The sequence below is a fragment of the Hibiscus syriacus genome, unplaced genomic scaffold (genome assembly GCF_006381635.1).
Source record: "Hibiscus syriacus cultivar Baekdansim isolate YM2019G1 unplaced genomic scaffold, ASM638163v2 tig00111745_pilon, whole genome shotgun sequence".
NCBI classification, from domain to species: domain Eukaryota; kingdom Viridiplantae; phylum Streptophyta; class Magnoliopsida; order Malvales; family Malvaceae; genus Hibiscus; species Hibiscus syriacus.
The window spans coordinates 588566-649513 of NW_024063168.1; the positions used below are offsets into that span (position 1 = coordinate 588566).

General features: G+C 33.8%; 4 protein-coding genes across 4 annotated transcripts; 2 read left to right on the forward strand and 2 right to left on the reverse strand.

Moving 5' to 3' along the window:
• The first annotated feature begins 12742 nt into the window (after window positions 1–12742).
• LOC120169112 (replication factor C subunit 4-like) lies at window positions 12743–16616 on the forward strand. The gene is made up of 12 exons (XM_039177332.1): window positions 12743–12876; window positions 12960–13038; window positions 13124–13203; window positions 13591–13713; window positions 13823–13892; window positions 13973–14046; window positions 14213–14333; window positions 14421–14483; window positions 14876–14935; window positions 15438–15563; window positions 15649–15732; window positions 16211–16616. The coding sequence occupies exons 1-12, from the start codon at window positions 12833–12835 to the stop codon at window positions 16313–16315; spliced, it is 1029 nt and encodes a 342-aa protein (XP_039033263.1). The 5' UTR covers window positions 12743–12832; the 3' UTR covers window positions 16316–16616.
• A 7435-nt stretch (window positions 16617–24051) lies between these two features.
• LOC120169111 lies at window positions 24052–41705 on the reverse strand. The gene is made up of 3 exons (XM_039177331.1): window positions 41701–41705; window positions 32986–33085; window positions 24052–26668 (listed from the first exon to the last, which is right to left on the reverse strand). The coding sequence occupies exons 2-3, from the start codon at window positions 32990–32992 to the stop codon at window positions 24582–24584; spliced, it is 2094 nt and encodes a 697-aa protein (XP_039033262.1). The 5' UTR covers window positions 32993–33085; window positions 41701–41705; the 3' UTR covers window positions 24052–24581.
• Window positions 41686–43435, forward strand: LOC120169053. The gene is made up of 4 exons (XM_039177274.1): window positions 41686–41812; window positions 42825–42982; window positions 43071–43215; window positions 43266–43435. The coding sequence occupies exons 1-4, from the start codon at window positions 41686–41688 to the stop codon at window positions 43388–43390; spliced, it is 555 nt and encodes a 184-aa protein (XP_039033205.1). The 3' UTR covers window positions 43391–43435.
• Window positions 43436–44628: 1193 nt separating this feature from the next.
• Window positions 44629–51684, reverse strand: LOC120169113 (somatic embryogenesis receptor kinase 1-like). The gene is made up of 11 exons (XM_039177333.1): window positions 51218–51684; window positions 50527–50659; window positions 50338–50409; window positions 49140–49283; window positions 47521–47592; window positions 47342–47413; window positions 47149–47261; window positions 46552–46683; window positions 46122–46463; window positions 45572–45966; window positions 44629–45166 (listed from the first exon to the last, which is right to left on the reverse strand). Exons 1-11 carry the CDS (start codon window positions 51309–51311, stop codon window positions 44852–44854), a joined length of 1884 nt encoding a protein of 627 aa, XP_039033264.1. The 5' UTR covers window positions 51312–51684; the 3' UTR covers window positions 44629–44851.
• Between the last annotated feature and the right edge of the window lie 9264 nt (window positions 51685–60948).

The following is a 60948-nucleotide window of genomic DNA, read 5'->3' on the forward strand; positions in this document are numbered from 1 at the left end:
ATAAGTGTTAGAATTAAGTTTGGATAACATGGAAAATTTGGGATGATTTTTAGCCTTAAGAATTTGGATAGAATATGGGAGATTATAAAGTGTTGGAATGATAGAAATTGATTAAAGTTGTTATAGATGAATTTAGTAACATAATAAGGGTTTTATACATGAAAATTTGGGTGAAGTGTTGATGATTTTCGGATGAAAGAACCTATTCTGGGCAGATGCATCGATGCACTATGAGTGTGTACCGATGCACTAAGACAAAATTTGAAGATGCATCGATGCATTAAGGGGTGCATCAATGCATGGGAATTTCGAAGCTATTTTGTGTACCGATGCACTCATAGTGTATCGATACACTCCTAAAGGAAAAATGGAATTTGGTTTATTAAATTAGCCTAAATTATTAATACCAAGTTATAAGGTTTAGGCTTTTGATAATTGTCTCATAAATTATGTTTATATAGATTTTGAACCTAAACAAGTTCCGGAACAATCAAAGAATTAGGATTAAATCAAAGCAAGGCTAAGGTGAGTGCAATTTAAATTGTACTTATGTTATTGTATGTGTGGCATGATTTGTATGAGTATATGCTAGTGTGATTGTGAATAGGTATAAAGAAAACAAAAGATGATATAAGAATCTATTATAAGATATATGATATGAAAATATGATAGTGAGCTATGTGAAAGAACTATGAAATATATGAGCTTATAGGTGCTATGTGATGTATATATATATGTTTATGTTTATGTGAAACCATGCAAAGTGATACGAGCTTTGTGAACATAAGTGATATGAATTACATGAAAGTAAACTACGTGATTATATGAACATGTGATATGTGACAGAAAAGGAGAAATATGAGATTAAAAGAGAGATGATATGAATAAGTGATGTGGATATGTGAACATAAGTAAACAAGACATGATATATGTATTTATATGAGAACATGAGAAATAAAATAAGCTATGTGATAAGGATATAGAGAATGAATTGAATGACATGAAATGTATGTATGCTTGATTATATGAGTGTATATATGTGAAATGACAATGATTTACATGTCATATGAACACAAGAGAAGTGTTATAAGCTAAGTGACATATGATTATGAAATCATATGAAAAGTAAAATGTGCATGTGAATATGTGAAAGGATATAAATGATAATGCTCATGTTATGTGATATGAGAGCTAGTGATATAGTTGGCATGCCAAGAGTCGAGGGTTTACCTATGTTCTACGGAACATATGGACAGAATTACCTATGTCTTTCGGGACATATGGACAGAATTACCTATGTCTTTCAAGACATATGGGCAGAATTACCTATGTCTTTTGAGACATATGGTCAGTATACCTATGTTCTAAGGAATATATGAACAATTTACCTAGGTTCTTCGGGACCTATGGACAGTTGTCGAGGTTCTTTATGACCTCTGGATAGGTCATTCGGGACATTTATACGAGCTGTGGTGACAACATAGTAGTGCACAACCTCAATGTACTCACATACCTTAAGTTCTCAAAAGTATACATGGGCTATTACATGATCTTTAAAGACAATAAATAACTTGATATGATACTATGTGTGCTCTGTTGTAAAATGATATGGATGCCCGATGGTGAGTATAGAAAGGTTCAGTATATGCTTACATGATATAAAGGAATTAGTGATAATAATATGAGTACTGATAAGTATTGTAAATGGTATATGCTTTTATATGATATGATAGTATTAATTGTTTATGCATTAATATGAGTAGTAATATCATACGTTTTCATGCCTCATTAAGTCAACGACTTAACGTGTGATTGTTTTACATGTAGGTTTTGAGAAGAGGAAGATTGATAAAAGTTATGCAAGACAGGTCAGTTCTTATTTCCAACGATCAGATCAAAAAAGAAATATATAGTGTGTATTTTGTAATAAGGATAGTGGTTGGCATGTAAGTAACGGTTTAAATCCGATATATTCTAATCGGTTTGTAAAATCATATGATAGAGTTTTGCAATGTTTTAAATGTGTATATGTAAATGGAATTTTTATACGAATGAAAACTCAGATTTTTATGAATTTATACATATTTTGCCGAAGTTACTGTAGCACTGCATCAATGCACTGTGGCAGTGCATCGATACACAATTGATATTCAAAATTTTCATTGTTCATGATACTGTTCACGGTACTGTTCATACCATATTTTACTGTTCATAAAACGTATATTTTCTTAAATTGGTTATAACAAACATGATTCAACAATATATTATCGTATTTTCTTAAAAAGAATTCAAATGTTCTATTATTTTGCAAGAATAAAGGTTTTGAAATGTCAATGTGACATCTCGGACTCGTATCCGGGTCGGATACGGGATGGGGTGTTACAGGACGGCCATACCCCACATTTTCTGAGAAAGACCCCAACAACTTACCATTCAAATCATGAATAAGACCACCAATACCACCTCTAAGCCACTATTTATCCACTATTCTATCAACGTTAATCTTCAAAAAACCTGAGGGAGGAGAGGACCAAGCAAGTAAATAGGATATCACTTTCTTGGCTTTCAAATGAATATATGCAAAAGATGGGTCACTCATTAAGCCATCAAATTGTATATTAGCACTAGGAAATTTTGCAACAAACCATGAAATCAATCTAAATCTAATGAGGAATGACAATTGAACTGAATCAAAATAACCCTTCTTGAAAACTATTTCATTCCTACACTTCCACATCGGCCACATAATCGCGCCTGATATTAAAGTACAAACGTGAGAGTAACAAACTAACTCCATCTAAGCCACTACTAGATCAACAAGATTACATGGCAGCATCGATGTAATTTTCCAATAACGCAGAAAAGTACACCAAATATCCCACACAAACTTATATGATACCATAAGATGTGAAACAGTTTCGGGTTCGAGTCGACAAAGAGGGCACAAAACATCTTCCAAGCCTTCAATACCTCATTTAGTAAGCTCCAATTTAACAGCCAATTTCTTATGAATTACTTGCCATACAAAGGTTTTCATTCTCAGGGGTGCCACCTTGATTCAAACCTACTTCGTCCAAACATAATTTATAGGTTGTCTTTTACACATTAGCCTAACACAAGACCTTACTGAATAAATACCCTCCCCATTCCCCTACCATATGCATCCATCATTATTCTCCTTAATGCAAGGAAGATTCTGAAGCAAAAAAATTTAGGTTTACCCATTGCTCCACCTCCCAATTAATAAGATACCTTCTCAAATGAATGTTCCAACACCAACCTAAATGATTTTGACATCTAAACTCATTAATCGTTTCCTCCTTTTGAATGATAAAATAAACATTCTCGGAAATTACACCTTAAGAGGGTAACCACCTAACCAATTATCAAGTCAGATCCTTAAAGAGTCATCATTTCTAACCTGAAATTTTAAATGATTTTGAAAACACTACCCAAATTCATCCTCATTCTCACAATTATTTAGTATTCATTTCCAACTCTAGGATGCCCTGTTAGTTGCTATAAATTCAATCCGAATAACTCTCGGATCTATATTATACTTGCTGCACACAAATCTTTTCCATCAAGTGTCCCTTTCTATAGCAAATTTCCAAGACCTTCTAAATATTTAGGTTGTCACACAGTTGACCAATTAACCCAATAGATCTTCTTCTTATCTTCTGAATCTCCCCATAAAAACTTGGCCATAATACAATTTAGCTTCTTCAAAACATGGGTTGGTATTCTGAAAATGGACAGGAAACATATGGAAAAATGAATGGGCATTGATTTGATTAAAACCACTATCCCAACTAAAGATAGAGATGTCACTTTTCATCCAACTAATTTTTTGTAGAATCTTTGGACAACCAGCTCCCAAAGCGCTGCTGAATTCTTTTTTGCACCAAGGGGAAGTTCAAGGTACTCAATCGAAAACTCCCCCACAAAACATCCAAATTTGTCCGCCTATTCCTTAATAGTGATATCCTCCATATTAATTCGAACAATTCTACTCTTCTCCAAACTCAACTACAGACCCGACATTAACTCAAAAATATGTAGCACTCTACTAACATTCTTCAATTGGACCATAGAAGCATTGCAGAAAATTAGCAAATCATCCGCGAACTATAGATGTGATAACATGAAAAAAAAAATATGCATTTTCGATTTCAAACTCGTAGAAAAACCCCAAATTTACCGCCTTAGAAAAAATCAAGTTTAATAATACCCCGACCAGATTGAATAATAAAGGTGACAAAGAACACCCTTGCCGAAGCCCTCCAACAATCCTAAACTCTTTCGTCGGTGACCCGTTGACTAAAATAGAAATGGAGGCCGACGAAATGCACTTGAATATCCAATAACACCACCTCATTTCGAATCTCATCTTCTCCATAATTTTTAACTAAATCCCCCAATCAACAGAGTTAAATGCCCTCCTAAAATCCATCTTAAAAGCCACCCTTTTAATCCTTTTTTCCTCCAATAATCTATACTTTCATTTGCAAGGAAAGAACAATCCATAATCTGCCTACGCGGGATGAAAGCGAACTGTGATGACCCTATTAAATCATCAATACACCCTCTCAATCTCCTAGCGAGAACCTTTGATAAAATTTTATAAAGAGCACCCACAAAGCTGATCGGCCTATAATCATCCAAGCATTCTGGGCTCGAATTCTTAGGAATAAGCGTAATGAATGAATGATTTATTCCATTCTCCTAATCTTTCCCCATAAAAAAGTCGTTGAAGAATCTCATGATCTTGGGCTTTAATTTGGACCAAAGTTTCTTAAAGAATCCCACACTTAAACCGTCAAGACCCGATGCTTTATTACTATCTGTCAAAGCAATAACCTTCCATACCTCCTCCTCCGAGAAGGGGCTTTCCAAGAGTGAACTCTATTCTTCCGATAGCCTAGAAAAATTTAGATCCATAGAAACCACATCTAAGGTGTTCTTCTGATTATAGGCATCTTTAAGAAAGTTCAGAACAGTGTTCTTTATCTGCTTCGGGTCCGAAACCAACCTATATTCTATTCTTATATACTTGATTGAGTTAATTCTGCTTCTATTCACAACACTTTGATGGAAAAATCTCGAGTTTCTGTCGCCATTTTTAATCCACTTAACCCAAGATTTTTGAAACCAAATTTGCTCATCATTTCTGTACAAGTCATACAACTCCCTTCTTGCTTTCGCCAGTTCTTCCCTTGAAAATACCAAAGACCCCGATTGTAATGCCACCTCCATATCATGAATCTTCTTTTCCAAATCCAGAATCAAACCCGGTAGCTTTAAATAATTATTGTTTGACCACCCCTTTATTGACTTCTTTAGATTTTTTAGAATACTCATAACACCTCTTATGCTCCTCCCCTTCTGTGTCTTCTCTATCTCCCTTTCTATCATTTCTTGAAAACATATTCTTTTAGCAAATAATTGAAAAATGTAAACGGCTTTGGACCATAATTTTGTCCCATGTTTTCAAGCATAATAGCATTATGGTCAGACAACGATTTAGGCAGTAGATGTTGTAATAGTTTTGGAAAAATGGATGCAAAGCAAAAATCTAACTGAAACTGATCCAATCTAATTTCCGTTGATGCTTTTTGATTATTACTCCACATAAAGTGACCACTCGACAAAGGTAAATCAACCAGATTCGCCTGCATCATAAAGTCATTAAACAACTTCATCGAATGCAAATTTTACGACACACCAATTTTCTCATTTCGATTCAGATAAACATTAAAATCACCCCTTACGTAGAAAGGATCATCCAACTGACCAATGAAAGACATAAGTTCCATGAAAAAATCTTCTTTTTTCGAATCCACAGACGACCCATAAACATTTATAAAACAACAATGTACATCAACTTCCTTAAAATCTCCCCAAATCGTAATAAAGCTTTTGTGAATTTATGGTTGCTTTAAAACAAAAAAAAAATCTCATCCCACAAACTTATCATACTCCTCGCTGGTCTAATCGAAGGCGAAACAACAACTTCATGTAAATATTTCCCCTAATCCTTCTCAACAACATAGGACTCACTGACTCCATTTTCGATTCCTGGATGAACACAAAAGACGTCTTCTTCTCCATAATCAACCTCCTCATTGCTCTACCCTTCCCCTTTATACCCAACCCCATTATATTCCATGAAATTATTGAAAGCTCCAATATTAAACGAAAAACAAAATTACCTTCAAGCAAAATGAGAGATTAACTCTTATTCCTCTTAATCTTCTCCTTGTTCAACTTGGCCACTTTATCCACAAACACATTCTTCTTATCCTGGAAGGTTATGCCCATCATATTATTGATTTTTCACATAGCTTCTACTTCTTCCACGTCAACTGACCTTCTCAAAGATACATAGGGGCAAGAACTTCCCTGATCCGAGGCCATTGACACCCCATTTTCTTCTTGTTCAACTACAAACCCTATTGAAGAATATAATATCTTCTCCTTCTACTGAAGCATGGTCATTGTTGGTCCCACAAATTTTGTTATCTTCCTTATCATTGTCTAAGGCTTCTTCGTGATGTGCTCCATCAAAGACAGAGGGCCCAAGGAGGCCCCAACCCTTGCTCCAATTTTTTTTTATCATAGTACTAATATAATTGTTGGAGCCGACAAAAGGCTTATAAATAGAGTAAAATATTAAAATCTTTCATAGAAAAACCTTGAGTTAATCACCCTCTCATTGAATAAAGCTCCTCCAATATTGCTTTAATCTGATTCTCCATTGTTCGACACTCAACTTTTAAAGGTACGTGCAATTCCACCCAATTTCACTAATCCACATCAAATTCCACTTATTAAAACTATTAGTATAATTATTCTAACCCAAAACTATTTTTCTTCAAATTTTTGTAAGCTTCTGATTCGACCCTATTATCTGATTCCATACCAGACTTTACTACTTTATAACTTTTAGTGCAAATCCCAAATCAAAATTTTGATTCCCACGAAACTATCAGTTTTGGAGTAAACTATTCATTTAAGGGCCAAATTACATAAATTTTGAAAACTATAATTTTGGTCCTTAAACTTTTCCAAGTTTATATTTTGACCATTAAACTTTCAATTTTTACATTTTGGTCACTAACCAAAATTTGAGATATTACAAAGATATTAACTGGGAAAAGAACAATGAGTTAATCTCATACATATATTTTTACTCATCAAATGGTATATATATATATATATATGGGGGTTATGATCCACTTACACAATGTAAACTCTTTTAGTTTTACACTTTTTAAGACCATTAGATTGAGGGAAATCAAAGGCTAAGATTAACTCCTTATTTTTTTCCTAGTTAATATCTTCTTATTTTCTACTGTTAATCTTACCCTTTAATTGATTTTATTTATTATTATTTACCTTATTTAATTCAAATTCTTATACATTTAACGAGTTATAAAATATCAATGACAAATTAGTTTCATAATATGAAGTTGTGATTACCCTTTAATTGATTTTATTTATTATTATTTACCTTATTTAATTCAAATTCTTATACATTTAACGAGTTATAAAATATCAATGACAAATTAGTTTCATAATATGAAGTTGTGATTTCAAAACGTAAAAGATATCCATTCAAGATTAGAAAGCTAATAATGAACAAGAAAACAAACTTAATGATTTGTAAGTAAGGTTACATATTGTCCTTAATGATAAGTAAATAACTAAGATACCATTGCGTAAAAAAAATATTTTTGATTGTTTTCGTTATATATTTTTAAAGAATCAATTCATCACATCGTAACATATTTCGATTGATTGATCAAGTTGATAATGAAAAAATTTAAAAATACAATTATACATTTAATTAAATCAATTATATTCAATAGATCAATAAATTGTAATAATTGAGAAGGTGAAGTTAAAAAATGTTATTATCATAAATCAATCTTTATAGATGTTAACTTTTAAGAGTTATAAAATAGACATTTAAACTTTGAATTTTGTTATAAAATAGACATTTAAACTTTGAATTTTGTTATAAAATAGACATCGCACCGTTAATTGACATTAGTTGATGTTAAAGAATGATATGACACGTTAGAATTATATGATAATATCTTATTTAACCCTTCAACGGAATTTTATTTTGACACCTTTTTCGATGTTTATAAATTATAATTTTAAAAAACTTCACAAATATTAAAAAAATAAAAAATCACAACTTATTTTCAAAACTATAAAAAATGTATTTAAAATTTATAGTTCTGAGAAAATATTTTAAAAATTCTAAATTTTATTTAATGTAATTCTTTTATAATTTAGTAGTTGATTTTCTTTTTTCTTTCTTTTTATTTGTTTTAAGTTTATTTTTATCAAATTCGAATATCATCCTCTTCGGTCACTTTAGATTACATGTGTAACTCCAATTCATCATTTTAATAATATATTTTAATCTCTTTAATTTTAAAAAATAAATCAGTACATACAAATCAATCTTTTAGAGATCAAGATTTTTATAATGAATCAATAAATAGAATTTATCATTTTACCCATCTTGTTTTATTTAAGATTATCATATTAAACTATTAAAAGATTTGCATCCAAAATATTAAAAGGTTCATATCAATAAGTAATTTCTAAAATTTTAATTTAAAAAACTTAAAATATATTTAAAAAATAATTTTTTTAAAATTGTAAAGACTTCCCCAAGCTTTAAAAATCCTAAATCTAGCCCCTATACCCATGTTTGACGTCGTTGTTATCGTCAATTGGACTTCCATCTGGCTGCGCCTCCACCAAAGACATGTTCCCCAACTAACAATCACCATAACAGTAACGAAATCATGACAAATCTATCCCGATGAACGTGACGAAACAACAACCATCGTGAAGACCACGACGAATCCATGATAAGGACGACGTTATTCGACTACGGAGATGGCAAGAGAGGTGTCGGAGGTAGTGAATGTGGCCAAAAATGGAGGTAGAGATAGGGTTAGAGTTATAATTTGGGGATTTTGTTTTTTTGGGTAATTTTAGAAAAATAAGGGTTTTCTATAAATATAATATTTTAAAAAAATTATTTTAAAATTATCAGAGTGTGACACGTGTCTATTAACAAAAATTTTTAACGACTGTTAAGTCACAGACACTTAAACTAGTAAAGTTTGTAACGTTAGACACATGAATCATTCAAAAAAGTGTTTAGGCCCCTATTCGTGAAAAGTGATATAGTTGGAGCACTTAATTTACAATTAATCCGTTTGAAAAAAAAAATTAAAAGTTTAGATACTAAAATAGACCAAAACTGATAGTTTATGTATAAAACATGTAGTTTACCTAAAATATTATTTAAAAATAAGGTAAAAACACAAATGGTCCCCCAACTACATGATATTACTTTATTAGATGCCTTAACTATTAAAAATTACATAACGACCCTTTGTGTAACATCCCAAACTACGGGTTAATGACTAAATTGTACACTTTCAGAATTTGGTAATCAAAGTAGAATAGTTGAATAGTTTAATGATTTATTTGGGAATATTTCCGGAAAGTTGTTAGTAATTATCCAATGAATTTAAGGGAAAAAATGGTCAATTGACAAGGAAAGATATTTTTCTCTCCTTTAATAGGAGATAAAAACGTGGGGAGATGAAAACATTTCATCTTCTACTTCTTCTTCCTTTCTTCTTCTCCAACTGTGAAAGCTAGGCAAAGGTAAGAGTTTCTTTGTTTCTTGATTATTTGTTGAATTAAAGGTTAGATTTTGATCATTAGATGATAACTAAGCTTAGGGAAAGCTTAAGTTATCTTAAAATCAAAAGATAAAGGAGTTGTGACAAATTAAAGAAAATGGGTTTTGGAGTGAAATTTTGAATAGGAAGGTTTAAATGAATTTGGAGGATGAATTTGACTTGTCATCTATGAGAATAAGAAGTTAGAAGTGTTAGAATTAAGTTTGGATAACATGAAAAAATTGGTATGATTATTGATTTTTATATGTAGAATAGAATTTTGAGGTTTAAGATGAAATAAATGGATATAAATTAGTTTAAGTATGTATATTTGAGTTAAAAATATGAAAGGGAATGAAACTTGAAGAATTGAAATTGAAGTGAATTTCGTGCAATGAACAGTGATTTCTGGGCTTGAACGAAAATTTCATATTGTGCAGAGGGAACAGATACCCCCCTGGGGGTATTGATTCCCCCTAATGGAAAAATTAGAATTTTAGTTCATTAAATTAGCGTAAGTTATTAACATCAAGTTTAAGGTTTAGGCTTTTGATAATTATTCTAAAAATTATATTTATGTAGATATTGAGCCTAAACAAGTTCCATAACAATCAAAGAATTAGGATCGAATCAAAGCAAGACTAAGGTGAGTTAATACTAGTTGTAAATGATGTTTATGGAAATAAGACTCGCGATGAGTCTAATTCCAATATTGGATTGAATAAATATTTGAATGTTAAGTATGTGTTTGATATGATTATTATGTAAGCATGAATACATGAATAGATTCATAGATGTTATATGGTGTGATAAGCTATGGGAAAATGAACTAATGGAAAATATGAAATTAGTGTATAAGAAATATGATATAGTGATCGTGTAAAAATAGGATAAAAACTATATGTCATTAATGCATAGAATATATGAAATTATAATACAAGCTATGTGGTATTGACATAAGTAATTATAGGATTGTGTAAGATAGGACACGTGAATTCAATAAAAGTGATTATGTAAAACTGTGAGATAAGTATAGGGCATTGATATACGGACTAGATGAAAATATATACATGAATACAGGTACAAGTTATATGTTATTTTATGTGATATGTGAAGTATATATGAACAAGATATGATATACATGTTTACATGAATCCATGAGAAATGATATATGTTACATGATATAAACCTATGTGATACATGTTATATGAAATGATACAGATGTTTACACATACAAGTGATATGTGACAGAAGAAAGGTATATGTGTTCACAAGAGAAATGACATGAGTACATGAACATATGAAACATAAGAATAATGCTCATGGTATATAATACGAGAGCTATAGGTATAGTTGGCATGCCAAGAGCCGAGGGTTATAGTGGTCCTTCGGGACAATACAGTGGTCCTTCGAGACAAATTTCATATGCCACTTAGTGGGACTTATACGAGCTGTGGTGACAGCATTAATGCACAACCTTAATGTACTAACATACCTCCAGTTTTCAACAGTGTACATGGGCCTATAAAAGATATCAAAAGTATTTGCATTATTATATGATATCGTGTTATTATCGTTTACATTGAATTCTTTGTGTACATGAGCTAATAAAGAGATAATAATCACTACAATATATGTTATGTACATGCTTTTGGTGATATGAAATGTTTCACATGAATTATATGATGATATATGGTACACAGAAAAGATAAGTACAAGATCATGATAATGAGGTTGTTGTGGATAATGATGGTATAGATGCATGTATGCATTTTGTTATATGGAATGTTTATGGTTTTATTATATGTTTTATATGTCTCACTAAGTAAACGACTTAGCGTGTGCTTGTTTCACGCGTAGGTTCTGAGAAGAGGAAGAATGATAAAAGTTAAGCAAGACAGGTCAGTTTTTCCTTTCCAAAGATCAGATCAGAAAAGAAGTTAATAGTATGTATTTTATAATACTCATAATGGTTGGAATGTAAACAAAGATTTGAATCTGATATGTTTTAATCGGCTTTGTAAATTCATATGATTGAGTTTTGTAATGTTTTAAATGTTTATATGTAAATGGTAATTTTATACTGATGAAAACTTAGATTTTTATGAATTTATACGTATTTTACGAAAGTATTGTAGCAGTACTGTAGCAGAGAATCGGTTCCCTGTAGCAGGGGAATCGGTTCCCCTCAAGCAATCTGAAAAATTTTTAACATTCGAAACTATTCACTACTGTTCATATGATACTGTGCACTGTTCATACAGTATTTTACTATTCATAAAACATATATTTTCTTAAATTGGTTATAACAAACATGATTCAACATTATATTATTATATTTTCTAAAAAGTGTTCAAATGTTTTGATATTTTGTAAGAATATTGTTTTTAAAAGTTAATGTAATATCTCGGACTCGTATTCGGGTCGGATACGGGTTGGGGTGTTACACTTTGACTATAGAATGTTGTTTTGTTGAGTCCCTCGACTATTAGAAGTTACAAAATAGTCATCCGACTATTCATTATATTCCAAACTCGTTATTTTAAGTTAAAAATAGACGATATTCTGAGTTGAACGTTAACTTGTTGACTATGATATGATAAAATTTGACCATAAAATCTCAAACGACTATCATATCACACTCATCATGTTAACATCCAACTTAAACAACCGCTAATTTTTAATGAAAAAAAACTAGTTTGAAACATAATGAATAGTCGGGTGATCATTTTATAACTTTTAATAGTTGAGGGACTCAAAAAGTAACACTCTATAGTTAAAGGATCATTTTATAACTTTTAATAGTCAAATAAATTTATAAAGCAATATCATATAATCGAGAGATTATTTATGTTATTTACCCTTAAAAATATATTTATTAAACTATTTAAGAACTTTTTTTTTTTTTTGAGAAATATTTAAGAACTTTACCCTAATCGAAAACAAGCCATATTTGTGTCATTTCCATACACGCAAACCAAACCCAAGAAGCGGGAAAAAAGGAAAACAGGAAAATAAAAGAATAAAAGAAGCTGAAAAATAAATCAAAAAACAGAAGTGGGAAAAAAAAGTCGCATTAAGGAGGCGAGGAGCAGCTAGCAAGAGCAAAAATGGCGCCAGTATTGCAGAGCTCCCAACCTTGGGTTGAAAAATAGTACTATATCTCATTCTCTCTTTCTTTTTCTCTTTAACTTTTATTTTTGTTATGATTTGGTAGAGACTTTTGTTTCGTCTCAGTCGGCCAAAGCAAGTGAAAGATGTGGCGCATCAAGACGAGGTTGTTCGAGTTCTCACCAACACCCTCGAGACCGCCAATGTAATTTTATCACCCCCAGTTGAATTTCTCTACTTTTGCTTTAAATTATGCATAAAACCCTAATTCAATACTATTTTTTATGTAGTGCCCGCATATGCTCTTTTACGGTCCTCCTGGAACTGGAAAAACAACTACCGCTCTCGCCATCGCCCATCAGCTATTTGGGTACTCTTTGTTTTTTAATTTTGACATGTTGCTGTGAAAGTGAAACTTTGATCTAAATCCTTCATTTTGGATTGGTCATTTATTTACTTTTTGTGTGGAATTTGTGAGATGGCCACATTTTCAATTTGATTTGAAGTGTATCGAATTGAAGGTTAATTCTTTGGTGAACTTTTAGGCTTCCGTAATTACTGTAATGCTTCCCTGGAGTTCAGAGTTATGTTGATTTTATCTGTTGTGCGGTTTTTTACCATTTAATACTTAGTTGTTGCTGATTGTAGAGTTTAAAATGTTCCTTTTATTTCATTTCATTTTACAACTTTACACTTATATGGGTTTTTTTTTTTTACTTCAGTTTATCTTAATTCAACTGAAACCGAAATTTTGCAGACCTGAACTCTACAAATCTAGGGTGCTGGAGCTAAATGCAAGTGACGACCGTGGGATCAATGTTGTTCGCACAAAGATCAAAGATTTTGCTGCTGTTGCTGTAGGGTCTGGCCAGCGTGCTGGGTATGCTCTCATATTTTCTGATAAATAAGATTTAAAATTCGGTTTACTGTTGTTTATTGATCAAGTTTAAGTGTACCATTTTTCTCTTTTTTCCTTTGTATTTCCCTAGGGGTTATCCTTGCCCACCGTTCAAGATAATTATTCTTGATGAAGCAGATTCAATGACTGAAGATGCTCAGGCATGTTTCATTTCCTTTTTCTTTTTGGGTAGCCATTGTCGCACCTTAAAATTCATGTAGACACATAAACTTGACTGCAGAATGCTTTGAGACGTACCATGGAAACTTACTCAAAAGTTACACGATTCTTTTTCATATGCAACTACATAAGCAGGTATGTTTCTTCTATTTCTCTTTTCTCAAGTTTCTTTTACTCTTTTGACCACAAGTTAAGTGTAGTAAACTTTTTGCACTATAAGGTTGCAATTGACTTGTAAATCACGATGGAAATTTGAGAATTGAAGGGTAACTCTTAGGCATTATGTTATTGAGTTTCATAGGATCATAGAGCCACTTGCTTCAAGATGTGCCAAGTTCAGATTCAAGCCACTTTCAGAAGAAATAATGAGCAGTCGTATATTGCACATTTGTGATCAAGAAGGCCTAAATTTAGATTCAGAGGTGTGAACCTGGTGTCTTAATATTGTTTTACGAGTGGTTTTTTTTATTAAATGGCCTCTTTCCTAAACATTTTATGTTTCACTGTAGGCACTTTCAACATTAAGTTCCATTTCACAAGGTGATCTTCGTCGGGCTATTACATACTTGCAGGTAAGTAATGGAATGCAATGCATTCCCAATATTTGTGAAATTGATGCTATGGATTATCCATGCACTTCTACTATAGTTTTAGTTTTTGACAATTTGATTGCATACTTGTTGCAACTTGACCCAATTGTGTTTTCTGCTTACTGCCAAGTTTGTTTCACTTTGTAAATATCACTTTCCACATGAAGGGCTTTGACCATAATCCCTGTTATGAAACTGTTATTGTTGGTCGAAATAATGATTTGTAACTTCTTTCCAGCACCATTAAAATAATTGTTTTACTATGCTCCATTCCTACTAGGACGTGCTCCCTGTGAGTATTGTATGTCTTGTTGGCCGACTGGCTTTTTTCATGCTTTTGCAGATGCTTAATTTTGTGTTTTGGATTATTTCAGGGAGCTGCACGCTTATTTGGATCATTGATTTCCTCCAGCGACCTAATCAGTGTGTCTGGGGTAAGTTGTTTGATTCATCGACACTAAAGTTCCCCAATGCTAGATAGTTTGCTCTAAAATTTTGCTTTGAATGATATTAGGCTTCTCTTGATTTATTTTTAACCCATCTTTTACCCGAGGTAGTTTTTGGATAACTGCTCTAGTGCTCTGTAGAGCAAAGGAGTCTTGATTCTTGACTTGGATGCATAAGCTGCTGCAAAAGATAAGCGATGGAAATTTACTCTCAATAGACTCGTTTGTTTATTTTGATAGTTACTAGAAGATGTTCAGACTTCAGTCTGAATTCAAAATTGAAGTTGTATACCTTTTGATTCTCTGTTTGCAGCTTTTATGGATGAAAAAACTAAGAAAGTTGTCATTTAGTGTGGCATTCTTTCTTGAATTCTTGTCTTGTTTTTTAATGAAGAAAAGCAAAATGAGAATCTGAAACTACCTGCCTTCTTTTAATTGTACTATTTAATTGACTCTGGCATGCCTTGACACAAACATTGCACTGTATCAGGTTATACCTCAAGAAGTTGTGGAGGCGCTTTATGTTGCATGCAAAAGTGGTAACTTTGATTTGGCAAACAAGGAAGTCCTTAATGTAATTGCAGAAGGTTATCTAGTTTCTCAGATGATATCTCAGGTCTAATTTCTTTATTTTTCATCCATGATTAGTTGTCATTTTCAATTTCTAGATGTATTTGATACTAACATTAGGCTTCTTCCAGTTATTTAATGTGGTTGTTGAGGCAGATGATGTACCAGATGAACAGAAAGCTAGAATTTGCAAGAGTTTGGCTGAAGCAGATAAGGTTACTTTGATCACATAAACTTAGTTGTTGGTTATCTACTGCTAATTTCTTAGTTTTGGTAGTCTTAGAATAGAAATGAGATTGGCTAAGTTACTTATTGTTTTCCCCCATAAAAATCATACCTATTCTTTGGTTGATTAACATAAGCTGGCAACGAAAGCTGAGATATAACAGGGATCTAGACTGTTAAAATTTGTCTGCATTGGTGTATGTGCAGTCTTGAAGGAAATCCCGTTGACCTATGTCATTCTTTATATTGAAGTTATTGGAAATTGACCTATTAAACATGACCAACAGCATATTAACTGGTACATGTGAAGTTGGCCTTTCAATTATTTTCTACCGACCTGCTCCATTGTTTCTTTACATCATCCAAGACTGGGAAACTTTTCCCCTGCTGGCGGGTTTATCAGTGGAAACTGAATTTGTATGAATCAGTTCATGGGTGTAATTCTTATATCTGGTCATTGGTGTGCAGCGTCTGGTTGATGGCGCGGATGAGTACTTGCAGCTGCTGGATGTGGCCAGCAACACAATGCGTGCTTTGCATAACATGCCGCAAGAATTCTCTTTTGAAACTTAGCCAGAAAGCCCAGTGTAGGATGCCAGATGCTTTTGAAGATAAGGACTGTAAAATGGCACATATTGCAACAAAAATGCTTTTCAAAGTTTGTATTATGCCTGATAGAGTCATTGATGGGGACCATCTTTTTGAATCTCTTTGTCGTTTAACGTGGGGGGATTTTTATGTTGAATCTCTTTTGATCTGATCTGTAATCTAATGCTGAACAGGAGGCACTCCTGTTTGCATGCTGCATCATATCAAAACAACAAAGCTTATTGGATTTAGTTTTAGAAAAAAAATCATGAAGGTGACCGGGACTTTCTTTGAGTTTAATATTCATCACTTAAAGGGGCTTTCTTTGTTATCAATTTGTCGGTATCATAATGGTTAGATTTGTCGACTAAATAACTTGAAATTTTTTAATTCGACTCGATCGGGTGTTCACCCTACTCTTTGGATGCAAAGATTGCTCCCTTCCGATATAGTTTTTAGATTCTTTTGTCATTCTATATGATTGTGTGCTATGCTAGATATATGACGAATTGATATTTGGTTGACCATTGGATTCAACAGAGCTCCAACCATCGTCTGGTGTGGTTGTCATGTTGTGTGTGCCGGTCCAAGAGGATCGCTCTAAGCGTCGACATAAAGCAACATTATCTATTGGAGGGTCATTTAAAATAGGATAAACTATACATTTAATAATTAAGTTATCAGTTTTAGCTTGTTTAGTACTTAAACTTTTAATTATTTTTAAAATCATACTTAATGTTTAGTTTTTGTTTCATTTTAGTACTCACTGTTAAAAACTTAGCGCATTTAGTACTTAAATTATCAATTTTGGTCTATTTAGTATCTTTAACTTTAATTTTTTTCCAAAAGTTAACGTTAACTTTTGAATGGGGTACTAAAATGAAATAAAAATTAAACTTTAGGTATAATTTGATCACATAGGGTAGTCGGAAAAAATATTTTCCCATGTAAGGTATCCATCGTATTATTACCATGTGTCTTCAACTTTGTAAAGTAACAAAAATGGTTAGTGAAGTGAAAGACATGCATCAATCTTAGAGTTTTCTCCAAATTTTATAGAACACAATGTGTCTTCTAAATTTATTGTGGAAAATAATTGATAGAGTGGACTATTTGGGGAGTTTTTTTTTTTCAAACACAATATTACAACTATTTCCAGTTAGGAGACATGAGACAGTAAGTAAAAGTGATTATAATTTAGGCTTAATACCAAAATAATGTCCAAACTATACCAAAATTCTCGAATAGGTGCCTAAATTATTTTTTGACCCATCCAGGTGCATAACGTTACAAACATTACTATTTTAGGTTCTCGGGCCATCAATGATGTTAATTTCTCCGTTAAGTGACACGTGTCACAATCTGGTATTTTAAAAAATTCATTTAAAATTAAAAAAAATTAAAATTATATATATATATATATATATTTTAAAGAAAAATATAAACATTTTGAAATAACCCTAAAACTTTGAAAACCTTCATTTCAACCCCTAAACCCACATCGATCGTCGCCCTTTGCCATCGACGAAGCTCCACCTGACCTCATCTCCCCCTGACGACCAAAACCCCCATGAAATCGTGACCGATTGACGACAAATCTACATTTTATACCCCCGTGAATCCTAGGGTGAAAATCGTGATCCCACGCTATCTCTACGACCAGTCGACGACAACTACGACGGTGTATGACTACGAGGATGGTAGGGACTACGTCGGTAGCGGTGGTCGTGGCCAGAAAGGGCGACGACGACATGTTAAGGATAGGATTTGGAGATTTTAAGTATTTTGGGTTTTTTATAATTTAAGAGAAATTAGGGTTTTTTTTATAAATATAATACTATTTAAAAAAATTCAAAACTATCAGATTGTGATACATGTCACTTAACAAGAGAAATTAACGTCGTTGACGGCCCATGCACCTAAAACGGTTAAAACGGTAACATTTGTAACGTTAGGCACTTGAATGGGTCAAAAAAATAGTTTAGGCACCTATTTGAGAATTTAGGTACAATTTGGATACTTATTTTGACATTAAGCCTATAATTTTAAATAGAAGCATGCTGAAATAAAGTTCAATTCACTAGATGACCATCAATTTTTAATGCAAAGGGATGAGTTTGAAATATATGAATAATTGAGTGACCATTTGATAACTTTTAATAGTAAAAAAACTCAATAAATAGTGTCCTATAATCATAAGATCATTTTATAATTTTTGATAATCTAGAGTGTAACGCCCGAAATCCCGGGTTAGAGTTTGGGTTACCCCAAGATCCATGAGTTGAGCCCAAAGCTGAAAACCCCCTATTTTATACTTGTTTACTTGAACCACTCCCCCTTTTTAACTCACCAAACACTCTTCTCTTCTTCTCATATTTCTTCTCTTCTCATTTCCCCTTCAAGTGTTGATTTCAGGATTACTTGGATTTAGTTAAGGTAATCATGATAATCTTCAACCAAAGAGCTTCAATTCAAGCTTTAGCTCTCAAGTTTTACCTTTAGTTTCTAAAAATGGGTTATGACGGGTTTAAGAGAATCTATGGATTCTAGTTTGTTTTGATAGATTTAAGTTATAGGACAAGTTCTAAACTCAATCCAAACTTCTAAATAAGTTAGTAATTCATTTTCATACCTTTGATTAGTGAAAGAAGTGGAAGAGAGCTCTAGAGCAAGAGGAAAAGAGAAGTTGACTCTTCGGTGATTTGAGGGCTTTCATTAGCCAAGAATTCAAGGTAACATATTTACAACTTTTTCATTCTATTTGGGATCCACTAGAATTGCATTGTAGCTTGAGATTTAGTTTGAAGCACGTTGAGTGGATTTCATGGTAACTTTTAAGCTTTAGTGTTATATCATGTTTCAAAGCCTTATTTATGACCTCTTAATATCACACAAAACTCTAATAATGGTTGGGAACCTCAAGAGGGCACTTTGGGTGGTTTAAATAGTCATTTTTGTGCCTAAGTAAGGCATGTCTGGCAGGAGTATCGGTACTGGAAGAACAATACATATATTGTTCTTCAGATGTTAAAATATAAAGGGTTTTGTGAGGTAGAAGTATCGATACTCAAAGAATGAGTATCGATACTGTAGGTAAGGTATCGTACTCGCAGGGTGGTATTGATACTAGGATAACTTAGCAGATTCCAGTAGCCATTTTTGGTACTGATACTCTCAGCAGGGTATCGATACCAAAACATTATTCCAAACATCGAACCCAATTTTAGCATCGATACCTCAGATGGTATCGATACCATAGTTCATGAGTATCGATACTGGTCCAGCAGTATCAATACCAATCACTTATTTTTAACTTGCTTTATCCTTAAGGTATCGATACCGTCATTCATTTTTAGGCAAGAAACCTAAAAGTTTTTAAAAGTCAAGTGAGGTTCCCAAAGGCTCTAATTACTCTCAAATAAGACTTCAAGTGGTAACAATAATATTTCTTAATCACTTTAGAAATGAGATAAATTAAGGTGACATAAAACTAGCCTTGTTTGAATACTTGAGAAACGATCAGGACACCCAGGTTACTTTAGAAATGATACTAGTATCGAGCAATAGAATTAGTCTGGATATCCTTAGGTAGTGCTCGAGGCACTTTAAACTGACTAACTACGGCTGATGCCCGACACTCGCGAAGGGTGGGTTAGTCAAGGGTGTTGTGTCCGATGTAGAGATTCTAGACCTCATCCTTAGTAGACTAGAGGGGTGCATGAGCTCTGAGATGCAGAACCCTCAGCCGCACCATGATGTCTACCATAGAGTAAAGAGTGCAGTAGACGAGTATACTCACTGGTGTTTTAGATTGGATAGCTTGAACATTCTACATCTAGTATGATCTAGTTGTTAGTGTGGCACTGGGTTAGTTAGTTCAGGATTTGGAATTTGTTTCCTTATGCAGGTCAGTAAAGGAGAAGTGAGGAGCTTTTTGAGCAGTGGGGATCCAGACCGAGTGCAGCAAAGTACGTCTCGAGTTCTCCGTTACAGGGCATGTATATTTATAAACCTATTTTTTTGTATATATTTGAGTTGTAACATGTTTTAAACATTGATTTGTATATTTTGAAATATTCATTTGGGAGCTCCTATTGAAATGTATTTATAAAATGGTGGTTGATTCTATATAGCATGAGTATTTTAAATTAGTTATTTTGAAGCAAGAAATTAAAGAAAGTTTTTGGTTAGTCATTCCGGTGATTCCGTGTGACATCCTGATCGGTCGACTGTGTATCGTACTAGTTTAGGGTGTTACAGAGAGACTCAACAAAATAATATTATAGTCAATGGACTATTTGTGTACTTTAACCTTAAATTTGCTATAAAGTTGCTAATACATTAAACTCTTTAATAATAAAAGGGCGCTTCCAATTTTAATGGAAATTTTGCTTAAGTATGGTGATGAAAAAATAAAATTCAGTATAAGAAGTGGTACAAACTTTTTCCTTTGAATAGGATAATCTCTACATTATATTCAAAAAATACTAGAATCATCCGACGTCTTCAATTGAAGATGAATGAAAAATTCGATATCTTCCTCAAATAAAAAAAGAAAGACACCAAGTGTTTTTGCATTTTCATTGCTGATATGCTCCCCTAGGGCACTAGAGTAGGCCTAACCCCTCCTTCAACTTGATGAATCCGACTCATCACGTCATACATAATCATAACCAATAAAATTCATCAATTTCAAATTAATTTTCAAATAACTATCTGCTTCTTATTTACATGCAGGAAAAATGTAAAATTCATCTTTAAAAAAATAAGATGAATTGATTTTATTGATTGAGACCATGAATGACGTGGTGAGTCAAATCTATATTTATTTATAAAAAATGAAAACACAAAAATATTCTGCTTTATATATTAGATTTGTTTATTTGATCATCTCGTAGAAAATAATTAAATATTTAGCTGATGTTTTATTTATATTATTAAATTTTAGATGATGTGTGATTTATATTATTGAATTTTACTTTTTTTTAATTACAATATTAAATTTTTATGTTAATTCATTTTTCTTCTTATAAGAATATTTTGTGTGTGTAAATGGATGATTCCCTTTGATCAATCACTTACACAAAATTATTTGATAAATCATCACTTGTATTTTCATATGGAAACTCTCTCAAAAGTATGGTTCTCTTTCTCTATGTATAAGTGGCTGATCAAAGGAAGAAAATTATATGACGACCCTTCAACCAATGTCAAATTTTTCTTAACATTTTTCAGTTGCAAACCTTCTTTATAACATTTATGGTTAAAAAGTTAACATTTTAGATTGCGTTCAACCGAAAAATGTTATGCTTTTCTATAATATTTTCGGTTGTATCCATTCTATGTTGTTCCTTAGCTTTAAATTAGGTTGTCGTACAGCATAACTTCCCAATAGGTGATGGAACAAGTTTACAGCTTCTTTCTAGGTTTGGAATCTATCCCAATCTTGGGATGAAATGAAAGAGACATTGAAGCAGTCGTTTCCTATTAAAATTTCAAATTATCATATTTTTTTAATATTTTTATATATTTTTTTATTTATAATCTATTTTTGCCTTCTAAAATTTTATAAGTTCATTTTCTTTTAAAATTTTAAAAGTTTGTACTCTTAACATAAAATAATGCGTCTGGATTTTTATTGTTTAACTAATCATCATCTAATCTAAATTATCAGAACAATTAGAAATGGACTCACATGATCATACATGAAAGTCCGATATGGTTTCCGCCAGATATGGATTATTACCAAAACTGGTACATACAGGCTGATATGTAATAGAGAGCTACTGATCACCTTGCCTTGCAGCTCCATGAAACTACCATGATGAGCACCATAAGCAGGTACGGACACAAATTTTCGTGTTGGGAGACCAAATTATAAAATTTTAAAAGAGAACGAACCTATAAAATTTTATAAACGAAAATAGATTATTAATAGAAAAACAAAAAGTTTTAAAATTTTAGGAAAGACTGCTACCATAAGCCCACAAGATTATGGCTCTCTGATTATTAGTTTATATAACGAGGAGGATTCCTCTCAACTTTCAACACACAGAGTAGAATATTGGAATGGCGATATAAATATTTTTTCATCTTTCTGCTACCTGTCCTCTTCTTCCTCTCCATCATCTTAAAACATGGCACCAATGGCATTGGCAATCTTCTTTCTCCTAGCCCACCTGGTCTACCTTTGATCGGTCACTTACACTTGTTCGATAACTCATCCCCTCATATTTTCCTATGGAAACTCTCTCAAAAGTGTGGGTCTCTCGTGTACTTACGATTTGGGTGCAAGCCCACCATCGTATTTTATTATGCAAAAATGGCTAAAGAGGTTATGAAAATCCATGACCTCCACTTCTGCAGCCGGCCTCATTAACGTGGTACCCGAGATTCTCCCCTACAATGCCCTGGACGTGGCCTTTTCACCGTACGTACGGTGACTACTGGAGATGAGGAAACTTTGTGTTGTGCATCTGTTTAGCAGAGCGCAGCAATATCGTCCCATCCGCGAAGATGAAGTTGGTCGCCTGATGGAAAAAATATGTCCTTCATCTGTTGATTCTAAACCTGCTGTCAACTTGAGTGAGGCAAAGACGTGCCTTTCCGGCACAACCATTTGCAGAGGGGGTTCGGCAAAAAGTATGCCGAATAAGGAGCTGAAAGATGCAGGTCTCATGGGGTTTTATCGTCGTCTCGATAATACTTTCAAAGAACTCAATATATTCTATCAAGAACTCATTGATGAACATCTTGATCCAACAAGACTAAAACCAGACCAAAAAGGTATACTCCATGTCTTACTACAAATATCGAAGGATAATGACTTTCCTTTCGATGTCACCATGGATCACATAAAAGCTATTCTCATGGTTATCATCACATCTCCCCTCAATATTTTCATCATTCATCAAATTTCATCTCCACACTTTATGCATATATAGCCTTGTTTCATTTCTGGTGTAGAATGTGTTTATCGCTGAAACAGATACATCAACAGCTACTGTGATACGGGTTATCACCTGGAATCACTGTACACAAGAAAAATGATATTATTCTTGTGGCTAGGAAAATTAATGATTAATCAATGTATCATTGTAATTATTTGTAGAGATTCATCCAACTTCTATAAAGCTTATCAAAGGGTTAGACTTAAATAACGGTTTGATGTCGGTTTCAATATTATTATTATTATTATTATTATTATTATTATTATTATTAAAAATTGGTTTGCTCTCATAACTTCGACGTGCTGATGATGGAGTACATCTTGTTTATACACGTTTGTTTTTTTTTATCAGAAAACAAATGAGTTCTACTTCAGATCATCACTGCTATGGCCTTTCATTTGTCAATTCCATCTTTTTATGATTTGCAGAAGTTAAGGTGCAAACCCAATTTTAAGTTAAAGGGCTATGTAAAAACCATGGGGGTTCCATTAACAATTGTTATGGAGGGATTAAAATTTTGTTTTAAAAATTAATAAAAATTTCTTCTACTTCAACGATTTCATAAGTATGAAAGGGAACCACAAATGAATCCAAATCCCCAAGCAAGGAGAGCATTAAAATAAGCCAACAACTAATAGGAAGGTCTTGACTAGCCAAGTATGAATGGAAAAGAGTGCCAAACCATCATGGTCATGTTCTCAGCAAAGCATCCATCCACCAGTCATAGATTTAGTAATAAATATGCAAGGATGAAAGTAGAAAATTCAAGAGTTAATCACAAATTTGCAAAGAAATACTTACGACAATCGAAATCGGAAACCGCCAAAGCAACTACTTCGCAGTTCATTTACAGTAGAGGAAGACGCCCATAATAGTTTCAGATCATCATCATCTTCAACATCAGACCTATGACAAGCCCAAAACAAATGGCTCCACATTGCTTGTATCTTTACAAGGGAAAGAGAAAAAGAAGAAACAAAAAGCCAAGAAATGATACTCCATCTCCTCTACATCATGCCGGATTCCACCAAACGAAATCCACATAAATCCTCCAAACCCAAGTGCATGAGCACACTACAAGATATCTCTCCATAAGGCTCATCAGAATGCTTCGTTTTCCCATAAGCCAAGATATTCCATAGACAACAGAATACATAACTACCGTAATTGAGCTGGTCGAGGGAGAACTGCAACACATGCAAAAAATTTTGAACAGTCCGGTCCCTGAAGATAAAAGTACAAGCATCCCATGAGCACAAGGGTAGGCTAATCCAGGCCGGAATGGCTCTTAAAACATTAATCTAGATAGATGCATCAATTTCCTTTCCATGATCCTCCTCACGAATGCTCCTCTTAAACCTTCGTAACCATATGTCATAATCCATATGATAAGGTGTTCCACACAAACTGTCAACATAATCGGCAAATGCTTTCAAAACGGGTGACACATCGCCCAGTTTCTGCTGAATCAATCTCCTTGACCATGATGTCTCCCTCCACTGCAGTTCCCCTTCAACAGAATCAAGATCAGGGAAAACACCTCCACAGGCAAAATAGAGCATGTAAACCAGGCTCTCAGCATCTGACGCTGAGCACAACTTTCCCTCTTGTAAAGCATAAGTAGATGAAAAATGAAGGTTCATTGCAGGGCGGTCCCTATCTTCTAAAATAGCATGTCCCCAACCAATAAGAACAAAATAAGGATGGCTTTCACCAGATCTTACACAGATCACATTTTCCGGCCGAATGTCTCCATGCCTAATACCTTCTGAGGAGGCAGTAGAAAGTGCAGATAAACAGTCATGACAACACCTGATAGCATCATCCACACCAAAATGACCTTCACTTACCATATCAGCAACAGTTTCACCGACTGGACTGGTCACAAGAATTGGGGTGCCACACCAAGGGTGATCGCAGTTTCCACCTGAACTAGGTCTCCGACACTGACCAGGATGAATGATCCTTCCAGATGCACTCACTTGTGGCAGATATTTGCTAGATAGGCCTTTCTGTTTCATAATAGTCAATACTTTGGTTTGTCTCTGAACTAGATACCATAAATTCATATCTTCCCATGCTGGTTCCAGCTGAGAAGGATGGGAACCCACATAGAGAAAGAGAGACTTTCCTGGGTCTTCAACTGGAGATGCAATGTAATAAGGAAGCTCACCATTACTCCTGATTTGGTTAATCTGATAACCTCTTTCCCAGTTTGAATCATCCAACCATAATACAGATCCTACTTCAAGCTTCAGTGACTCAGACTCAAGTTTAACAGATTCATCCTGAACTTCAACAATTTCGGGAGAGACACTGTGCTGCTGGAACTTGAATAAACTACCTCCATTCACTCTAGTATCCCCCAGTTGCCTCTCCAGTCTCCTTGTTTGGAGGCGGCAACCATGATCAGCGGCTAAATCTTCAATGGAGTGCTTAGGCAGGCCAACAAACTGCATAATACAGTGAAAAGTTGCAAAAGTTACCTGCAAAGCACCAATATCTCCCCAATTGGCATTTCCAAGCTTGTTCCATATCCTATCAACCGGGGATACAGCAATTCTGGCATGCCTTTGAATCCACTCAGCAGCACACTTATAGACATTATTCATGTCAAAATCCATTTTACTTGCATCTCCTTCAACTTTCACAACACCACCATATTGAGAATCAACAAGAAGAACATAGGCAAAATTTGAACCCAGAGAAAAATTCTGTCTGCTTAAGCTTCTTGATATGAGCATGCGCAAGGCATAGAAAAGAGCCTCACCTAGTACAAGTAAAGAATTCTGTTGTTCGCTTTCCATAGAAAGGCTTTGGATATCAGGCCTCAAAAGTGCAAGTTCAAGAAGATTGTCCCACTTTCCATGAGGATGTCTTGGGTTCTTAAGCAATACACCAGAAGCGCATAGACTACCAAGCCTCCCACTAGCTATTGCGTTCTCGGCCTGGTAAAATTTTAAATTTTCTTTGTAAAGACAGGCAATAGAGAAAGGCATTGGTTCATCTTGACTCCAAAATGCCTCCCACAAGCCCTTTACAGTGGCATGTAAAAAATCTTCAACAGAGAGATAAGCAGTTGCTTCAGCAGAATCAGATGTTGAAGCATAAACAGCATTTGGCATTCGAATAAGCTGTTGGAATGAAACCCCTTCCAAAGCATAGTCAAATTTTTGAAGCTCTATCAATTCAAATGGTACATCAAAGGCATGCTTCATCGGAGCTGACTTCTCATATAATGATTGAAACCAATCTTCAAGATTTGAAGTAAAAACTTCACAATCAATAAATCTGTACAAAAATTCCCTGTGATTACGAGATTTACTGCCAGAAGACACAGTGGACCTTTTTGTACCAGACCCAACTGATTCTTGGTCTGGGGACCCACCTGTCGAACATCACATGTATCATAGATATGCTGACAATTAAGACAAGTGACAATAAAATGTACCAAAATAGTATTCAAAACAAAGGGAACAAGACATACATTACAAATTTACAAAAAAAAAATAGGGTGTAGTTAAAGGTTCAGAATCTTTTGAATTTAATCTTCAATTAAAAAGTTACAACGCTATACAAAACAGAATAAACGCAACCTAAAGCATTTCATGCTGAGGTTAAGATGATACGATACAAACTCTAGAAATCAACCAATATCTGACGATAAAGTCCTTAATAGAAACAATCTATTTGATGTATCCCTAATAAGGAAATAAGATTTACTACGCCTCCCAACATTTTATAACAACCATTTGCCCCACTTGCTGTGGTAAAAATCTATTACTTCAACTTTGAAGTTTTAACATGCATATATGAACAGTTAATCCAATGTGTGGTCACCTGTGATGCCATTCAAAAAACTTTTGCCACATCAGGTGGAATAAAAAGTTGTAACAAATGTTTTGGAGAAAGTAGCTCCACTTCCTAACAATCTCAAAAGAAAGACTTCACATATCATCTGAAATTTAAATTTTCAAAACACAAAATTCATTTCTTAAATCCCATTATCTTAATGATTGAAAGCTACCTAAAATGTCTAAAAAGATATCCACTTAAATGTGCATCACATAAAAATTAAGCCCACATATATCAGAGAAAGTCCATATCATGAATAAATAATATAAGCCCAGAAAACAAGGATCATTTCCTCTAAACAACCATCTAAGTTAGTTATGCCTCTAAGACAATGGTCCAACTGCTCCAACAAATTAAAGGAATTATATGATAAGTACAATACATTAAGAAAAGAATGAAAAAGAAAAGTGTAACTCAACTCAAATGCAATCAAAGTTTAGTTTCTGCCTGTCAATATTTTGTAAAGCTGCTTTCTTACTGTTCTGGAAATCATTTTTGTTTCACTTAAAACATGTCACATAAATTTATTGGACATAGAGTTTCATCCGAGATACACAGTCAGAATGTTGTAGAATTATCATAACAGGGTATTAATATAAAAAATGTGTATTATTGGAGCTTGTGAATGTCATTAACTGCCTTCACAATTCTGTTAATCCATATGCATATTAATTTACTCTCTCATTTTTTTTTTGATAGGAATTGTAGGCCTCATTAAAAAACCCCTTCTTGAATAAGGAACTTATAATGAGTTCCTTCATCAGAGGAAGGAGGAAAAGAGTGCCTTAAACTTCATTAATGAAAATACATAAGATTACAACAAGAAGATAAGCCCCTTACAACAATTTGAAAATCCCAACATAAAATACCCCTAAGACACACTGGAATTAGCCAATGGCGGATTTAGCCAACCCATCAGCCTCAATATTGGCTGTCCGAGCAACCCATCTAATAACACCCTCAACTTCTTTTAGCTTAATTGTTATGTTCCTTACAAGAATGACAAAAATCTGAGGGCAGAAAGTTCCATTCTTAACCCAATCCACTGCCAATTTGCAGTCTGATTCTAACAACAAACGACCATTAATACCTCTTTTCACTGAATCAAAGAAAATTAAGCCCTTCTGAATAGCCCTTAGCTCCATCATAATAGGTGGACCTGGACCCGTGGCCTCCTTAAAAGATCCTAGAATAAGACCTTCCTCATCTCTTAGAATACCCGCAACTCCACTGCTGTTCCAATCAGAATTTGTAGCTGCATCCACATTCAATTTTACAAAGCCCTTAGGAGGGGGGGACCAAGGAATTGTAGTAACAATCGATTTGTTGAGAGGAAAGCATGAATCCCCAAGAGAAGGGTCCCCGATTAGAGAATCCATTGAAATAACAGAATCTGCAAACTTAGCTGAGAACCAAGATGCAAGTCGTACTCTTGCTAGGAAAAATAGATTAAGATGGTCAAACTTCCCTCTATCAAAAACAATATCATTTCTTACTTTCCAAACAATCCAAATAACAACGGCAGGAATGAACTTCCAAATAGCAGACCTAGGATTTAGATCTTCCCAAGCTTGAAGAAACTTCTGCGCATTTGTATGAAAAACCACAGAAAGACTCCAATACTGCACAAATTTGTTCCAAAGTGACCACACAACTGAACACGAGAAAAATAAATGAGAAGAAGATTCAACCTCCAAATTACATAGAGGACAAGAAAGATCTGTTATACCCGTAACCCCTCTCTTAACCAGTTCAGACCTCACTGGCAGTTTTTGAAGAACTACCTGCCACATGAATACCTCGACTCTTGGTGGCACCAGACCTTTCCACACAAATTTCTTCCAAACATAATCCTCCTTCTGAGCCAAAGAACAAGTCTTCACACATGAATTAGCAGAATAGACACCAGTTCCGTTTCCTTTCCAAATCAGACCATCGATTGCCTCTTTAGACAGACAAAAATTAGAAATGATAGCCATCAGGTTAGCCCACTGTTCAAATTCCCAATCGGCTAAGCTTCTCCTCAACTGAATATTCCAGATCCATCCCAAAGAACTGAACTCGCCAAATTCAATCAGTTTTCCAAACTGGTTTGTAGAGATTGCGAACAGCCTCAGAAAAGAAACCTTAAGAGGGCAGTCCATTGCCCATTTGTCCTGCCAAAACTGAATAAATTGACCATTCCCAACTCCTAGTCTGAACATGCTGCGGAAATAGCAACCAAAAGAGTCTTCTTTAAAATAAGAATTCACCACCGAGCTCCAAATCCAAGAAGCTTGAGCTGGGATTTTGCTATTGAACAATAAGGAAAAATGATCAATATTGTATTTTGAACAGATCATTCTCCTCCAAACAGCATCCTTGTCATTAGCAAATCTCCAAGACCATTTCCCCAATAGTGCTCTGTTCATATTGCTAATATTTAACACTCCTAAACCACCAACCTCCTTTGGCTTGCACACGTTAAGCCAACTAACCCAATGAATCTTATTTTTCTCCGCTCCACCTCCCCATAAGAACTTAGACATGATTGAGTTGAGTTTAGAAGTTATGGATGATGGAATTTTGAATATAGACAAGTAGTAAGTAGGAAGAGAACAGAGAACCGATTTAATCAAAACTAATCTCCCTGCCAAGGAAAGGGTGGCAGCTTTCCAACCTGCTAGTTTGTTGTTAAATTTTGAAACAACCGGATCCCAAAGAGAGGTTGAATTCCGTGTTGCACCAAGCGGCAGACCTAGATAAACAGAAGGAAATTTCCCCACTGCACAGCCAATAGACGACGCCCACTCCTCCACCTCCTCTGTAGCCGTATTAACACCAAATAACTTGCTTTTCTTAAGATTCAACTGCAGACCAGACATAACTTCAAACACTCTTAAGACCCTTTTAACATTTGAAATCTCCATTTTCGAAGCCCCACAGAAAATAATTAGGTCGTCTGCAAATTGCAGATGGGATAAGTTGAAAGCAGTCTCATTCCTCCCAATATGCAGACCAGAAAACAATCCATCAGAGACAGCCTTTAAGAGCAAGACATTTAGGAGTTCCCCAACTAAGTTAAAAAGCAAGGGCGAAAGAGAACAGCCCTGGCGGAGACCCCTTGCCATAGGAAATTCCTGAGAAGGTACCCCATTTATCAAAACTGAAATAGAAGCAGTAGTAACACATTGTTTTATCCAACTTCTCCATTTAGAACCGAAACCCATTTTCTCCATAACCTTAAAAAGAATAGACCAATCCACAGTGTCGTATGCCCTTCTAAAATTCACTTTAAACACACATCCCATCCTTTGAGTCCATTTTTCCTCCAAAAATCAATCCCCTCATTGGCTATAAGAGAACAATCCAGAATTTGACGACCTGGAATGAAAGCAAACTGCATAGGGCTCATTACATCAGAAATGCAATTCCTTAATCTCCTCAAAAGACATTTTGAGAGGATCTTGTACAAACCTCCTACAAGGCTTATAGGTCTATAGTCATCTAATCCACCAATATTGGCCACCTTGGGGATAAGAGCAAGATGCTGCAGATGCTGCAGATGGTTCTTATAAAGACCTAAGCCATGGGTTTATAATAAACTTGCAAAACCACACAAAAATAAATAAATAAAATCCAGTTTGAGTATATTGCTTAACAGAAACTAGAAGAAAAAAATTATCTTATGAAAAGAAAATGGCAAGCAAAAGCACTACTTGAGAAAGAATGATTATACAACTCAACTATAGAAAACATCACAAGATTTCCTCATAATGGAAATATGTTAGTTGAGAATTAAGTTATCTAGGCCAGTGTAGAATAGATTATTAGGTTGGTTTATATTATTAATTCATATCTTCTGTCCCTTCCCAGGTTTAGTTATAAATACCAAATGATGTTATTTTAGTCCTGCAAATGATGTTATTGTAGTTCTAATGGTTTTTGAAGATTCTAATTCGTTGAGATGCGTGAAGGATGAAAAGTTAGAAACTCTTGCAGAATGGTTTTCCAGAGTGGAAACTTGGTCTGAGAGCCTTGTGGTGGAGAGCCGGCGCGTTTGGCTAGTTTGCGAAGGTATTCCTTTTCACGCTTGGAATTGGGATACTTTCAAAAACATAGCTACTAAGTGGGGCAAGTTAATAGCAATCGATAACAGTTGTGAGTTCCCTTCGTCTTTTGATCGGGCTAAAATCCAAATACTCACAAATGCTCAAGTGAGAATTAATGAGTTGTTGGAGTTGAAGGTCGGGGATCATTTATTCAAAATCTTGGTGCATGAAGTTGATCCTTCCTTCAAACCTAATTCTTGGGTTCCTGAAGATTGCGATATTTCTTTAGAACTTGATCCTCCAATTGGGTTGTGATTGTTCGGTTGCTGTATTCAGAGGCGTTTTTAAGTTTGTGGTTGTAATTGTTGGTTTTGTTGTTATGTTATCTTACATCTTGAGGTGATTTAGGGGCTTTTTGGTTGACGATGTAAGATTTCTAGGTGATATGGGTTGTATTGTTGTTTATTCCCGCATGTGGGTTTGGTGTTACCTCATGTACTTAATATTATATTTAATAAAATATGAGGCACTCTTTTCTCCCTTCCTTGTTCTTCAACATACTTCTAAGTATGTGGAAGAATACGAAGGGAGTTTTTAATGAGACCTCCAACTTCTATCAAAAAAAAGATATAGATTTTTTATTAGATTTTTTAACTTTTGGTTATTGATTTGGACTTTTTGATTCAGAATTCAGACAACTTTTGAGTTCTTTGAATTTAGAATACTTTCTCTAGATTTTGTCCTCTCAAGGTGACCATTTTAAGTAAAAGCATATGGAAATACACAAAGCAGAAGCTGTTCTTATGGAAGTAATGTAATGCCCAGACGAACCAGGTACAAGTATATTCAAGTAAACAAAAACTCCCACAGTTGGACCATTTCTCCACATTTCACTCTAGCCCATATATTTGTTATTGTAGTAATTTAGAAATGCGAAACAAAATTATGTCTACCATAAGGATTATCTCATTGATCTATGACTCAAAATTCCCGCTTATAACACTGAGAGTTTTAGGTCAATAAATGCATCATTTGTAGTCTTGTACACCAAATACAGTCTTCTACCTCCTTTTCCAAAAAGGAAAATAATTCGTAGCAATGCTAATATAGTGACATAATGAGTTATAACCGCATTACAATGTTATCCTTAGGCTAACACAGAAAAAGCCCTATCTTGCATGTAATTGCACACAGAAATAACTTTGCACAAAAAAGGCCGTTGTCATTGAATTAAGCAAACTATCCACAGTACGAGAAGCCATTGTCTTAAAAGGACCACGGCAAGGCACAAACAAGAAATGCGGCAAAGCAGATGCTATGGGCCTATGGCTACTGAAATCACCTTCTCGGCTTTCGAAGCTAATGCCATAGTGCAGCAGCTCCAGACAGACCAAGGACAGAGTGAACTTGCCTTAAAAAGGCCAAACTACTCCGCATGGGCCAATAAGCGATTAGATACAAATAAGTAAGAAGTGGAGGTCAAGAACACAACTCAATTTTTGTTATCTTGAGTACCTAGGTCATGGATTGAACATATCTTACATTTTCCCCAATTTCCCTTTCCACGATAAAAAAGGACTTGACAAAATTATATAAAAGTTGCAGAGTTCAAATAACAAGAAAGCAGTACATGATTAGGGAAAGGAGCAGATAGCTAAAAGCATATATCCATAAATATATAAACAATTAATGAAAGAGTGGGGGGAAAAATCAAAGACGTAATGAAGCAAACAGAGTCAAAAGCGAGGAGCGGGGAAAGAGAAGTGGTGATTTAGGGTTTAAATTTGGTGGAAGAAAGAGAAAAGGAGAATGAATCTACCTTCCATGCCTTCAGAATTCAGATCTTTCTCTCTCAGTGTCGCCCTTTCTTCTGAATCCAATGGGACTAGCCTGCCGTGTGTTTCTTTTCCCTTCTTTTCCTAATGGGTAGACTACAAATAATCACCTCTAAATTTCACTTCTAGTTTATCCGATAATAAAAATTCCATTTATCCGGTTTGTTTTTCTTTTCACCTGTCATCATTATCTAAGGATTAATTTTTAATGTTTGTACATTATGTAATTTAATTTAACACGAACCGTCTCCATGATAAATGAATTATTGTTATTCTTTGAGAACTCGGGTTCGAGCATCATATATGTCAGGGTGTGAGCTTTCAACGTCAAAAGGTTGAGAATTAATCTTTGAACAGATATTGTCTTGTACTAAGGTCATATTAATAAAAAATAATTTAAACTTATACGTCCCGAACGATCTCCGTAATAAAAAAATTATTGTTTTTCTTGGAGTCGAATTTCAATGGTGGCGCAAAAAGTAAGTGACGACTAACAAGCGGGAGAAATGGTGCGAAGTTGATTTTTTTTTTTGGATAAGCAAACGAAGTTGATTTTAGCATAGCTTAAGAGGTTCATTTGACAAGTCTTTATTTTTTGTCGTCCTTTTAGTTTTAAGGCTTTACACTGATTAATCTGGATTAACTCATGTTGCATATATGATTTTGGTGAATGAATCTTTCGGTGAAGATTTTTTGTATACACAAAAACTCGAACGCAATACCTTATTTAAATGATATCAAATAATTTATCACTTAAAATAGTTATGTATGTGAGGAATCTTTTTAATGACCACATAAAAGTCACCAAATTTCATGGTTTGATTCGGTGGAGTTGCATGTTAATTATTTGGATTGTTTCCAACCATAGCTGAATGGGTTAATATAAAGCTCACTTGCGGAATTGAAATGAATCACAAAACAAGAAAGGACAACTCACCAAGGTAACCCCTTTTTATTTATTTTTCTATAAACCTTTGAGTAAATTACGTATTTAATACTTGAACTATTATTATTGATCCGTTTCAGTACCTAAACTTTTAACTTTTTCAAAATCATTTCAAACATGTTTAATTTTCATTTCATTTCAGTAATCTGACGTTAAAAACTTAACGCTTGGTATATAAACTATTAGTTTTAGTACCTAAATTTTTAATATTTTCAAAACTTAACGTTAACTTTTTGAACGAGATACTAAAGTTTTAAACAGCGGTATAGTAAAATTTTGAACTTGAAGGAGATAAATTGAACGATGGGATAGGATGAATGATCCAAGGATTGGATGATGAACAGAACAGCAATGGTCGTGTACATTATATATATAATTGTTTTACTATTACGACAACCGAGGAAAATGAAAAGGCTTTCAGGACATGACAAGGAAGGGAAGCAATCATGGACAAGAAATAAAGACATGATGAGGAGATGATGTGAATTGCTTGCTTCATGAGCAAACCGGCCTACCCGATTCAGTCCAAGTCTTGAAGAACAACGTGAACAGGTACCGATGGGCTAAGTCCAAGTTCCTGCAAAATACACAAATGATTTACCCTTTAGAACAACATGATATGAGATTTCACGGGCCTCTCGATTCAGTCCCTGGCTTGGTAATCAAGGTATAGGATAAATGGAAGAATCTCAATTCTCAACCCAGTGCTCTATATTTTAATGCAATAAGATGATCTCAAACGCTGGAATCTAGTTGGGGTTCAACCATTTCTTTTTCATATATTTTTCCCCTTTGTTTCCTAGGTTTTATGCCATGTTATAGGTAATTGCCTTCAGTTTTACAATACCTAGGCTAGGGATACTACGACGAAGACAGAAACAGAGAGACGAGCAGGGAAGAGTTACCGAGGCAAGTTCCTCTATCATAATGGGCCTGTTTCCATCCTTATCGAACAAATCATATGCACACCTTGCATGTTGCTCCCATGTTTCCATTCCTTCTAGCTGATGCAGACTTATCGCAGAGGCACAAAATTCTTCGAAGTTCAATTTTCTATATTGAATAGAACTAATCTGCACAACACAGGAAGAACAAGCTGATAGTATTATCATTTTAAAGTTTGAACACGTTCGAAGTTTTACACTATGTGTAAGTGGATCCTAACCCTATATATATACATAGAGAGAGACTGTTAATATGGATATCGTCAGATTCTCATAAATCGATGCAACGCCACAATAACTGTTTAATTTTGATGAAGGCCTTTCCAGAGTAATCACAGTTTTAGATGATCGAGAAAGTTGTCACAGAAGATGAGAGCTTTATGGTTAATCCTACAGCTGAAGATGAAGTCTGTATTTCGGACCTTGCTTCAATTTATGAAGCAGACAATCGATGATGGCATTTGATACACTCCAAGTAACAAACTCTAGCAAGAAGGCTATATACTTATACATACCCCCAATGCGGCTTTTCGCAGTGAAGATGAACCTATATAAGCTTTAACAAGCCTGCAAACTATCATATCTGATGGTATCTTTACATCATGGCAATTTGCCAGCCATGGATGACCTAAGCATAAAACATGAACAATGTTATTATTAAATTCCTGGGTAAATGAACCCAAAAAAAAGCCTCAAGTGGAAGGTCATTATAAATAATCATCCTTAGAGGTGAAGTAGACTTATGGAAGAAAAATTTGTACTTTATTTATATGAAAGTCTACTTGTGGAAGAGAGAAAAATTGTAAGGATACTTTCGTTGTTCATATGAAAGATAATTGTTGTTCTATACCAGTTGAACAAGTTAGGATTCGCAACATAAATAGCTTCAGATACTTGCTTAGAGCCTGCACAGCAGTTAGTGTCTTACGGTAGTCTTTGTTCTACAATCTCTTTACAAAAATCTATTGCTTCAGGGGATAAAGAAGGCCAAGGGGCTTCATCAAAGCTTGGATCAGCTTTAAGGACAGCTCGAAAGATGCCAGATTCTGTTCGAGCCCAAAACGGTCGACTTCCACAAAGAAGTATATAAGCAATTACTCCGATACTCCACGTGTCTGCCTCAGTCCCATATGATCTATGTAGTACTTCGGGAGCGACATAATATGCACTTCCTACGATGTCATTCAACCTTTCATCTGGGAAATCCTATAACAATCAAAACACGTTCCTTTGAACAGAAACAGATAATGAACATCGAGTAGTTCTAACCTGGCTTCTCATAGTCTGAAAGTCCAAAATCAATTGCCTTCAGAGCAGAACTCTCGTCTTTAGTAGTGAAAAGAAAATTCTGACACCAAAAAAAAAGCACATTACCATTAATGGAGTGCCATACATGGCGATCTTAATGTGGGAATTATCATCCCAAAGTGAGAATTCTATCATTAGGCATAACTTTACAATCAAGCTCTACAATTTCATAGGCTCATTGTTTGATATATATATATATATATATATATATATATATATATATATATATATAGAGAGAGAGAGAGAGAGAGAGAGAGAGACAGACCAACATTCAAATGCAGAATTTTCAAATCAAACAATGTACAGAAAACAGTGTATGCTCCTTTAAATGAAAGATTCGGTCAATGATTGAACACACTAAGGGTAGATTTAATTCACGGAATGCAAGATTACATTTAGGTAGCGTTTGGTTAGATGGAATCCCTTGGAATTGAGGAGAATTGGAATCCAATTCCATCACTTTCCCATGTTTGGTTCAAGTTTTCCAAGGGAATTGGAATCTAATTCCACCACTTTCCCATGTTTGGTTCAAGTTTTCCAAGGGAATTGGAATCCCTCATGGCTTCAACTTTACATCAAATGAGTTCAATTCCCTTGTTGGAGGGAATTGAAATTTGACTATACTACCCTCATCAATCTTTTGGTAACTTATTCATATATTGAATAAAAATATTTTTTTATTATTTCGGGTCGGGTCGAGTTTCTAATTCATATATTCGGGTCGGGTTAGGTGAAATTTTATTTTGGTCGGGTCGGGTCGGTTTTTTTAAGTGTGATATTCGGGTTGGGTCGAGTTCGGGTTTAGGGTGAAAAATACCCTACCCGAAAATATATATAATTTTACCTTATATATTTAGAAATAATTACAATAATACCCATCTCTCTATATATTTTTCAATTAAGTCACTGTTTTTATTAAATAAAAACAATTTTTTATTATTTCGGGTCGGGTCGGGTGAAACTTTATTTTGTTCGGGTTGGGTCGGGTTTTTTAAGTGTGAGATATTCGGGTCGGGTTCGGGTTTATGGTGAAAAAAATCGGATCGACCCGAAAAAAAATATAATTTTACCTTATATATTTAGGAATAATTACAATAATACCCCTCTATATATAATTTTTTTCAATTAAGTCAATGTTTTTATTGAATAAAAATAATTTTTTATTATTGTGTCGTGCCGGGTCGGGTTTCTAATTCATATATTGAATAAAAATAGTTTTTGGTATATTTTTTGGTAACTAATTAACATACTCCGATTGGAATGTATCGAAATATTGATCTATCATTTGGTAACTTATTAACATATTTTGATTGCGATGATTTTAACTTATGATGTTTATTAGCATGATTTTTATAATTTATTTAAATGAATAATCAATCAATAAAATAAAAATTTAATATTTTTTAATTTTTTATAATATATTACTACATGTAAGTTGTAAAACAAACTAAAATAAAGCAAAAAAACAAGAAGGACAATTCTGTCATTTTACATTAATGAAATCAAATTCATCTGACATGTCTGCGAACCAAACAGAATATGAAATTGGATTCTAATTCCATTTCCTGCAAACCAAACAGAATATGGAATTGGATTCCAATTCCTGACAGATATCAATTCATTCACAGATTCCAATTCCCTCATAAACATTCCAGCAAATCAAACTCAACCTTAGGAATAAGGCTATCGAAATGTAACATTACTCTGATAATGTTGTATTACTCTATTTGGTTTGCTTAACATGAATATAAGATTACTTGGTTTGGTTGAAGGAATATAAGATTACTTGGATGCATATTTTACCAAATTATCCTCGTCATATATATATTTTTTAACAAGTAAAACTTTAATATTAAATTATAAATATTTCAATGAAAACTCATAAAAATATTTTAATTATTACAGTATTTAAGTTTAAAGAAAAAATAAATTTAATATATAATTAATATAATTAGTATATTAGACTTATAATTTTAAATAATTTTCATAAGTATCATATTTATTTATATAAAATTTAATATAATATGAAACATAATATTGTGATCTCGAGTGGACAAATATATTATTTTTTTAATGTATAAGATCTATTTTTTAATAACTCAACATTAAATATTATTTTAAATAATTACATTTTTACAATAATAATATTTTCACTTCATAAAACTATAAAATAATTAATATATTAAATATTGAAAAAATAAAATAATTGTAACTACTCAAATTTATTAATATTTTATTGAATTAAACTCTTTGTATAGTATTATTATTAAGTTTATAATTTTGAGTAAAGAACGAAGAATAAGAATTGATAAGGGTCCATATGAAAAAAATTTATTATTTCAGGGGTATTTATGTCCTAAATGGTGGGAATTGTTCATTACCTAAGAATTTAGAGGTAATGACATTCCCACCATTTTAACCCAAAAACTCTACTATTGATAATAAGTTATTACTTGGTAATGATCTTTTCCGTGAACCAAACTTGGTAATGAGCTTTTCCCGAACCAAACGCCCCCTAATGGTAATGATGCAAAAGTAAACATGCAACTTTTAACTTTTTGTGCACCAAATAAACATCCACAAAAAAGGGTTGAGATCCTATCCAATATTTTTTCAATGAGTATCAATACCAAATTTAGCTTTGATGTTTTTCAAAAATACCCAGTATCGATACTTACCCTCTGAATATTGATACTCCTTCAATAACTTAAGAAATTTTGCACCGAGGGAAGAATAACATCGTTACTGTTCTTACAATACCCCTGCTCGAAATGACCTTACTTATACTCAAATTCTACACTCAAACTCACTCACATTGATATTTTGAGGTTCTCAATTATTTTTAATGTCTTGTGTGAGCATAGAGGGTCATAAATAAGGCTTTAAAACATTTCATAAATCTAAATCATATAATCTACCATAAAAATAACTCAACATGCTTCAATGTCAACTCATAGACTATCTTGCATTTCTAATGACTCATTAAAGTATGAAAGAGTTGTGAGTGTTTTACCTTGAATTTCTTGGCTACTAGCAAAGTCCTCAACTCACTCAAGAGGTACTTTCTCTTTTCCCCTAACTTTTGAACTTTCTCCCACTTCTTTCTCTAATCAAGGGTAAGAAAAGTACATTTCTAAGTTAACTATGTGGTGGAAATAAATATGAGAAGATTTCCTAGAACATGAATCTATAAAAAAACAACCTATAATCCATAGATTCTCTTAAACCTCCCAAAAACCCATTTTTTGTTCTATGGCTAAAAACTTGCAATATGGAACTTAAATTGAAACTAGAATAATGGAGATTAATATTCTCACCTTAGATTAACCAAACAAAACTTGCAAAGCTTGAAAACTTCACTTAGGATAGGAAGAGGAAGAGAAAAAGATAAAAGAATGAAGAATGGTGTTTGGTGAGATATTTGGGGTTGTTCACGTAAACAAGCATAAAAATATGGGGTTCAGATTTCAAAACAAAAAAGGGAAATTCATACTTTTAGTCCCTCTACTTTCTTTTTCATAAAATACTCATCACACTTTATAAATCTTTTGGCCCAACTCAAATCCAATTTCAACTAAACTTGGTCGAAGCAATTTTAATAAATCATTTGGACTCAGATTTATGGGTCTCGAGTTGACCCGAACTACTAACTCGGGATTCAGGGTGTTACATTTTTAATATGTATGAACCCATGATGCATTGTAGTTGTGAAGTAGAGATGACTACTATGAGGTTTTACTTGATATGTACTGAAGTGAAATGAAAGTAGGCATTGGTAATGTAACATTTAAATTCGAATAAAACGAAACCCGAAGGGTTTGGCCATTTCACGGGACCACCAGAGTGGCTAACTCATTTTTTCTTTCAAATAAAACATTTCATTTTCCAAAATAAAGTTCATCACATTTAAGTTAAAACAAAATATTAGTAGTTAGGTTTACAAACCGGGGAGCTCCCAAAATAATTTATCAAATACGGTAATCCAAGAGTTATGACTCGAAATACAAAAAAGGTCTACGAATAATAAATGCCCACTACAATGATCAAGACATACTTTGTTGTTGTTATATGGAATCCGAAGTCTAGCGATATGATCCCGAGTCCGACACCTACTAACCTGTGAACGGAAACAATTCCGAATGCTGAGCTACGAGCTCAATGCCACATAAGCGACTACATTATGCTATATGCATACATTAACTATGAGTACTTAGCAAGTTAAGTCATGATGCAACATAATGCAATAAGCATAGATCATAACATAAGGATATGTGTCACAATATCATAAGAATCATAATACAATTACCATTATATAATGAAAGTGTTATAGCACTAATACTAAAATGTCGCAACATTGATACAAAAGTGCATTCGCACTGATACTAAAGTGCATTCGCATTGGGGAAGAGAATTTGAATATCTCTACTCACATAGTCGAATAGTATATACATACGCTTAAGTAACGCGGGTGTCTTCGTTATTTCTCGAGCAGCAAACAAAGGCTAGTTTTATACCATGCAATTTAGCGTTATTATTCATATGGGTTTCGAATGTTATTACCACTTGTAGTCTTATTTAAGAACCCATAAAATTTTCTAAGATTTCTGCCCTATATAGGACGTCAGTATCGATACTAAGCATGTTAGTATCGATACCGACCTTAGGGTATCGATATTGGCCTTAGTATCGATACCACTTTGAGCTTCGATGTTTCAATTTTAATTTTGGTATCGATACCCTAATGTAGAGTATCGATACTCTCCTAATGGTATCGATACTCTCATAAGTCTGTACGAATTCGACATTCTGGGATCCCAGTATCGAGATCGGACCCCGAGTATCGATACTCACCCTAAAAAATTGCCTCAGTTTACCCTATACGAAGAACAATATCGGTATTGTTCTTACAATACCGATACCGACGGTCCAGAGTGCTCTGATTAAGCACAAAAATAGCTCCTTAAAGCCTCTTATAAACCCCCTTACGATTACCAAATGTTTGTTATGTCTTATGGGATTGTTTAACATCAAAATGAGTCATTTTTAACATTACAAAAGCATCAATTAAACATGCTACCATTAACACCCATTTTGAACCCAAAGAACACAACAACCAAGCAACATAGACTCATGGCTTACATATGGTAAAAGGGGAGTTAGTTATGTGTTACATTAGCTCTAGTTGATGGAATGAGACTCCAAAGGTCACCCAAGCACCAATTTTTCTTTGTTCTTGACTTTTGAACACTCACCAAGCTCTTTCACTAATCAACACAAACAAAGAGGTTACAAACTCATTTTTAATGCTCTAAGTGATTAGAAACACGTTTCTAAACACTCATAAACAACTAGAAACACTCTCACTTACATAAATCAAAACCCCTCTAAAACCCACATTTTAGCCACTATGGTCATACCTCAAGAATTTGGGTTCAATTTGAAGCTCTAAGGGTGCATATCATTTTTCTTACCTTCTTAAATCTGGAATGGTTGTCGAGAACTACAAATTTCTCACGTTTGATGCTCAAGAGGGGAAGAAGAAGAAAATGGTGAGGGGAGAAAAACGAGACAAAACTGATGAAATGAGGAGAAAGTTTTCAGCTTTCTCTTCCCGTATACATCAACATACATAAATGAAATCAGTTTTATCTCTCAAACTAGGGTCTAATTGCAATCTAGGTCCTTCCTCTTTCAAATCTAATTCAAAAATACTATTTTTATCACCTTGTGGGCTTTCTACAAGCCCAATTCTCTTTATTCTTGACCCAATTGGTTAAATTGGTCTTACCCAAGTACTCGAAGCCCAAAATTATTTTCCGAAGCTATTACTCGGTTTTCGAGGGGTTACAGGCTATGTTGAATAATTGAGTGAAAAGCATGGGCATTGAAATTAGAAATGAAATGTGTTATAAAGTGTTAAAAGTAACTAAGCAATGTGATTGGAAAGGGTATATTTGTTGCTTTATTGTGACATTAGGTATACATGTAAATGTTTCTAGGAGAAAAAAAAAGTAAAATGAGAAAGTTTTTATTTTTATCAAATCACAAAAAAACAACTGATGACGAGTGATGATTAGTTACCGACTACGGTAAAAAAATAGTGTCAAAAATAAATTGTTTAAAAGTTTAGTATTAAAATCCATATACTTCTAAAGTTTAGTTCTTAAAACAACGTCGATTTAAGCATCAACATTCACACCAAAACAATGGCATTTTATTTATTTCATCACACCGTTTGACTTTTAATAATCTAATGACATAATTAAAACTAAAATCAATATTCAATGCTATAATTAGATAAATCAGAAGTGCAGTGGTATAAATAGTACACCACCTAAAATTCAATGGTATATGGTATATTTTACCCCCCCTTTTATTTTCAAAAAGTTGAATGGATAAGTGCACAATTTTCCCGCAAATTGACCCAGAGTCCCCGACTATGGGTGTGTGAAGTATTAGCACCATTTTTTATGTAGTTATGAACGTTAGTATCACATATTACTTGAATAATATAGAAGCTTCATAAGTTATAATAATTTCTGGAGTTGCTCAAAGATTCAAGAACGTGCCATGTTTTGTAGAATAAACAATGAGTAACCATCTGTTTTCAGGGAATGTCCCCTAGGTTTAAAAGAAGCGACATCCAGCATTTGCTTCGCCGCACCAAGATGTACCGATCTACCAGAGTTGTTGCATGTTCAAATGTTATTTACTTCCAAGTATGGGAAGGAATTTGTATCGGCCGCAACTGAGCTCCAGCCAGACTGTGGTGTTAATCGTCAGGTAGTATAAATTTGACGGTAGAGTGTGTATTGTCATTTTGTATTTATAATCTTTCAGTTGACAGCCTTCTCGTAAACTCTAAATGCAGTTGATAGAATTGTTATCTGTACGCGCTCCTTCACCTGAAATAAAATTGAAGTTTCTGAAAGAAATTGCTGAAGAGCATGAGTTGGAGTGGGATCCAGCTTCCACTGAGACACAGTTTTTCAAACCACATGAAGATTTATTGGCAAGTAATTTTAGGCTCTGATTACTCTTGTTTTCTGTTCTTATCTCATTGGAGTTGCCTTTATGTTTGTCAGCGGGTCTAAGTTGCCCCTGCCTGCAGAGAAACACGATGAAACAATTCTGCTGCTGATCATGCCCAAATTGAGCATCCTGATTCTGATGCGGACTTTGACCCAATAGATTTACCTCAAATCCCTAAGGTGTCATTGCAGCCGAGTGGAATTGCTGTGTCAGCGCCAGTAATTAGCCCACCTTCACTAGCTGCTCCAAAGCCTGGGGTTGATTGTGTATCATCTGTAAAACCTTGGGCTTCTGGTTACGTATCACAATCGTCACCTTTGGAGCCGAATATATTGATGCAAGAAAATTTAGTGAGTAGAGAAAATGAAATGTCCAATGATTCAGTGGGAGCCAAAGAAAATAAACAGTTTCTGCCATTCTTTTCTCCTCCATTATCTCCTGCACTCTGCAAGACCAAGTGATCGACCCCCGGCTATTTCGAGACCAAAAAGTGAGGCCAACATAGACCTACGCGATGTTTTAGCTGTTGTTCAAGCAGCTGCTGAAACTGCCGAGAATGCAGCAGCTGCAACTCGTTTGGCTGCAAGTCTTGCACAAGTTAGAATTGCTGAACTTACATAGAAAAAGGATGAACAGGTCACCGAGAATCCTTTTAGTGATCATGTCGATGATTTATATTCTCCAGAGTCCAGACTCCCATCAAGTACATCAGGTGATACACCAAGCATCAGACGCAGCAGATCTTCCTTCAATCAACAAACCGAAAATAGATTTCAGTTCACCTGTTTCCCGTGACCATGATGTTGAAACAGGATCACCTTCAGCACCAGCCACAGAGATTGCCTTCAATGGATGATGAAATCTTCTCATATCCAAACCTTTTCTCGAGACAAAACTCGAACCTTGGATCCAATGGTTCCTTTGAAGACAACTCCCATACTAGTAGCTATTAAGGGAAACCATTCCTTCCTTTGTCTTTATATTATTGTAAAGTAACAAGGGTGTAAGTACCCCGGCGGGCCGTCTGGGTACTTACCTAGCTTTAAGATGCTTAAAGTTGAGATGATTTGGAAATACAAGTTTCTTTCTGAAACTAGCTTCAATGAGGCCATTATTAGTGGTTAAACACTTTGAAAGAACGTGTTATCTTATGATAGAAAACAATGGAGAAACAAGCAGAAACACTCAATGTTGCTGCTCGAATCTTTTGGATATGTGTTGGACAATTAGAAGCTGCGGATAGCCCTTGCGATTACATAAGTATACAAAAGTTTAGAACGTGCAAGCTATACACATGTACTGCCATTCGAGAAAAAGGGAAAAATCAAATCCCCTAGGAAATTCGACGCCGAACACAGGACCCATTTTACGAAGAATTAAACTAGGAGCAGATGAAGTGCAAAGAAGGGTTAGACCTACTGCCACAGCAGGAACTACTTGGAAACATCATGGCTCAATCAAACTGCAGGAGAAAGATACAAATTGCACAATGTAATGAATACAATGCGGACTGGACTTACAGGATGCATAAATCAGATACGGCCATCAAATTTTTAAAAAAAAAAGTTACCTTAAAAAAATTAGTAAAAACTTTCCCTATTTACCGTAGCCATGCCGTGGTCATCTTGGACCAGATAACTCCACAGCATGTATATTGTCGGTTGAGTACACGATCCAATCAGAATTAGGATGCTGAGCGAGTTCGACCTCCTGCCTTAGAACTTCAACCTTTTGCCACTCATCCCACCTCTCAGCCAACCCATCACCTTCCAGCATTCTAACTACTTCCGACATCTTCGGCCGGTCCATTGGGGAACCTTGTGTGCATAGCAACGCAACCTGGATTAACTGCTCTACCTCGGTATCTATATAGTTGGTCTGAAGATCAGGATCGACTAGCAACTCCAGCTTCTTCTCCTTCAGAAGACCTTTGACCTGAAAAAGAAAAATGGATCAACCGAATCAACAACACACCGTGAGCCCTTAAGAAGAATCAACTAGTTCTTGCCATCCTTGGCATCTTCACTTCCTTCCTATAGCTGGTGCATTGCAACACATGCATACATAATCCCATTGCTTTCTCAATTTTTGAAAGATTCATTTCTCTTGGAGACAACCTAGTTCGTTTTATTGTCACAAGATGGCATCAGAACTAATATCAATTTGACAGCTTTAACATATCCCCAGGGTCAAGAAATGTATAATAATTATAATCAGGCAGCTATCAAGGAAGCAATTGAAAAGTGGATGGATTATCATTTATGGAGATAAGAATCAAGAATATTGTAAACAGATCAGTTAAATGAAGACAAATGTAGCAAAAAATAAAGATATGCATACCCAATCAAGCAACATGACATCATCATCATTTGCAAGCCGAGCAAGATCAAAGGCCCGCTGTCCAGTGATAAGCTCCAGAAGCATTATGCCATACCCAAAAACATCAGTTTTCTCCGAAGATTTCCCAGTAGAGAGATACTCGGGAGCAATATGTCCAATTGTGCCACGTACAGCCGTAGTTACATGGGTATCCTTGTAGTCCATAAGTTTAGCCAACCCAAAATCACCAACAACAGCTTCAAACTCCTCATCCAACAAAATATTTGCAGCTTTTACATCACGATGAATGATCTTTGGGTCACAGTGATCATGCAAATAAGAAAGACCTCTCGCAGATCCCAATGCTATTCTCTTCCGTGTTGGCCAATCAAGTGGTGGTTGTGATGGAGAACGTTCTACAAGAAAGCAAGAAAACAAGTAAATATAGTCCAGATGGAAAGCAATGCTAGATGTTTACGGATTAAAAGTTAATTGGTTATAACAATTCAGACCCTCCACCTGCTCAAAGGAAAAAATAAGGAATTAGACTACTGAAACTTGTTGGCTTTACCTCTCAGACATGATGCAACACTCCCATTAGCCATGTAAGGATAAACAAGTAACCGTTCAGTTGGTGTCATACAAAATCCATGCAGCCTGAGTAGATTCCGATGCACAGCCATGCTGATCATCTCTACCTCTGTTTGAAACTGTAACTCGCCACCAGGTGTACGCTCTTCTTTCAATCTTTTAACAGCCACCAGTGAACCGTCAGCTAATCGTCCTTTGTAAACCTTACCAAATCCACCTCTACCCAGAATATTTTTGTGGCTAAAACTGTCAGTGGCAACTTGTAGTTCTCGTAATGAAAACCTCTTCAGCTGCCCAAGATGCACTTCTGGGTCCTCCTCCGCTGCAAAGACATGTAAACTGGTGATACTATAACTGCGACCAACACTTGAAGCCATCAGCCCAGTAAAAGTTCAATTTATGGAACTAACCAGGTACATCAAAGAAAAATTCCTGTGGCTTCCGCCGGCGCCACCATGCAAATGCAATTGCAGGAGCGGCAAAGAGTAATGCAGCACCTGATGCAACTCCTCCAGCTATTGCACCAGTGACACTACTCCCACCTAAAATATTATAAGATGAAAAGTTAGAACATCCGATGCAAAACATAAGAGCCACGTCCTTTGCACTAGAAGCAAGAGAATGCATCAAATCACAGGAAATTTACATACACAACTCTTCACTAAAAGGAACTATTGTTAACTACATCTCATCACAATAAACGATCATAATGATGCAATTCATTTAAAGTTGGAACTAATGGACTGGACGTGCAAACTGGGATGAGATTCACCTGGAAGAAAAGAGCAGGGGGATTAATTTTGCTAATTGACGTTACATGCATGCCACAACATCAAAGAATTACGGGGATAATATGCTAGAAAGCAAAGTTTGGCAGATTATATAATGTCAAGCGGAACAACTAAAACAGTCTGACCGCAAGAATAGCAACAAAAATAAATAAAAACTGCACATAGAGACCATGAAAGGCAGCTCAATAGATTTGAAGTATATCAAAGGAAGATTACTCGGTGAAGAAATTGGTGGTGGTGGAACAAAAGGAGGAGGAGGAGAAAAGGGAGGCGATCCTGGGCATGGGCGTCCAGTAACCGGGCCACACAGATCCCTGTTGTTAGCAAAACTGCATATGGAACAACAAACACCTAAGGTTCCCCAACTTGTAATTCTAGAAAAGCAGAATTCAGATCACTAAAAGCCAACCTGATGGGAGTAAATAGTGAAAAGGAGCCATTATCTGGAACCTCACCAGAGAGATGATTATTTGAAAGATCCCTGCATTTCACAGTGCAATTTGTGGATGTATGAGTAGTGCTAGATTATATCTCAGAAGAGGAAAAAGAGTTATAGTTCTTGAGAAAAGACATAAGTTTAGCACTCACAGGACTTGAAGAGACGTGATATTAGTTAATGTCAAAGGGATAGGACCCGTCAAGGTGTTGTTGTTAAGTCGGCTACCCTCGCACAAAAGTTTCAACAATAGAAGTTAAGATCTAAACAAATCACGAGATTTTATATCAAGCAAACTTTAACCTATAACAGCCATTCAAAATCATAAGTAGAGAAAGCTATTTGTTTTAAGCTTCAGTTGCTCAACCAGTATCTTCCCTGGCAATGTGAGTGAATGTATGACACTTACCACCAATGCTGAACCTGCATACTCAAGTTTACTAGGGGGAATCAACCATGGAAAATCCTATTTTAGCTTTTAAATGTCAGTTTCAATTACTCCCGGATGTTTTTAGTAGACGGAAATTTAACCAAACAACTTGCAACAAAAAATTGACCAGACAGTTGTAGTTAATGAAGAAACCCAATGCTACGAACTTGCACATGCTGATGTCATAGACTAATTAAAATATTATTCCTGAATACTAAGCATGCTGTTGAGTGTGTGCATGCATATGCGTGTGTGGTGGTGGGAGGGGTGTAATATCTTACCCTTGATTATATCTTAATTAAACAAATACTAGTAAATATATAAATTGCTTCTGTTTCTTTGTTCACCTCAAATCAAGTATACTTCGGTTATCTGGAAGTTTATTCCAGGTGTAGTGTTATGGTCAATTTGGAGAATTAGAAATGAAATTATCTTTGATAATGGCAATTTGGATAGACTTTCACTAGTTTTCACTGTTCGGTTAAGGCTAGCAAGATGGTTTCTAGCAAAATATCCTCTTTCCTCTATTAAGGTGGATTCTCTAATTGGTGATCCTTCCTTGGCAGATAATATCTCTGTTTCTAAGGAACTAATCAGACCTGTGTGCTGGTGGATTCCTCCTCCAGTAGATTTTTTTAAGTTGAATGTGGATGGGGCTTTTAGTAGAGTTGGGAGAGTTGCTGGAATAGGGGGTCTTCTCAGGGATTGGAATCGGGTTACACTGATCTCTTTTTTAGAAAATGTTGGTCCTTCTCATCCCTATTTAGCAGAACTGAAAACTATAAAAAGTGGTATTGATATCTTTGTTTCTTCAGAATGGCTGTTGAAGGGCAGACTCATTATTGAAAGTGATTGCAAGCTTGTAGTGGATTGGATCAAAGACCAAGCTTTGGTTCCTGTTTTCCTTTCAATTTTTGTTAATGAAATTGTATCTATTGTTTCTTTTAGAAATTTTATTGTTAGGTGGATTCCAAGGTCTTGTAATTGCGAAGCTGACAAGCTAGCAAAAGAGGGGATCGGGTGACGATTTTGTCTGTTTTAGTTGGTGTTTGTTTCTGAGTTAAGAAGCTAGAGGAGTGTGTGAGGTCTTATATTGTATGTAAAAGTGTTTTTAAGTCTTATGTAACTTGGCTATCATTAATAAATTGAGGTACTCTTTTCCTCCTTTCGCTAGTTGGGCCTTACCTTAGGGGTAAGGTCCACTAAGAGGGAGGTTTTTAATGAGACCTCCTATTCCTATAAAAAAAAGTAAGACTTAGCTCTCAGTATTACATGCAACTCAACATATGATAAACAAAAATAAAGAGAGGAAAGGAATAGCTGTAAAACAAATATACTCACAGGAATCGCAATTTTGACAGCCTGCCCAAGTATTCTGGAATAGGACCACTGAAACTATTCAAATAAAGATCCAAGCTTACCAAGCTGGTCAAATTCCCAAGATCACTAGGAATTGGTCCACTTATGTTATTACTGTAAAGTTCCCTGGCATAAAAAAAATGTTTCAAAAGGAAGAACGGCAATGAAATAATAAGGCAAACAAACTGTGCACCAACAACTGAAAATTAAGGTCTGGATTATCATATTGTCTTGATGTATAAAAGAAATATTCTGAAGGGCATCATATAATAGCGAGAAAAATGGCCTCTTGTCATGTTCAAGGAAAACAAACAACCAAATCAAACGTAGCAATGCAGTATATCACATAGTACTATCCAAACTCCCACAAAGCCCACCAGACATACCAGCTCAATAACTGGTTAAGAAAGAATAAATGTGTGGCTTCACCTCTAGGATCTTGTATGATGGAATCCTCATGTTGATAAGCGAACTTACTAGCACTTAGTAAATATATGTTAAGAGCTTTGTGATCCTAGTCAAAAGATATTATTCACAGATGGAAAAATTATAATTTATATATATTTTTTTATAAATTCATGGAAAACCTTATTTGTTTTTCTTTTCTTTCTTTTTTTTTGAAAAATTGAAAATTATTTTGAATTCTTTGTTGAAAGGGGACAATTTGCTCATTTTTTAAATTGACAGGGACCCAAGGGGTAATTACACCAATTTGTTATTCAGTTTCTGGGATATTCTAGTTGTAAAATTTCAACTAAACTCGAACTCAAAAAATCTAATTACCTGATCAAGTTGATTCGAAAAACCAAATAACTCAGTTTGATTAACTCTAAATTTGAAAAAAAAAATACTTTTTTCCGTTGAATCAAGTTTTGCTCACCCCTAAGGAAGACTGTCACTGAACCATAAAGAGAAGAATTATAGGTGAGCCTCTTCTCTGAATTAGAAATTGACTATGTGAAGAGTTTGATAAACTAAATGAAGCAGATGGGACTCTCAACAACTTCTACTGGTCAAGTGACTAATGATTTAATGCAAACAATAATTGCCAGGAAATATTTCTTCCTATTACGGACAAAGAGAAAGCAATTACATATCTTACTCGGAAGCAAGCACATCAAAGCCAAACCAACCATATAAATAGAAAACAGCTAGAATTATCATGGCATGCCTGACTTACAAGTACTGCAAATTCTTAAGCAAACCAAGCTGTGGAACAAGCATACCAGATAAAGCAGCATTTCCAAGATCACTGAAATTTCGATGTAGAAGTAGACATTAAACAAGTTAAACCTCGCAAAATCAGTAAAACACAATTTTTAAGCTGTAACCGTGTACTCAGGAGACAACAAAGGGAAAAAGACCTTACACTCTAATAACACTGTTATCGTTGTTACATGTAACATGAAACCATGTGCAGGGGTTAACAAGAGTAGGATCCCAGCTCTGCAGTACATTGTTAGGATCATTCAAGTTGGTCCTTAGGCTGTGCAATGCGTCACCTGTTAGAAGAAGTAAAGATGGTAAGAGGATGACACTAACTAACAATGCATATGTTAACATATATAGCACAGCCGAGCCAGCTACCGAGCTCTACGTAAAAGCAGATTCATCAACACTCACCAAGCATTAGCAGGTCTAGAAACAAACAGAAAGCATAGTCACTTGAAGAAGCTTAAACAGTTCAAAAGAGTACAAGACATCGGCATTATCATTCTTACACACTTCCAGAAACCAAATTGCATAATATTAACATTTGATCGATAACAAGGATCAGAATCAATACAATCAAAGTAAGCACTTCTCAAGTAATCTCCTAAAAGCAAATGACAAGAAAAAAGTGAAAAATTTTCCAATCATCAGGAAAACAGGTATACATACTAATCAAAGTAAACTCATTTTCAAACTTAAACCCAAATTTATATAACGAACTATCAAAAACCCATTCTGCAAACACAAAAACATGTTGCAAGAATCAAGGATCAAACTCAAAAGTAATTGAAGGGAAATAACAAAAATGGGATGCTGCGAGAAAATAGAAAAAAGAATGATAAGTTTACCTTCCACATTAGCATGAACAAGCCAGAATGGATGAAGCAGCACCGAGATCAACCAAACCAAAACCAAAGCCTTAACCTTTTTGCTTCCTTCCATTTGACAAAACAAAAGTGGAAAAGCTGCAACCTTTTGTTTTTAAGAATTTAACCTCTCAATCTAAATATTCTTAGATCCAAACAATACATGAACCCCAACAACACAACATTACAACAAAGAGCCGAAAACCAAAAACCCTAGCTCTCAAATCCCACCGATAACCCCCAAAAATATCCTCAATCAAATCTTTTCCTTTGATCCCACTCCCCTCCATTCAAAAGCACCAACAAAAAACATAAATACAAAAAAGGGGGGAAACAAGTCAAAGATAACTTAGTTTTTAAACCCTTTCTTTTAGCAAGTTCAAGAAAAAATAATGAACTTTCCTTTTTGCGTTTCTCTGAACTTTGTCTTTGCAAGTGATGAGTGATTTTTAGACAGAAATAAGAAAAAAATTGATTTAATTTTATCGTTTGCTAGAGAGAAAGAGAAAAGGAATTAAAATTTGTCACACATCTTTACATTTTTTTTTAAAGTATGATTTTATTAATGAGGAAACTATACGAGAGAAAGATTAACATGTCTTGTTAAAAATTTCTCTTAAGTGGAATAAAATAATACATATGTTAATCTAATACATCGAATAAACATGAAAAGCAAGGAAAAAAATAAACTAACAACTTAACTAGACACCATCAAGCCTTCACGTAATAAATTCATGATCTACGTCGAGAAGAAACAAAAATAATATGATTCAGATTATCAAAAGAAGTGCCCCCGACCAAGGCATCAGTAATTTTATTATTATTATGAAGCACATGGTTAAAACGAACCCTTAAATTTCTTCTTAATTCATTAAGATATCATCCAAGTGAGTTGGTACATTTATAATTCGATCGAAAAATATTTAAGGCTTCCATACTATCAAGTACAATAATAATTTGCCTGAAACCTGCATCCCAAGCGAGATTCAGACTGACATAGACACCCCAAAGCTCCGCATCCAACACCGAGCAGACTCCAATAAATTTTGAGAACCCGAAAATCCAATTTTCTAAACTGTCTCGAACAACTCCCCAACACCGAACATAATTATACGTCCCCTACAAACATCTGCGTTGATTTTGATCCACAGAGCCGGAGGAACCGTCTAACTATCCGGACCACGACGTATAACAGCATTATTTTCGCAGAAGGAGACACCCCGACTTGAGCTTGAAGAGTCAATTGAATAAGCCTACTACTCAGTTCAATTATCGTTCCGTCCCCATCCAAAGGAACTTCAAAAACTTTTGCATTCCGAGCTCGCCATATATTCTAAATAACTACCGAGAAGAGCAACGGCCAATTATTCGGATTCTTAGCAAACTTTAAACCGTCTTGAAGATTCATGGCTATACACGACACCGAAGATTCATGGACAAAAATTCATGTATTTTGTTAATTTATATTTACTTTTATTTTTAATTGTTAATTTAACTGCTATAACTTTTAATTGTATAATATTAAGTTGCTAATTAATTATTTTATTAATTTCTATTCACTTTTATTTTTAATTGTTGATTTAACTGCTATAATTTTTTCTTTTATACATTTTTATCAATTATTTTATCAATTTTTTTATCAATTTAGCTATTAATGAACTATAATAGATTATTAAAAACTATATTATTTAATTAATAAATTCTTATTTCAAAACTTTAAAATTTAAATGATTAAAAGTTATAAATCGAAAGAACTGAAATATTATTTTCTTTTTATTTAGAATGATCAAATCTCTCTCTTTCAAAAAAAATCAATTTTAAATTAAGAAAGTTAAATAAAAATTAAAAGAGAATTAAAATTTTAAATAAAAAATAATATAAAATTTTAATGTAATAAAATAAAATAAAAGTAAAAAAAAATAATATGATAATTTTTGCTATTTTAAACTAAAGAAAGAAATGATTTGATTTTGTGATAAAAAATTAAAGTAGTCTAAGCGTGCAGCGAAAGTAGGGTGTTCAAAATTCGGTTTTAACCGATCGAACCGAATTAATTTGGTTGATCATCGAATTAGTTCGGTCGATGAACGGTTAAGGTATTTTTGGATATTCGGTTAAATAATTCGGTTCGAAATCGGTTAATTAACCGAAATAAAATTTTAAATATTAAATATATTATATATAACATGTGGGTTAAACCCAAACCATTTAATACTCAATTAATAATTTAAGATCCAATAACTTTTAAACCCAAATCAATATTAAAAAATTAAAAAAATTATATAAAATTTTTATTTTATAATTATATATTATTTACATTAATTGTAAATTATTTTTCTGAATTAAAAAATATTAAATATATTATATATATAACATATGGGCTCAGTCCAAACCATTTAAAACTCAATTAATAATTTAAGATCCAATAACTTTTAAACCTAAATTAATATTAATTAATTAAAAACTTTATATAAAATTTTTATTTTATAATTATATATTATTTAAATTAATTATAAACTGTTTTTTTTGAATTATAAAATATTTAATTTTTATATAAATTAGAAAATTTTAAAAAATTTGTGTTAATTTAATTAACCAAATTAACCGAAATTTATTCGGTTCGGTTAATATTTTTTAAAAAAAGTTTGGTTCAATTAACGGTTAAAGAAAAAAAAAATCGGTTAATTCGATTAATGATAGTTCGATCGGTTTAATCACCGAATTAACCGAATAAACAACCCTAAGTGAAAGAAGGACCGAACATTGACCGTTGCCCGAACGCAATCGAAATGGGTTCGCTCTCTATGGTGGAAAGCGACATATAAATAAGGCTTTGAGGGTAGCTTTGGAAATTCATTTCATCTCTCAGTCAAATTATAAATGAAGAGTTGTATCACTTAATTATTAAGGCCCCGTTTGGTTCAGGGTATATTTATTTCCTGAGAGGAATATTGTTTTCCTGGATGAATATACCCAAATTTGGATAGGTTGTATTACCAAGTGCCGGGAAAAATTAATACCAACAGGAAATTTTTTACTGCATTCCCGGGAATGTCTATCCCTCCTCTCCCTTAGGTATTTACTCATTCCCGTCCCCGTTGTCTAAAATAGCCTTATCCCCTCCCCTTCATTCCGCTGAAATCTTCTTCTTCTTCTTCGATTTAGCTTAGATATTTGTTTTTGACGTTCATATTTCAGTTTTTACATATTTCTTGGTTATGAAAGAACACAAAAAAAGAACCCAGAGTGGTGCACCGCTTATCATTCACTTCTGTGCTTCTTGGTGTGAGGCTTCAAAACAAATTGGCAAAGTCTTTTCTCATCTCTCCATTGATTTTCTCAACGCTCACTTCCATAGGGTTCCTCTTCGAATTTCCTCTTCAAAGCAAATGGACAAAGTCTTCGGGCTTCGTGATCGAGTTTTGGTTTTTGGTCGAAATTCCGTTATACCCATGGGAGTGTTCGGAAGAGGAACTCGTCGAGCTCTGTAAACCCTTTGGGAAGATCGTTAACACTAAGTGCAATGTCGGCGCCAATCGGAACCAAGCTTTTGTTGAATTTGTAAGCTTCTAAATCCTTCCATTTTTTTGAAGTTCTTTGTTTATAGTTTATGGATTGCTTTGTCTCAGCGAAAAATAATGTTCAATTTGTGTTATGTAAGGGCAATCAATTGTTGATTGTCTACTCTTTTGGGAATTTGATTTTCTAGTGTAAATTTCAGTGTGTTCCTTCAATTTGTCGAAGTATGAGTTCTTTTTGTGAGATTTGTTTTCTTTGCATACGTTTATTTTTTAGCTGATTTTTAATGTTTTGATGTGTAAATTTGATGGTTAATTGCATAATTGCAAAGTGTTATTATTATTTTTTAATTTGGTGGTGAATTGGGATGGGAGAACTGATTCTTTTCACATTTGAAAGTGTAAAAGAAATGTTATTATGTGACCCGAGTTAGAGCAGTTTTGTCAGCAGTTGTGTGTGAGTTTATTCTTATTTGAAATCAGACGCATATACAGCCTTGTAATCATATTAGAATCTTCAAGAAAAGAATGTGTAAACATTGATGTGTTACTTCACCGCCAATCGGGTTGGATTTTGAATTTTCTTGGATGATGGTTTATTTTGATTTGTCTGGGGTTAACTTATCATTTGGGTTCTATTATTCTTCTTCTAGGTTGAATATCGATGGGTTAATTTCATGTAGTGAAATTTAGAGAATATTTGCAGGTTGATCAGTTAGTTTTTATGTTAATTATGTTACTTTTATTTTCAGGTAGACTTAAATCAGGCTATTTCGATGGTTTCATATTATGCTTCATCAACAGAGCCAGCACAGGTTTGTTGAAAAAATGTATATATTCAATATTCAAACAGACATGAAATTGTCGACAACAAGAGTCCCGGAGATACCCCTGGAAATGTTTTGCTAGTTACCATTGAAGGTGTGGAAGCTAATGATGTGACCATTGAGACGATTCACTTGGTAAGTGCTTATTACTGTCATGCATTTCTCAACTAAATGCCTTCAATTGTTACAGATTCTCTATTCTATTTCTGCCATAAGAATTGGCTGTCTAGAATTTTTAAAGCCTCTTTTTGCTTCAGGTGCTCTAGATTAAGGAATGAGCATATTTGTATGACTAAATGGAGACATCTTGAATTTTCATGTCTAGACTCTAGAAGTGGCCTAATTTAGTTTGTCAAAATCTTGTGAACTGCCATGTATGAAGTATCACTTATATTTTCGTGTGTTATTCCTTCTACAACTGATGAGAGATGCTTAATTTTCTTAAATCCTGTATTTTAAGGAATATGCTTTTTAATATGAGAGCACAAGACCGTTTCTTATAGATTTGAAATGAGTTAAACTGTTACCTTTGTTGGAGATGGCAGTTTTTTATCGAAATCAGTTGAATCACATATGGTTATGCCCCTTATTTATATTCCTTTGTTGGAGACAGTTTAGAAATATTATCATGTACGTCATACTCCTTTCTAAGGTCTATCTTGAGCCATGTATGCACAGGTGTCATTCTGCACTTATTTTTTGTCCATTTGGATTTGTTAACAAAGACTTTTACATTATACCCATATTTGTGACGGTTTCTAATGTTCTTTTCTTATTTGTATTTGTGATATGTACCTGTTTCTGATTTAATTTTGTTCCATGTATTTTCTACATTTGGTTTTGTTCACAAAATTGCTACATTTGAAAAGGCTGCGGGATTCCAAGTGAGATGCAAAAGTGCATTTAGATTTTTGGATCTGTGGTGATTTCATTTTTTTCAATATAATGTTCATATTTATTACAATTGTTGGCAGACATTAATCCAATTCACTTATGTTGAAACTGCTTCTTCAGCGAGGAATGCCTTGGATGGTAGAAGTATTCCCAGGCATGTACAACTTCCTTGTATCTTCTTCCTCCTTCCACATCAGCACATTCATTTTTCTCATTTCTTTAGCGTCATCTAATTCTCTTCATATTGATTATAAATGTATGGTTTGAGAATTGTAAAAAAAATTGGTTGCATGTTAATGTTCTTTTCATGATGTTGTTTAGGTACTTACTTCCAGAACATGTTACTTATTGTCACCTGCGAATCTCGTATTCTGCACACACTGATCTGAATATCAAGTTTCAGTCTCATCAGAGCAGATACAAGTAGATCCATGAAAACCAAGTTGTTTTCTCATTAAAATTCACTGTTTTGGTCATGTTTATTCCTGAAATTTCAAGTAATGTGGCTGCTAAGCTTTTATTGTGGCATCTGATACATTGTTCATCACTTTCCGTTGCTCAAAATGAACGGTAACATCTAGAGAGTCGGCTGTATTATAATATTCTTTAATCAATAAAGTTTGAAAGCTTTTGTTTCTCTTTGTTATGTAATTCAAATCAACTGGAAACTCATATTTGCTTGATCTTTTATTTCTGTTAATTAGGATGCTGATGTATTTGAGCCCACAATTCTTTTCTCATTTTGTATATTCATTTGCAATAGCATCACTTTGTTACCCTCATATGCTTTCTATCTTGGCCAAATTGCAATAACTATTTGACATTGGTGATTTAATTTTATACTGGTGATTTAATTTTATACTGGTGAAATAATAAGTTTTGTCACTTATTATACTGGTGATTTAATTTTATTGTTGTCAAAGATAATAAATTAGTTCTGATTAGTCCTTAGTTTATTGTTGAGAAATAGATTACTGGAACACAATTATTTTTAGTAATTATGCTTATAAATATGTTTTTTTATTATTATAATAGCGATCATACCAATCAAAGTAAATATTTTAGGTTATATAATAAGGATAATCCACAGCTTGAGAAAGAAAAAGTAAATTATTAGCTTTAAATAATTTGTAAGTAAAATAATATTTTTAACCAATCAAACAGGGCCTTTAGGTTATATAATAACAATTAAAATGATTAATTAATTGTATTTTTTCAAATAAAAATTTAATTGATACATAAATTTTCAAATATGAAATATTTTTGTTTAATACTGGCTTATAATTAGATATAACGTGAAACAATAAATTTAAACAACTGTACTCGGTAATAATGTGCCAGAACTAAGATTGACGAATTTGGAAGTACTTCATTTGAAAGACAATTTCTTCAACAGTAGCAATATATCATCTTTTGGTAGACTTTCAAAAATAAAGCCTTTGTCTTTTGAATACTACGAATTGAACAAACCGACACATATAGTTAAATGTTGATGTAACATTTTAATATATTTTTACATAAAATATATAAAATTTAATATTAATTAAAATTAAAATAATACATGATATATTTAAATATTCAAGTAATATATTATCAACAGATAAACTTTTTATATAAATAATTTTTATTTAAATATTTAGAATTTCACTTGTTAAAAATATAGAACAAGGATAATTTGGTAAAATATACATTCCAGTAATATTTTATTCCTTCAACCAAACACTGTAATCTTACATTCCTGCCAAACCAACCAAACACAGTAATGTAACATTCCCAGTAATCCTATTCACTGGTAATCTTTTATTCACACTGGTAATCTTACATTCTGTTAACCAAACGCACCCTAAAAGTTGTGGATTTTTTTTTACAAAGATATACTTTTCTTTTAATATTTTCCAAATCATTTTTTATTTGCAACATGTGGTTTTTTTAGAACTATCATGATATTTAACGTGGATTAAACGATCTTAGTGGTACAAAAGATAATTATTATCTCTAGATATTTCGGATTCAAGCACCAGTGATATTACGGTATTTGAGTATCTACTGTCAAATGGTTGAGTTTTTAGAGCGGATATTACCACTTGTAATCACTATAGATTGATTGAAAAAACTATCACGACATTCACAATTATCAAGGTTTACATATTAGGGCTCTAAATGAGTTGAGTCGAGATTGACTAAAAAACTCGAGAACCTAAAATTTTCAAGCTCGACTCAAACTCGAAATCATAAACTGAAGCTCATAAAAGCTCGAAAAGGCTCAAAATGAAAAAAAATCTTAAACTTAACTCGGTTGAAGCCTCAAACTCAAACTCGAACATGAACCTTAAATATATGAAAACCTTATACTATATTTTTTAATACAAAATCAACACATAAATGTTAATATTATTATTATTTTTAAAAATAAAATATTAATATATTATATTTTTGATATTCTCACGAGCTTTTCGAATTGAGTATCAAATGGTTTGTTTCGGCTCGTTAAGAACTCAAGTCGAGCTCGAGTCAAGTCCATTTGAGTCGAGTATTTATCGAGCTTTGATTGAGTCGATCTCGAATAGCTCATGATTTGTCTCATCTCATTTACAACATTATTATACACTGTAACGTTTGATATCTAATTAGAATGATTTAACTTAAATATCAAATATCACATTAACCATCGAAGTGACTCAGAAGAGATCTGACTTAAAATTCTATCTATAATTCTTTTCTAACATAACTAAAACAACATCAAACATGCTTTAATGTGATTGAAGTTAAATACTTCACATATAGGGGCAAAAATGCCATTTTACAATAAATATCCGAAAACATTTAGGAAACTTATTTTAATTCTACAAATTAACTTATATCTATTTAAATTAAAAAAAAAACAAGATTGTAATTTGAGTAAATTATAAAATAAGGTATTTAAAGATTAAATTGAAAGCTTTAATTAACTGTGGTACTTAATAAAAAATTTAGGGTTCGTTTGTTTCACTGAAAATATTTTTAGACAAATATTTTTCTTAAAATATTACGGTATTTAGAAAAGGTTATATAAACTATTTTCTGTTAGTTGATGATTTTTTTAGAAATTATTTATTAAAAATATTAAATATAATAAAAATTATTATTTATCATAAAATTCAATATTATTATTTTTGAAATATTAGAATAATTTATTTATTATTATTAAAATATTATTTCTTTAATTTTATTAATAAAAAATATTAAGATTAGTACATTTTATTGAAATAAAATATTATAAATTGTATTAATTATTTATTAGATTAATAGTATTATATTATATTTCAAAAAGTATTAATTATTATTATTGAAAACATTTTGATATTTCGATATAACAAATTAAGTTAAATGAATTTTAAGATTTTCCAAATGATTTTCTAAGTATATTCGATATAATTATTCGAATATCAAAATATTACTCTAAATATTTCAAAAATCATTTTTAATCCTTACTTAAGTGTTAAATTAAGTTTTAATCTTAAAACAATTTCAAAATAATCTTTCAAAGTATTTCGAACCATTTCAAAGCCAAAAATTCCAGATTGCTCAGAGGGAACCGATTCCCCCTGAATGGTTTGGCTCCGAGATTTCCAGAATGCTCGGAGGGAACCGATTCCCCCCTGATCAATGGTCGAAATATTTGAATTTTACACTTAGGGAACCGATTCCCTATGAGGGGGAACCGATTCCCCCACGCTCCAAGCTGTTTTATTAATTGTTTTCACACTAAAACGACTATATGATCTTCACTAATCATCCCCAACGTTCATAAGTGATTCAATGTGTATTTAAACAAGTTCTGAAGCCCTTGATCAACAAGAAATCATAGAGAAACAAGAGAGAAAGCATCAAACACCAAGTTTGTGCAAATCAAGCCAATTTTCCTTTCAATATTCATTTTTCTTTCAAGAACACCATTTGTGCTCATTTGTAATTATCTTTGAGTGTTCTTTTCTTGTTCTAGAATTGTGCAAACATCTTACCTTGTGAGGTTTTCCTTGTAAGTTTGCAAATTTGTAATCTTCTCTTTGGGAAAGAGTGTTCTCAAGAATTGGGGTATATTCTTGAGAGTGTTGTAAGGTTATCTCTTTGGCCTCAAAAGAAAGAACAAATTAGTGAATTTGTTGGAAAATCCTTAGTGTGGATAGCTAAGGTAATGGACGTAGACTTTGATTGAGAAAGTTGAACCACTCTAAATCACTGTGCAATTACTTTTAATTTTTTGCAAAAGCTTCCACCAAATTTTTAATTGCCAATTCACCCCCCTCTTGGCCAATTCTGTCAATCGATTAACTCAACAATTGGTATCAGAGTCTAACTCATTTGATGGTTTAATCGCCCCTTGAGTCGATCCGCGAAGAGTTAAATCGATAAAGATGGCGTCCACTTCCGGTTCATTCTCCATGGAAGAATCCAGACCAATTGACGTGCCTCCACACTTCAATGGAACAAATTA

What these genes read in the sequence shown, in the direction of transcription:
- LOC120169053 (XM_039177274.1), top strand. Translation starts at nt 41,686, where the DNA reads ATGGTTGTCGAGAACTACAAATTTCTCACGTTTGATGCTCAAGAGGGG. An exon ending in GTTTTCAGCTTTCTCTTCCC is followed by an intron (nt 41,813 to 42,824) that starts GTATACATCAAC and finishes AATGTCCCCTAG; the next exon opens with GTTTAAAAGAAGCGACATCC. An exon ending in ACTGTGGTGTTAATCGTCAG is followed by an intron (nt 42,983 to 43,070) that starts GTAGTATAAATT and finishes CTCTAAATGCAG; the next exon opens with TTGATAGAATTGTTATCTGT.
- LOC120169113 (XM_039177333.1), bottom strand. Translation starts at nt 51,311, where the DNA reads ATGGAAGGAAGCAAAAAGGTTAAGGCTTTGGTTTTGGTTTGGTTGATC. An exon ending in ATCACGTCTCTTCAAGTCCT is followed by an intron (nt 47,414 to 47,520) that starts GTGAGTGCTAAA and finishes TGTGAAATGCAG; the next exon opens with GGATCTTTCAAATAATCATC. An exon ending in ATTTTTCTTTGATGTACCTG is followed by an intron (nt 46,464 to 46,551) that starts GTTAGTTCCATA and finishes ATGTCTTTGCAG; the next exon opens with CGGAGGAGGACCCAGAAGTG.
- LOC120169112 (XM_039177332.1), top strand. Translation starts at nt 12,833, where the DNA reads ATGGCGCCAGTATTGCAGAGCTCCCAACCTTGGGTTGAAAAATA. An exon ending in ATCGCCCATCAGCTATTTGG is followed by an intron (nt 13,204 to 13,590) that starts GTACTCTTTGTT and finishes GAAATTTTGCAG; the next exon opens with ACCTGAACTCTACAAATCTA. An exon ending in GTTTGGCTGAAGCAGATAAG is followed by an intron (nt 15,733 to 16,210) that starts GTTACTTTGATC and finishes ATTGGTGTGCAG; the next exon opens with CGTCTGGTTGATGGCGCGGA.